The sequence below is a fragment of the Erigeron canadensis genome, chromosome 9 (assembly GCF_010389155.1).
Source record: "Erigeron canadensis isolate Cc75 chromosome 9, C_canadensis_v1, whole genome shotgun sequence".
NCBI classification, from domain to species: Eukaryota; Viridiplantae; Streptophyta; class Magnoliopsida; order Asterales; family Asteraceae; genus Erigeron; species Erigeron canadensis.
In genome coordinates, this window is record NC_057769.1 from 27,005,138 (window position 1) to 27,077,226 (window position 72,089).

Here is a 72,089-nt window from a genome sequence, read left to right on the forward strand (position 1 = left end):
TAATCAACATCAACAATTCACAAGTAAACGGTCGAAGTAAATACCAGTACTGGAAAACTGACCGTTCAAGAAAACCTTAATGGAACCTGAGAGTACAAACCTCAAACATAGATGGGTCAAGCTCCCCTGAGTTTCGAGTGTCAGCTTTCATCACCTACCAAAAGGCCTTTTTAAATAAAATTTCATATCATATATTGGTCGACTCATAAATGGAAGATGGTCAATATACTGGTGTCATATTTTATTGTCTTTCATAGAGGAGATTGAAAAAGAAACAAAAATAGAACAAAACAGACCTGCATTTTCTCCTCTCCTTGTTCTCCAAATAAAGTAGTGGCTTTCGCTGGATCTCGGAGTAATAGCCGCAGTTTAACATTCCGATTTAGCAATGATGCTACCACTATTTGTCCTGCGGAGAAGTAACATATCAGTACATATTAGGCTTTCATAATATACTGATAGCCTGATACACAACCTCATAGTTAAAAGGGAAGTTTTAAAATGTGGATTTTTTTCCTCTTCATTTAAAAAGGGAATGTCCACAAAAAAAAAACTTCCTGACTAGCATATGTTGAGATTTCTATTAATAACTAGTTTGTCTAGGTGGTATTTTTCCAAGTATAAGGTCTATTACAAGAACTGGTTTTTATTATAGTGGAGGAGAAAAGTCAAAAATCGAGAAGAACTCAAATGTTGTAACTAAAGTCTTTCATATCAATGAAGAGAAAAATCTTCGAAGTGAAACTCGTAGTATTATATCAAAAGCTCAACTTGAAACCTCAAGATACTAATCCCTCATATGATGCCATTTAACTATTGAAACCTCAAGATACTTCTCCCTCATATGATGGCATTTTACTATCTTAAAGGAGGGGTAAGGCGTCCTAATAGTTTTAAAAGAGACCAGGGATTCGAACCGAATTGGGTAAGCATTTAGGGATGACAGGGAAAAAGTCAAAAAAAATGGCAACAAGAACATCAGTTAAGCCACGTACATCAGAGCCAAAGACTTAACTTTCCACACGTAGCCTGAACAAGATCGGTCTCTATATACCCATTTCATACGGTACCCTTAAGAATCATTTAGAACACATATAAATACAAACCGCATAAATTTTCATAGACATGTATACATAATTCTAACCATGACTAGTCAAATCCTCTCATATCACCTCTATTCGGATTCAAAAATCATAACCTCCAACAATGAATATGATACGCTGAAATCCGTTTTCTACACAACCTGATCCTTTTACATATAAAATAATACTACACAATTCTATATATCATATCAGGTTCCAAATTCTATATATCATGTGTCCATTTTCTATAAAAGAAAATTTCCTAAAAAGTCGCCCACCATAGCAATTTTTACCCTAATGACAAATCAACCAACTTTACTATCATATCAAATAATACTACACAATTAAAATGTAAAGAAAAAAAAAAAGAATTGTACCAACTCCACCGGTGCCCCCAGTGACAAGAACAACTTTATTATTATCAGGTGAAGACAGATTTGGGTTAATGGTGTTGTCAACAGTTTCTTGTTTTAATGAATTCCTACAAACAAATGGTTTGTGTCGTTTGGAAACATGATGTTTTCTTTTATTATTATTAAGAGATAATAATAATGAGGAAAAAACAGGGCAAGTTTGAAGGAAATGTGTTGTGGGGATTATTTTATTATGGAGATGGACGACTTCAGTTGTGAGGGATAGTCTGGAAGCCATGAGTGACGGAAATCAAGAATGGAAATGAAATGGTGGGAGTCTTTCTTTGGATGGATGGGTGGTGGTTATGGTTTTAAATCTTAAGAGAATATGTCACAAATGGTCCTTGTGGTTTGTCACATTTGTATTTTGCCCTCTGTGCTTTTTTTTCGTCGCAACTGGTCCCTAACTTTTTCATTTTTATTGCTAGAAGCCCCTGGTATTAACTTCTGTTAAATTTCACCGTTAAAACCCTTCACGTGCGAATCACGTGAGGGTATAATCGTCCCATTTCCAATCACAAGGACTATTTGTAATAATAAATCATTTGGAATTTAATATGTTTATACCTATTCTATTTATCTTACACCAGATCTATATATATATATATACATATACTAACATATCTATCTAATCTTTATCTTCTATAATCTAATTTATGTTAACAAGAAAAAGCTCCGATTTTTTAATCCTCAGCAAAACCCAACTAGTTCAATCACTCAAAAACCCAATATCATTTTTTTATAATCACTTACCAATCAAAACCCAATTCTATTAATCAAGTTTCTCATCATAAATCAAACCCATTTGTAAAAGTTCATCAAATCTTGATTCATGACGTTATCTCTGAGTTTAATCAACAATGTTTAAGCAATACAAATAAATATAGAAGACCCCGATGGAGTATATATATGCGCCGGAAAAATAGAAAAATGGAGGTGGCGGTGTTGGATGGTTGATTGGACCAGCTTCCAGAAAGAAGCACCGCCCCCGTCCGCTATAATCTATTGTAGGAAACCAAAAGATGCCAAATATGGTGAATCTTGTTTGTATGTGCCAAAAAGAATGCATCAGATTAAAAAAAACCAAATAGAAAGGAGTTAATAATACCTTTAAATGGACATATGTTTGTTATTCTCCACATGTTCATTTTCGTGTTTACAACATTCTTAGTGGATGAAAGTGGGCATATGTTTGTAGCTTTGTTACATGACATGCAATTCATCATCATCCTTGGATATAAGTTTTAGATTTTTTTTTTTTTTTAATTTGTGGTATTTTAGATTTAATAGCAACATGAAGATTTGTGATATTCAATTTGAAGATGCCTCGGACTAAAAATATGCTTCTGGTAAGCAATTATGTACGTATTTTTTTAACGTGTTTTTTTAGCGATAGTTTGGATAGATTATAGTTAATGTTGGGCTTGTGATATACATTTTGTTGCTTCATAATAGATTCATAGATAATGATTAAAAATGAGGATAGAGATGAAGGATTTACAGAAAAAGAAATATGAATTTGGATTTAGAGTTGTGTGTTTGGTCGGATTTTGGTGGTGGTGACCGGAAGAGAAAGATGAAAAATAATGCATGATGATTGATTGTGTGTGTGTTTGTAGATCAGTGAAGAAGGAAGAAGAGTGAAAGAATAAGATTAGGGTTTTTTTTGGGAAAGTTTAATTTGGGGGTTTAATGAAAGAGAAGGACAAAACATGAGTAAATATAGTGGTAGTGTAACTTGAATGGACAATTTATGCCCTCTTTAAACGGCGAAATTTAACTGAAGTTAGTGTCAAGGGCTTCTAGCAACGAAAATGAAAAAGTCAGGGACCAGTTGCAACGAAAAAAAAGCACAGGGGGCAAAATGCGAATGTAACAAACCACATGGACCATTTGTGACATTTTCTCTTAATCTAATGAAGAATCTTTTATATGTACTTGGTTTCAAAATCTTAAATTAAATTTCTTTTGTTTTTTCTTTAAACTACAAAATGTATGTATTTGCTAAACAAAGACCTAAGGGCTTTTATTAAGATGCATTAAATAGTTGTAAATTTACCATAAAAATCAAGGGTGGACTTTTGATATGAAAACGTAAAATCTTTTTATACATATTAAGTAAAGCCCTAAGAGCTTTGTTTAGCATTTTCCATATATATAAATAGCGTTACTCGGTTTCCGTGCAGCTTTCTTTTTCTGCAACATTAGCCCTTGTCGTTAAATCTTTAAGTTTTTTTCCAAACTAGTATAATATGCAAACTTATTTACCAAATTAATATAAATTCAAAATTGTTTAAAATTAGTATAGTTTAAGAAAAATATATATTCTTTTTATTTTTTCCTTTAGTTATTTAATCTATTTTGCTAATCAAACAATATACAATCAAATGAATGAGTGGTTTCAATTTTAAAAAAAATTGTTCCGTTAGTACTTAAAATAAAAGTATCTAGAATAAACAATATTAGTTTAATTATACTCGACATAATTAACAAAACATACTTCATTTGTTTTTTAAGGGCGTTTGTAGTTGTGTAAAATGTTTTTTAGTTTTTCATTTCTAATTTCTTAAAAAATGGAAAGAGTATTTCTTTTCTAGAAAACAAATGAAAATTTTAAAAACGCTTTCAAAACTATAATGCTTTTTTTTCATTTTCCCATTTAAAAAACATATTCTAATATACTCAGTTAAGTGAGAGGTTGAAGGTGGAGTCATCTACATTGAAGCAAACTTTTTTCTTTTCTTTCTTTTTATTCGAATTATATTCTCCAATCTAGGGTACGTGACCATTATACGGTGAGGTTTTTCCTAATGTCGCATACCGACTGAATGTTCGAAAAAAAATTATTATAAAATTAGTATGTGGGGATTTTTCAACCAAACTAAGTGTGTAAACCCCATATTTATTTATTTTTTTCCTTTCCAAAAAATGTAATTTTTAAAGCCAAAGTATATTTTACAAATGATTTAATTTTTTTCCTTTCCAAAAAATGTAATTTTTAAACCAAAGTATATTTTACAAATGAAATCAAAAATACACTTAAATATATTTAGATTTAGAAAAAGAAATTTGTGAAAACCTAGCCGCTCTACTTGAAATATATATACACTAGAATAATTCTCATTTCCCACATTCTCTTTTCCTTTTTCATTTTATGTTTTTTCTCTTTCCTTTTTGAAATTTAGTTCCCACAGTTTCTTAAACCTAAAAGTTTTAAGTTTTCCACAATGTACTCAATCAAATCACTTCGAGAATGGTTTGATATGATGATTGGAAAGCTGAAAGGCATGCCAGTCATAGCCTGCCACTTTTCCGGTGGTTTACCCGTGCCTGTAAACTATGAAAGTGATGAGTATATATCTATCTCTATTTATATGTATTTATATGTCTATGTATGTGTATCTAAACTCTATTTATATGTATTTATATGTATGTATGTATCTTTGTCTGTATATATTTGTATGTTTTTGTAGGTTTAAATTATTTAATTTTATATCATTACTATTTTTATTATTTAATTAGATTGGATATAGATATAGATTTATGTCTATATGTGTCAGTATCTATATTTATGTATTTGGTATATTTTATTTGAATTTAATAACTATAATGTCTTTACCTATTTTTATCACTATCATTATGTTAATTCATTTGATTTGATTTAATTTGATGATGATTAGATTAGATATTTTAGATTCGAAAAAGATGTCGGTACGTGTGGTTGTGTATATATTTTAATTTGTAATAAATATAGCAGTATCTTAATTATATTTTTATTGTTGATATTTATGGTAAGATTTTTTTGTCAATCCTATATATTAGGATGTATTATTATCTATCTATAATATAAAGCTGAGTTATAGTTCTTTAGTTAGAACTAAAATTGTGATTAAACTTATGATTGAATTTATGGGGGGCTTAATGTATTGATGTTTATTATGTTCAAATTGTTATGGTGCATGTATGTTGAGTGAAAGAAATGAAAAAATTTATATAGGAATTTATGATTTTCAATGCTGAATGTAAGTGTTAGTTGTGTGTTATTAGGACCTTTGAACTATCTATCGTTAAATGTGGTTAAAGTTATCTTTTCTTTTTTTAACATAAAATTAATGATGTAATAGCAACCAATAGAGATTCTTTCTTTCTATTACATCATCTACATTGAAGCAAACTTTTTTCTTTTCTTTCTTCTTATTCGAATTATATTCTCCAATCTAGGGTACGTGACCATTATACGGTGAGATTTCCTAATGTCGCATACCAAATATATGCTAGAAAAAAAATTATTATAAAATTAGTATGTGGGGATTTTTCACCCAAATTGAGTGTGCAAACCCAATATTTAATTTATTTTCCTTTCCAAAAAATGTAACTTTTAAACCCAAAATATATTTTACAAATGAAATCAAAAACACACGTAAATATATTTAGATTTAGAAAGAGAAATTTGTGAAAACCTAGCCTCTCTACCTGAATATATATATATATATATATATATATACATTAGAATAATTCCTATTTCCCACATTCTATGTGCATTTTTCTTTTTTTATTAGTTTTTTTTCTTTCCTTTTTGAAATTTGGTTCCCACGGTTTCTTAAACCCTAAAAGTTAATTTTTCACAATGTACTCAATCAAATCACTTCGAGAATGGTTTGATAGGATGATTGGAAAGCTGAAAGGCGTGCCGGTCATAACTTGCCACTTTTCCGGTGGTTTACCCGTGTCTATAAACTATGAAAGTGATGAGTATGTATCTATCTCTATTTATATGTATGTATATGTATTTATATGTATATGTATGTGTATCTAATTTCTATTTATATGTATTTATATGTATATATGTATCTTTATCTGTATACATTTGTATGTTTTTGTGGGTTTAAATTATTTAACTTTATATCATTACTATTTTTATTTTTTAATTGGACTAGATATAGATGTAGATTTATGTATATATGTGTCAGTATTTATATGTACATATTGGGTATATTTTATTTAAATTTAATAACTACTATAATGTGTGTAGATATCTTTTCCAGTATCATTATATTACTTAATTTGATTTTATTTGATTTGATGACTATTATATTAGATATTTTAGATTTGATAGAGATGTCGGTACGTGTGGTTGTGTATATATTTTAATTTGTAATAAATATAGCAGTTGCTTAATGATATATTTATTGTTGATATTTATGGTAAGATTTTTTTTGTTAATCCTATATATTAGGATGTATTATTATCTATCTATGATATAATGTTGAGTTATAGTTACTTATTTAAAACAAAAATTGTGATTAAACTTATGATTGAATTTATGAGGGGCTTAATGCATTGATGTTTATTATGTTCAAATTGTTATGGTGCATGTATGTTGAGTGAAAAAAATCAAGAAATTTATATGGGAATTTATGTTCAAATTAATATGTCAAGAAAGTTTCTTTATGATAAAAATGAACTTTTCAGATTCCTAATTAACGCCAATCCATGACTGTACAAACAAATTAGAGGGATAATGAATGGGAATATGCAGAAACCACAAAATGGTCTTAGTGCTCCATATGTGTTGCACACGCAACAATCTACTCATACATAAAGGAAATCATCAAACAACCAGTAAGTATACTAGACTTTCTATTGTTATCAAATTTTTTTGCATATTGTTTTATAACATAAAATGATTTATTGACTACTCTTACATAGAAATAAGTAGTATCAAATATATATGGCTGTAAATTTTTTTTATCATTTTCAATAACTAGCGAAAATGATAATATACATATATCTAAAGCTTTCACAGTCCATATGATACAATTCCAACTGCCATCATCCACGAGAATGAAAGCCAACCCAAATCTTGGAAATGTTCCTTCCATTTTTCTCAAGGTATATTTTGGGCAACCTTTGACATGTTCATATCATTTCCAATGTTTTCGTGGCCGAACCGTACCGGCCGGTTAGCCCGGTTGGGCCGTGACCCGGTGTACATAACGGCCCGGTTGATGCTGTTGGCTCGGACGTGCAAAGAGCCGGGCGGTTGGGCCAATAACCGGTGGTTGGGCCAGTAACCAGCGGTTCAGGTTAGTGGACTTTTTTTAGTTTTTTTCTGAATTGGGCTACTTAACTAAATAATCCCTAAAAATTCTTTAAAAAAAAACGTGGCTAGTCATATTTTGGGGTAAAAAAAAAAACGTGGGCAGTAACCTAAGTTGAATTTTTTTCATCATCTAATTCTAATCAATTCCTAACTTGATGAAAGAAACGTGGGCAGTCAAATTCTTTTCAAAACCTAATTCTAATCAATTCCTAAGTTCCAATTGAATCTTCAGTTCTTCACATCTTCCAAGCTCTCATCAAGTAAAGCAGCTTCACAATAGACAAGAGGTAATTCACTTCCTTTTTTTTAGAAAATAAAATCGTTTATAATAACTAATAAGTATATTTGCCATTGGGGTGTTAGCCCAGTGGTCAGGGGGTTTTCCACAAAGTGGTTTCCTCCTGGGGGGTCTCAGGTTCGAATCCTGCCACATGCAAATGTGGTGAGGGGGCCTTAGCAATGTTATACTCATCTAACACATGAGGAGCAAACAGTTTAGGGTATTGCCAGGAGATGAACCGGTGTGGGCGCATCCGCGTGGAGGGTGTTAGTCATTTATCCGTTACTGCCTTTCAAAAAAAAAAAAAGTATATTTATAGTTTTTAATTATTCCATCAATTTTGTGAAGTTGTAAGTTATATACTTGTATGAGTTGTATATATATATGATTATATTCATGGTTTAATAATCTGGTTGGTTTAAGTTTACATAGGAAATGTGTTATTAGTAAAATCAGTTTATGCACTTATGGTGTTTGATAAAATGCCTAAGTGAAATGAAAAGTACTAGATACATGGTTTCTGTCCAAACTTCAAACTATCGACTTTAATAAGTTCATGTGTTATACATTACTGATTTGAGACTAGCTATAATATGAAGCTAGTTTTATTTTGTAGAGCATGAATCCAGAAGAGCCTGTACCAGGCTCGAGCACCCAATCAAGTCATCGTTTAAAGAAGGATATCGCCTGGGACCATGTTAATGAAGTAGTCGACGGGTCAGGAAAACAAGTGTTTGAATGTAGACATTGCAAAAATATATTTCGTGGAGGGGGCATTAACAGAATGAAACAACATCTTGCTGGGATTAAAGCAAATATTGTGTCATGTAAAGATGTCCCTGGCAGATGTTAGGACTAAAATAAAACTTGCTTTTGAGGGGTCACAAAAACCAAAACAGATTCGTGGCGATGGAACAACTAGAATTCAAGAAGAGCAGACTGCTAGCACACAAAGAAGTGTTGGTACTAAAAGGAAAGCATCTTCTACATCCGACAATGCACAATCATATTTTCCAAGGGGTGCGCATGATACTTCTCAGCCTTCACTTAAATCAGTTTGGCAAAGTAAAGAAAGGGTACATGATACCGATCTAGCTGTTGCAATGTGGATATATGATGCTTGTATACCGATGAACGCTATTAATTCTCCTCTACTTCCAATTGCAATGAGCAAAGTAGCTTCTATGGGACATGGATATACTGGACCTTCCTATCATGCCGTTCGTGTGAGTTTGTTAAAAGATGCCAAACAATCTGTGAAACTCATAGTTGATTCTTATAGAGAATATTGGTCAGAATCAGGTTGCACTATAATGAGTGATGGATGGAGGGATGCTTGACAAAGACCTCTAATTAATTTCTTGGTTTATTGTCCAAAGGGGGTTTCATTCATCAAATCTGTTGATGCGTCTGATATTGAGAGTAATGCATAACGCTTATGCAATTTGTTTAGTGATATAGTCGAGATTGTTGGTTCTAAGAACATTGTTCACTTGGTCACTGATAATGCTGCAAATCACAAGGCGGCAGGAAGATTATTAAGTGAAAAATACCCATTGATTTCTTGGTCTCCATGTGCAGCTCACTGTATAAATTTGATCATGAAGGACGTTTCAGAGATACCTGAAGTGGCTAATTTGATACAACTTGCATCACGGATAACAGTTTTCATGTATAACCATAAATGGCCCTTAAATTGGTTGAGAAAAAGACCTGGTTGGACAGAAATCATTCGCCCAGGAGCCACCAGGTTTGGTACCTCATTTATTGCCTTGAAGAGTTTATGTGATCACAAATCTGATTTGCAAGCTTTAGTGACCTCTAATGATTTCAAGAAAATGTTAAAAATGCCAAAAGCTAAAGATGTGAGACAAACTATCTTAGAGGACAAGTTTTGGCAAAACTGTTTGATAACAGTTAAGGTAATGAGTCCGATCTTGAGACTTTTGCGTGTGTGCGACTCTGATGAAAAACCTTCATTAGGTTATGTGTTTGAAGGTATGCTTAGGGTTAAGAATGGCCTCAAAGAGTTGTTTCAAAGGAAGAAACGTCTTTATAAGCAATATGTTGACATTGTTGATGCTCGTTGGGATAAGATGTTACGCAAAAGTCTTCATGCAGCAGCTTACTGGCTAAATCTAACGTTTCAATATGAAAGAGATAATCGTGAGGAAAAGCAAGAGGGATTTGAGGGGGTTCTTGATATGCTTGAGAAGATGTCTGAAGGTAACCGAATATATATTTCAGATTTAGCCAAATTTCGGGATAAGACAGGTGGCTTTGGTAGACCTCTCGCTTTGGCTTTGGTAGACCTCTCGCTTTGTCTTCAGTAAATTTTCGTCCTGGTTAGACTACATTACTTATTATTTTTAAATATTATACTATTATAATTTATAAGTATAAGTGTAAAGTTTATGCAAACTGTATGATTAGATGAGTGGTGGAAAGCATTTGGTGGAGATTGCCCGCACTTGCAATCATTTGCCGTTAGAATTTTAAGTCAAATTGCGTCTTTTTCCGGATGTGAACGTAATTGGAGTGTTTTTGAGAGAATCCACACCAAAAGAAGGAACCGCTTAGAGCACCAAAGGCTAAGTGACCTGGTCTACATCCATTACAACTTACGCCTACAAAATAGGTTTGGCTATGTTGATTATTTTTCTTATTTTAGTTTTTTTTTTTCTTTTGAATAAAAACATTAACAATTGAACTTATTAGGTTAAATGAGAATAAACGACCATATGATCCTGTGATTATCAAAGCATTGATAGAACCGAATTTTGGGTGGTTGAAGAAGAGCCAACAGGAGAGCTTGATTATGATGAATTAGAAAATATGATAGACGAAGAGCCGCCAGCCAATATTGACCCGTCCCAAACACAAGCAGGTTAGTATTCTTATTTTAATGATGTATAATGAACTTTTATATTTTATAGTAATGTAAGTTTCATTGTCATTTGTTAAATTTAGGCCAAAATATTAATGAAGATGATGATTTGATTCTACTCGATGATGATGATGAAGTTGAAGCTACTGAGGATGAATTGGATGATCTGTAGTTTTATGTCTTGCACTTAAATCTTAAATGTTTAATATTTTAACTCCTAGTGATTCTAGTGATCTTTTGAATGATGAATGGTTGCTTTTAGACTTTAATTATTTGGGATTTTTTTCAAATTTTTTCTATATTTATTATAATATTTTTAATGTTTCCGGTTCTCTAATCCGGCCCGACCGATCCAACCGATCCGACCAATAACCAGTAAAGATACCGGTTCGCCTTCCGGTCCGGTTTTAAAAACATTGTTCATTTCTACTTAAGGTATATATTTATGTTTTACGTGGCATCTGATAGAGATTCCATTATATATAACTCAATCGACCCATATATTCATACTAAAAGACCATCAGGATTCAAATGTTATAAAAAACTTTTTAATAATTAATGACTTAAACTATGGACTTTTTCTCATACACTTTGTTGCAACCATTTTATAATTTTTGGAGAAATGATAGTTTCTATCCAAATTAAAAGTAGAGGTTGGTGTAAAGTTTGTTTCCATGTATCGATATAGATTTTAACTTTTTAAATATGCTAAAGTTTTTTTTTTTGCAAGTTATGTTTTTTAGATTTTAGACTCGTGTCCAATATTGGACACGGTACTTACGATATTATCAATATTAAATCTTCATACATTTAAATCATAAATTATAATTTTGTAAAAATACGGTTTAAAGTGTTATATTTTGCAAGTTGTAGTACAATAATCATATGTTCGTCACTGTCATTATTAGCCTAGACATATTGATTAATATGTTTGCCGTAGTCATTCTATAAGGCACATGTTATATATAATAATTTCTCTATTATAGATTATTTTAAAACCATGTGTACTTATAATGTGATATTATTATGAAAAATATTTAAGAATTGAAATATAAACATACTTGTGATTCTGTACTTGACATTCAAGTATATGTATTTGATCATGATGCGAATCCAAAACACGCATAGGTTTATTTTCAATCACATGTCCTATAATAATTTGATTACAATTAGAATTGTTTCTATATTCTTTGATAACAATTAGGACTCTTGATTTGAAATTCCTATTGTGTTTAAAATGATGAGGTTATATATCGTCATCTGTTATTATGTTTGAGATATGTATCTAGAGTTTAATTTATGTTTATATTAAATATTAAGCTAAATATTAATATTTATAATTTATAAAAATCTAATATAATATTTGTTAATAAGTCATTAGGTTTTGAAATAAATTTTTGTAGACAATATTTTATATGTTGAACTTTTTTTAATTAATTAAATGATTGCAAATTTTAAAGAATTCTCTCAAGTTGATGGCTAAAAATATATATAGATTATTCAGGGCTAAAAAGTGTAAATTATTTATGGAAAACAAAAAAGTGTAAATTAATAAGACTTTTTCTACAAATTAATATAAATATCAATATAATAATATATTTGGATAATGATCATCAATATTTTTAATTTGTAGTTTATCTAAATGATGACATCATCAAAAGTCAATTTGATAAAATTGAGTGATGTGATTGGTTAATAAGTCATTAGTTTAACTGTCTTATAGTATATATTAAGATTAAGATTAAGATACCAGTGATTCAGATAATTTAATTATCTCTTAGCCATAAGTTTTACTTTTAGACCATACCTTTTTACCTTCAAATTTCATACTTTATCACAAGACTTTCATTATAACTTATAATATACCCAATCAAAATAAAATAAAATACAACAAATACTATAAAGGGAATAATTAATATACCCATAAGTTTTACTTTTAGACCATACCTTTTCACCTCCCGCTTTTATGAAAACATGAAAACATATGTAACCTGAATTATTTGGAAACACCTAAGTTAGATGCTTCAAGAAGCATATTGGTTATCCTTTTCAAAAAACTTCATAATATTTTTTATTATACTAAAACACAGTTGATTTAATAACTTATCGACCAATCACACTTTTCAATTTCTTAAAGTTGACTTTTGATTTCAATTTTGACTTTAATTTACACTTTTTTGTTTTCCAACACAAATTTACACTTTTTACCTAATAATTTTAATATAATAGATAAGTAATAGCTAATATATATCCAATAAATTAATAACTAATATTTATCCACTCGAATAATAACTGATATATCCAATTGAATAATAACTAATATATATCTAATAATATGTTTTATCATATAACTATAAAATTAGTTAATTCAAAATAGATAAAATTTAATGTAAATATATTAAGATTTTAAGAGGAACTGTACTATATTTTTTTATTAAAGTGTTTAGTAATTATCATGACATATAAAAAAAAGCATATAAAAATATAATTCATTATAAGAAAAACATATAACATTATCATATTCTAATTGAAATATTTAAAATATTGATATTATTTATAATAGTGTAAAATAAGAATGTAATATACCATGTGTAACAATAAAACAAATAAAATAATAGTGACCTATTATAATTTTTTAATTGTCAAATATCGCTATATATAACACAGTTTACAACTTTGATGGACATATTATATTTTGTAATATTCAAATATCACTAATCATGTCACAGTAAACAACTTCGATAAACATATTTTAAAAAAAATATTTCAATATAAAACTCAAACTGTTGATATATAGATAAGTTTTTTATTATTCAAAATTATATTAAATTTTAAACTATAATAAATTAACATCTAATATTGATAACATCATAAGCCCCGTGTATTAGACACGAGCTTAAAATCTAGTACCTAATTAAAATAAGGGGAAAGCTTAGGTAAAGCGTGCAATATCTATCTTAGGTAAAACATGTGTATTTCAGGGGGCTTATGTAAAATTCAGGGGGTTATGTAAATTTATCAAATTTAAAAATTTAACTTGTAACTTTTTTTAACATGATAGGTAAAGTTATACAGTACTGATCATTTTTTTTCATAAAATAAAATAATAAATTATAATAAATATAATATAAAAACAAAAGAAAGGGACCTACTATCCCCATTTACTAAAGTGAACTAAATTCACCTATACACTTATACATCTAAACTTTACTTATACCTTTAACTATTTACTTCTTTATCATAGATCCCTATATTAACTAAATTCACCTATACACTTATACATCTAAACTTTACTTATACCTTTAACTATTTACTTCTTCATCACAGATCCCTATATTTACTCACTTTTTTCCCTTCCTGAATTATGCTTATCAAAGGAATTAGCCTAGTGATAAGGCAAACACTTTGTGACCTTAAGGTCTCAGGTTCAATCCCTGCTGGGAACAAAAAATAATTCCTTTAAGGTACTCGTTACCAATGAAGCCTAGACTCATATGTGAAGTTTAAATATGCGGGTTCGATCCTTCGGGATGCCCAGATCATGTGGGGATTAGGATGAAGGTATTTTACCGGTATCATATGGCTCATACGGGGTGGGTCGATGGGTATCCAAAGTGGCACCGGGGCTAGGGTTCCCCCCGTTACCTTTATTTTAATATAATGATAGTATTCTTTACCCTTTGCCTTTACCTTTCCCTTTCTCTTATCCATTCGTTGTTGTCAACCAAGCACCCCCCAAAGACGATTATTTAATTAAAATGAATTTTTTTGCAATCATGTTCACACAAGATTAGTTAACCAGTGTGTTAAGCTCGGTACTCCTTGAGTTTGATTAACTATATGTTACATATGTTTTTATTAATACTTGATTTTTTATGGCTAATGTATCTCAATTATGTTACTTTTTATTATTTTATAGATGTAACATTTTATTTTAAATAAATATATACTCCTATATTTTTAGATATACAAATTGTAAGTGAAATTGTCTGTCCAAAGTGTTGACATAAGAAGATCTGATGCATGCTTCACCCCAAAATTCTTATTAAAAACCATAAAATGTTAACCATGTACTCTTAATCTTGCCGTTTTAGATTATTAAAAATCACAATATTTATGTTAAATTAACTAACGTGATTTTGGTTAAAACTTGGTAGATTAAATATATTTTTTTTTTTTTATCAATGGTGAGTTGGTGTAATAATTTGGAGTTTCCCTGACGACTTATAGGTCTCGGGTTCGAAATTCAGCCAATTTTAAGATATAAGGTAGTTATTCTATTATGAGGGTTTGACTTGAGTATACTCAAGTTTAAGTCTGAGAGGCAGAATTATCCCTATTAATAGTCGTGCTCTCGGACGGTTTAGTAGGGGTTTTCCCCAATTAGGTATTTCAATGGCGACACGAAGTTCCAAGCGAACCATTAAAAATGAACTTAAAAAAATAATTTATTTTCATTATGCCTTTTAGACACTTAAACAAACATGTAATGGTATCATTTTGATTTTTTTCATGTTTCATATCTATAATATAACTAAAAGAGGAGGTTGGGGTATACTTGACACCCTTAATCCACCTCCTTGAGTTTAATCCTCCATCTTTATTAATCCTTTAATTTTTTTAATATTAATCTAAATTAATTTACACTTTTTGATTTTTCATCACCAATTTACACTTTAACCCCAATCTAAAACAATTAATTTACACTTTTTAGTTTCCCATCACCAATTTTACACTTTAACCCAATTTAAAATAATTAACTTACACTTTTTGATTTTCCATCACCAATTTACATTTTAACCTAATTTATATTTAATTATACTTTTATATATATAGTTTACACTTTTAGAATATAAGAAACTGTAAATTTTTTATTTAACTAAAGTTGAAAAATAAAAGGTAAACTGAAATCAATATTTATATGGAGTTAATTTTCGTATGTTTCTTCGTTGGGTGGATAATTTTTGGAGTATTTTGACCGATGGAATGGCTATTCAGCTAGCAAATTTTCAAGTTGATTTCGGTATATCTATTTAATATATTTGAATTACAATTTTTTAACTTTGATTAATATATTTTGAGACTACCCGTTGGACGGGCCTGACCACTAGTAATCATATATAATCTTGCATCCTACGGAGTCTTACATTTCCACACTCTAAAATCGCTCATACCTTTCATAATTTACTAAATTCTTATTCTCAAAGACGATTTATTAGAGCAATGCCTTATTTTTCGACAAAAGTTGACCAAAAGTATGATGTATTTTTAAGTTTTAGAGGTGAAGACACTCGTCGTGCTTTCGTTGCACACCTCCACAAAGCCCTTGAGGGTGCAAATCTCAAAACTTTTTTGGATGATCAAGAGATTGAAACTGGACTATCTTTAAAACCGGAACTGGAGAGTGCAATCAAAGCGTCCAAGGCGTCGATTATTGTTTTGTCTAAGAATTATGCTATTTCGACATGGTGTCTTGAGGAACTTGTGTTGATCCTTGACCAACATAGGCTCTTTGATCACATTGCTATCCCTATCTTCTATTATGTTGATCCAAGTGATGTGAGAAAGCAACAAAATACTTTTGGAGATGCAATGGCAGAACACAAAAAGAAAATGGAGGCCGAAAAAAATAAAAAGAAAAGAAGTCAATGGGCTATCAAGATTGAGAAATGGGAGAAAGCACTTACACAAGTAGTTGATTTTAAAGGGAAGGATGCAAACAATTACAAGTAAGTAGCTACTTTCTTGCCTATAAGTTTCATAACACATCAAATACGATATCAATGAAACGAGCGATAGCTTTCGAATTGAAACTTTTTCTCCATCATCCAAGGATGGGTGTTTACTTGGGTTGTTTTAACTGGGTCATGTTACTTTCTACGCTAAGTAGGCATTCCAAAGAAAAACCAAACTTGTGCACCTATCAAGTGCTTATTAAGTATTGAACCACCGCCTCTTCTATAACACCTTGGTGACTTACCACTTAAACCTTCATATTACCATATGATTGAATTGTTATCTTGCCAAAAAGAAAAAGAGTATTTGAATTGTTAAACATGCCTGAAACTTGATCAAAACTAAAAATCTTCATCGTTTAATGATAACTACTTCTTTTTCAAAATTTCATTAATAATTTTTTATTTCAATAAGAATCAAAACAACTTCTTCGAAATAAACACAAAATTGGGTTCTTTAACTCTAGAATTTTGCAAAATACAATGTAATAATTTATTTGGTTAATAAAAAAAAAAATTTAATTTTTTCCATTTAATTTAGTTTGAATGTAAGAATAACATGTTCTAGTATTTAGTTTTGGTTGAACAGGGCAGATATATTAATAGTTTCCAATCAATTATATCATCATTAACTAAATTTTATGCTCGTCTCATATACACGGATTTTACAACAGTATTGATATAAGAATTGGTATATGAAACAAAAAATTACTTATCGTTGAATGTAAAAATATAGTTAAAAAGGAATTGAGATATTCAAATATAGATACTGAATGATGAATCATACTAAGGTTAGATGGTGTAGCAAATTTTCTTTTATACAAACTCTTCTAGATTATCAATATCTTAACTTTGATTATATAATTGACCGAGTTCTCATTGATGTCTTGCAAAAAAATATTTATATTCTCATTAGCCATAATTGTTAGAGTTAATTACTGAAATAGTACCTAACGTTTGCGCCATATTACTGGTTTCATACATTTCCTTTCAAAATTACGCTGATGATACCTAACCTATGGAAATCCCCACTCGGACCATACCGGAGGCCAACGCCGTTAGGTGGCCGTTAAAACCTCCCCCACGTGACTTGCACGTGAATATGTAATATCGCGATTCCTAATTACTGAAATGATACTTAACGTTTGCACGATATTATTGGTTTCATACTTATATGTTTTTTAATTACTTAAATGGTACCTAATGTTTAGTTATTAATTTTTTTTATATATTTTTTTTAATTTGTTTTATTTTTCTTTTATAAAAATTCTCCAAAACTTGTTACAATTTAATGAAAATAGTCAAAATGCACCTATAATCCACTAAAAAATAATACCAAATAGTTATTTCATAACAAAATATAAGTTTTAAAGTTCACGAATAACCAAAAATAGCAATAAAGTATCAGTAATTAAGAAACGGGATATTACATATTTACCCCTCACGTGCAAGTCACGTGGGGGAGGTTTTAACGGCCACCTAACGGTGTTGGCCTCCAGTATGGTCGGAGTGGAGATTTGCATACGTTGGGTATGATCAGCGTAATTTCAAAAGGATATGTATGAAACCAGTAATATGACGCAAAGGTTAAGTACCATTTCAGTAATTAACTCTAATTGTTAAGAACAATATAAATAGCGGCTAGTTAGTGGGGTTTTCAATAATCTTGTGTGTTGTGATTTTAATTATAGATTTCAGTTTATATAAGAAGAATATGTATATCTTAATTACAATCTGATTACAATTACAAATAACAACAATGATTATCCTAATTATAATCCGATTATAATTGCAAATAACAACAGAATTACAATTAATTTGATATATTAATGATTGATCAATTGACACTTGCGTTTTAGTATATATTAACATAAGATAACTACAAATTTATTAAAGAACCATCTAAGGATCCAAGTGTATATATACATGGCCGGCCCAATTATATATGTGGGCTAGGCATTAGTTTAGAGTCCCCAAGTTTATATATTGAGTTAGTTTTTTTGGTTTCAAGTAAAATATAACCACCACTCAAATATAAATGAGAATCTGCTTATTCGAAAAAGGTTAAAATGTTAAAACGAAACATACAAAAAATAGTTTAAGAAAATAAAATAAAATAACTCAGCTCATGTTGTAATCTTTCTAATTTATTTTTGTTGGTTTCCAAGTCCGGATAAAGGAGAAGAGTTTTTTACCGTCATACATATCTGATTTATTTGGATGAACAAACGTTTTTGCTATCCATTTCATCAATCTGGTTTTCTTGCCCAAAAAATTTGTGAAACTAGCATATCTGGAATTACCACTTCCAGATTATGCCATTTCATATTAAGCCGGAATTAAGTGGAAATTCCCGTTTATGTTGGCTATGTGTCCAACCATTCGTTCGAGTTTGCTTGCAACCAGCCAAAACATTTCAACATTTATACCCTGATTTGTGATTTCTGGTTTATGGAAAAGCTCATCATAATCCGAAAGTGAGACTTCCATTAACACATCTCACATATACACACATGCTGTCGTCGTTGCTTGATTAAACATAAGCCTAAACAAGTATTTCGACTTCCAGTTTAATAATGACATAATCCAGAAGCGGTCATTTTCGGGAATACTGGTTTCATAAATATTCTTGGCAAGTGGCAAAAAATGTCCGTATATACCAAAAATTGATACATATCCCCACTCTTTGTATATGCATGTATTTTTTTTCCTCGGTGAGTGGTGATATCACCTTCAAAACCCCTACAAAAAACATGTACATATATATGCTACATATTTTTATATTTCCAAGTTTTGTTAAATTCATGGACTTTTTTTGCTTAGAATCATTAACTGAAAAGTGAAAACATTATTCAGGCTAGAGACACAGTTTATCGAAGAAATTGTCAAGGATATCCACCATAAAATACGTATACCCATAAGGACCAGGAGTAGTCTGCCACAACTTATTGGAATGGAAGATTCAATTACAACAATTACATCATGGTTGAAAGATGGATCCTCACTTAAGGCTGATTTTCTCACTATCTTGGGTATGGGTGGAATCGGAAAAACATCTTTAGCCAAATATGTCTATGGGTTATCTTGTCATGAATTCGAAGGAAGTAGCTTTGTCGAAAATATAAGCAGATCCAAGGAAAAATTCAATGAATTAGACTATCAAAGACAACTCTATAATGACATTTCATCGATAAGATCTATTCAAGTTCGTTACGATTATGAATACACCTCCGGCATCCAGAATGCTTTAGCCGGTAAAAAGGTGTTTCTAGTTCTTGACGATATTGATAGTCCCGACCAATTGAACGCTTTACTTGGAAACAAAGGTTTTCATCCTGGAAGCAAAATCATAATAACTACCAGGGATGCGTGGTTGACAGAGAGTTGTATATTATTCAAAACCATTGAGCCAAGGCATACAAAGCACTTTCTTCATGGCTTAAATGAGACTGCATCGCTACGTCTTTTGTGTTTCCATGCCTTCAAGAGTGAAGAAGTTAAAGAAGGCTATGAAGAGGTTTCAGATGATATTGTGAAGTTTTGTGACGGACATCCATTGGCTCTTGAAGTTTTAGGTGGGTTTTTATATAATCGAGAAGTCACTTATTGTGAAGACCACATGAAAGAGCTAAGGGAAGAACCCGGTTTCTTTGTTGACATGGACATTCGTGTAAACAACGCATTGAGAATGAGTATTGTTTCTTTGTCGAAAAATGATAAGGAACTGCTTAAGCATATTGCTTGTTTTTTTGTTGGAGAAGATAGAGATTATGCAGAAACAATATTGAAGGCATGTGATATTAAAACAAGTTCTGGGATCACTAATCTTATTGACAGATGCCTTCTACGTATCCAATGGAGGAATAAGTTAACAATGCATTCACTTATTCAAAAGATGGGAAGAGATGAAGTAGATAGAGAATCAACTGACCCGGAGATGCGTAGTCTATTATGGCGTCATCAGGATTCATACAAAGTGTTGAAAAGAAAAATGGTAAGAGGCAATACAATCATATATTCATCTTAGTACACAGGTATATAAACATGTACTTTGACACATTAATAAGCATATAAGTAACACATTATATTTGTTGTGTGCCTTTCTTCTTAGGGCACAGGAAAGATTAAAGGTCTTGCCCTTGACACGAGAATGATTGAGAAAGAAAAGTCACGTGGATCGTTATTCGAGCTTGAAACAGATGCATTAAGTGAGATGAATAAACTAAAGCTACTACAACTCAATTCAGTTCAACTCAACGGGTCTTTTAATAATTTTCCTCTAAAATTAAGATGGTTGTGCATGCGTCGTTCCCCTTCAGAGTCATTTCCTTCAGACTTGCCAATGAAGAAGCTAGTTGCTCTCGACTTATCTCATAGTGATATCAAGTCTTTTGACATCTCTTGTAGTAACCCGCAACGACATGGGAAGAGGCAAAAGGTACAACTTAGAATGAACTACTTCATTTTTATTGCTTTTCTGCGTCGACTTATTGCAATGCATTAATTGTTATACCCATATCAACAGTTGATTGGATCAAGCTCAAAAGATGAAAAGTTGCTTGGATCCCTGAAGATTCTTGATCTGAGTTACTGCGATCAGCTTAAGAGTCTAGGTGGCTTTTGTGAGCTACCTGCACTTGAGAGATTATACCTTAGATACTGCAAGAGTTTGGTTAAAGTTTGTGAAACAATTGGCCGATGTCATGAACTTGTTTTCATCGATCTCAATCATTGTAATATGGGCAGAAAGTTTCTAAGAAGTTTAAAAAATTTAGAAAGCATCAAAACACTATTACTAGAAGGCTGTAACCTCGGTGAACTTCCATCTGACACAAGGGAAATGGATTCAGTGAAGACATTCAATGCTGACACCATTGACTTAACCTCACCGATATTTTCCTTTGCTTCCGTGGAGGCTATACCTAGAAATTTTAAGTCCTTGAGTTCTTTACCAAGGTCGTTAGTAATGTTGACGCTCCCATCTAATAACTTGTCGAATAAATCCTTTCCCATGGACTTTAGTTGCCTAACCATGTTAAAGGGACTTAATTTAGATGGCAATCCAATTAGCTCAATGCCCAAATGTGTGGAGAGCCTTCCTGGGCTTGAGATACTTAGTATGAGGAAGTGTAATCTGCTGACTTCAATCAAACATCCGCCACGTACACTAAAAGCGTTGTATGCTTCAGGGTTTTGGACAGACCAGGCAATTGAGACATTAAGGGAAGTTGCATTTCATCAAGAAATGTCCAGACATCAGCTACTAGTTGGTTTTAGTAGCTCCGCGTATTCATCATACGAAGTTCAAGACCTGGTGAAAATCCAAACAATGGCAGGTGTTAAGGAAAAGGTATTATGTGGTTTAGGCTGGTGTAATTTAGACTTCATTATGAAAAAGCACATCGAAACTTATCATTACGCAGGGGGGGCAGAAGGATCTCAAACTAAGGTATTCTCTAATGAATTAACTATCTCGTTTGTGTGAATATATGTATATATTACTATATTAGCTGTGCTGATTGATTAAGTGAAACTGTAAATTTGGGCAGATGCATTATGAATTTGAAACATTTGGAATATTCGGTACAATGTATTGGGGGAAGGTGATGCCAAATTGGATAAGGCATAGAAGCAAAGGGTCACCAATATCATTTACCATCTGTTCATCTCCTAAAAAGCAGCTCAAAGGTTTGAAATTCTGCAATGTGCAGAGGAAGTCGTCTAAAAAGATTTCTCAATGTCCAATTAATCAGTCATTTCTTTTGCCAATGATCAAAGTTAATAATATAACAAAGAACCGCACCTGGATATACAAGGATTGTGTTGAAGGATTGAATGTAGGTGAAAAGTGGATAACATTTATAAGCTACTGGATGTTTGGGATGAATGACATGGAAGCTGGTGATGAAGTTTATATTGCCATTATAACAGACCAACTTGAGAACTGTACAGAAGAGTGTGGGGTAAGTTTGGTGTATGAAGATGGAACCATCAAAGAAGAAGAGGATCTTGATGCTTAAGTATCTACACACATGTTTGTGTCATGGGTACCGGTGTAAGGGGTTGTATATACGTTCTATATTTCTTCTTTTTCTTAATGCACTAGGTATTTACAAGACTACTAGACCACATGTGTTTTTACAGGGGACTTCAGTGTTCAAGACGTTGTCACGAGACTTTAGTCCATTTACACTAACATCTATCAAGTTCGTTGCCAAAAAAAATTTAGCTGAGAAATCTAGATATTATAATATCATTAGAGCTTCCACTACACGAGTCAATGAACACATATAACTTATCAATGTTTACTTACGATTCATTGTGTGAAAAGTTAGTATCACCAAAAACTTTTTTGGTGGTTTACCGGTCCTGATAAGTTGTGTTTTAATATGTAAATATTGTATTTGGAAACTAAGACACCATTATTTGTTGAAACATGTCTTAAACCCGTGTGCCGTGTGTCTAACAAGCAGAGATTTTGGGAATATGTGTGTTTCCTATTGAGTAATCCATGTGTATGTAGTTATGTACACAATAAAAGATAGCCAAACACCTAAACTAAGAAGCATATAAATCTAGTTCCACATAATTAAGCCTCCATAATCACTTTATACAAATCGTAACCGTGATGCCTCCACTGTTATGTTCTTGAGTTGTTTTAAGGAAAGAAAAGAAAAGAATACAATGGATTGTAAAAAAAGTTGTGTTCTTGAGTTTGTTTATAAGATGGAAAAGAAATGAAATGATAAGATTTAAAAGGAAATTTTAATTTTGTTTAAAAAATTTTCTCCCCACATTTGGGATGATTTGGAAGGGGACAATCTTCACATCTAATCTTTTCTTTTCTTTTATTAAACAATCTTGAGAACATAGTGTAAGTGGCTAAGTTGATCCCTAAGTTGAAGCCTCTTTGACATCCCTATTCTTGATACTGGTAAATTTGCAATGATATATTGGTCAACAAGACATTGTGTTGATGTGGTAAAAAATTGGTAAATATACATAGACAGGAAGGCTACCTCTAAGCCTCTATAAAGTGGCAGTTGGATTTATTTTATGTACTCATGGTAGACATGACTACAGGCAGTTTGGATGGCCTTAGTGTGTCTGATTTGATACTCACCCAATCTGGTCAAACCGGTTTCTTTCTTTTTTCCTAAATAAATGGATACCATTTTGGGGAAAAATCACTTAAACGCTAGCGTAAAGGTCAACTTACATCGGTGATACGGTGCGCTGATGGTACCCGTAAGATCCGATTTCATACAAAAGCCCACCCCTAACAGAAATCTTAATTTTTTCTTCCTTTTACTTGACAAGAATGTTCCCTTAACTCAATCTACTAGTACAGGTTCTGTACATATGCTCTCGATTCATAGGTTTAATAAACTACATCATGTTAGACAAATTTGCATTGATTTAATAATTCTAAAATATCATGATAACCAAATGTCTGAAAATAGAAAGAAGTCCTACAACAAAATTGGCTGCTTAGAGAAAATAAAAAAATTACGTCACTACCCTATGATCTGTACAAAGCAACAATCGTCACTGAAGATGAATAATACAGGTAAAACATGATCGGTCACTCTTCCAATACTCCAATAGTATTAATCTCTATTCACTTGCAGGTTCAAAGTTGGGGTAAAACCATACCAGGCCTGAAGGAATTACAGAAGGCCTGTCATGGAGCATGAGGCATCTAACATGCTTACTTTTCATGAAAAAATCATGAAGGACCATCGCTAATTCACATTTGACCAAACAAATCTAAGAGGTTGCCGAAAATCTCTTGAAAACCATTTCAATCTTTGTTTACTAAATTAACACTTTGAGATCCCTGCTAATATCTTCTGTTGCTAGCTCATATATATAAAATATTTGTTCAGTACTACTAAACTTGCAAAGCTCACTATAATTTGCAGATAATTTCTTATTGTTATAAGAAAAGCAGTATCTGCGCAAAACAAGGTCTCATGCTTCTTCAGTTTTTACTAAACAATTTACTTCTACCTATTGAGCCTGTAGATATACAGTTTATCCAGATTCAACCAAATGACTAAAATACAAACCAACTCTAGATCACCAAAGGATTCAAAACTTGGAATGCAAAAACGATTGATAGACTCCCTTTATGCTTTGTAAAATTGCTACAGTTTTTATACAAGGATCATCGCAGTGCATTACTGTTAGGGCACTACTACGAGAAAGGCACAAAATAACCAAACGAAATTTTAGGAGCATTTGTTTTATCTCTACGAGTCAAAGCTGATAGACTTACATACCCCTTCTCATGCACCCTTAAGCTCAAAAGACTGAAAGACATGGCTTATTAGAAGGAAGGTGAAATGATTAGTGAAGACCCACACTTGAAGCTCGTTAACCTTCATTTGGTTTAGGGATCTTCTTATATTCGTAGTTGTTTATGTCAACACTCTGCTGCAAAGCCTGCAACCAAAAGAACCAGATGATAAGCTTCACAAAGAAATGTTTGTGCCAACAGATTAGTTCATCGTAGAGGTGGCATATTGACCCTTTTACTTATGAATGGGTCCATTCTGGTTATATTTCATCTCTAGCAGGTCAAATGGTCAGACGTATTGAATGAGCCAAACAGATAGAAACTTGAAAGTTCATCCCGGCCTGGGTATGCGTGAGATCTTTTATGAATAAAACCTGATCTTTTAATTTACCATTAATTTAATATAACATATGTACAGTGTGACACGCTAAATGTTCATCCAAACCCATTATTCAACTGCCAGACCCGCCCATTTTTCCACATCTGGTTTATAGGATGTTGTCACCTTTAGCTCCTCCTCCAGGGATAAGTTTTTGGGTTTGTAAGCTTCAATAGGTCCTGTTCTTGAAAGGGCTCTTTTCGTTTCAAGGATCTCCCACTCTTGGTCATCTTTCACCTTAGCTATATCCTTGCTGAAGTACACAAAATGGAAATAGAAGAGAAGAATGTTATAAAAATACTATGAGTCAATGAGCTAATTCCAATAATCCATGGGTAAATTGGATATTCCTTTGTAAAGACTAAATATCTATCTTTCACCATTTTGCTGATAAATGATCAAATATGCATTTATTTTAATACGATAAATTAGTTAGATTCAACTCACCTGCCTTGCAGAAGATGACCAAGCCCGAGTGCTCCAAACACAGTGAGTGAAATCATAGGGAGCCCATATCTGATGAACGGTCCTTTTCTTCCCCACCTTTTAAATCCTGACGCTGTATTCTGGATTTTAGAAACATTTGTATCACCAAGTTTATTAGCCTTATTAGGTTCGTCCATTTTCGCTCCAACTGTCGTCATCCTTTACCACCACAAATTGACATGAACTGTCATGGCAAGAATTAACAACGATATAAAATGTCAGATCACCCAAGTGCATAGCCTTTATTAATAACAGCTTATTACTTATAATTTCTTGCGGGTCATTCCGTCAACTAAAATAGTAAAATGATGACACTTAACAAATTTCTACACAATAGTACTCGATTTAAAGCACTTACTAGTCCATTAACATACAATTAGACATGTACTGCAGCTTAAATAAGCTATTCAAGAGATTATTAGATACCCAAGGTAAATACGACGTACTTCTTTCAAACTTTACACACCACTTGCAAACTCTACTTGGTGGTTCAACATTAGAATCTAATAACCAATTCCGTGATACAAACCTCTCAAAACAAATGAAGTCTCACAAAACTGAATGTCACTCGCCCAATAGATCTTTTTAACCAAATTTCAGACAAGATATATCATTATATCTAATACAGAATTTACTCTACTAGAGAACCAGCCTAGTGACCTTGATACTATGGAGAACAGAGTATTATATAAAGCAAAATTTGTGTCACGGACCCGGACTAATAAAAAAAAGCACCACATCACCCATTTTTCCAGTCCAACCAAACGACGACACATCACTTATTTTCCGAATCCAACAAAAAAAGAGTGGTACGTCGGTGCTCTCGTTTGCCACCAACTGCCACCTCAGCAGTTGAGCATCCCTGTAACATAGCAGGGCAGTCGGCCCACTAGTATAGTCCATGTATAAGAAAAAGATACATACACATACTCTTAATTCTTTTAATAGCAGCGTGTAAAAAAGTTCTTGTATTCATAACCAAACCAACACCTAATTGTAACACTAACAATAATAATACATTTCCAAAATTGATATAAAAAATATAACTATACACACACACACACATATATATGTAGTGATTCACTCAGATGTAACAACATTACAACAAAGAGCAAATAGTGAACATGTGCTACGATTACAAATAAAAACTAAAACCTAAATTAAGAGCAAACATGAATTCGAAATCAAACAATATTGATTTATTATACAAAAAAATGAATTTATTTATAATATATAAAAAGAAGAATTACCGATTAAGAGTGTATTATGAAGCTGGGAAATCCACGCGGCTGCTGATTCGAGATTAGTATTTGATTGTTGTAAATGTAAACCTGAAAGGCTGAAACACATATAAAATCATTTCATTAATATTTTGACACGCATTTTATGCCACGTCATAATAAAAATATATATATTTTTTTTAAAAGTAACTCTTAATCATTTCATTAATATGTTGACAGCCTTAGATCTACCAAATATAGATATGCTACTTTCAGGTTCAAACCCATTTTGAGAAAAGAGATATAAAATGTTAATTAAATTTATTTTGACCAATTTAAAAATAAAAATTGAATTCAATTCAGAGTTTCTTGTGAAATAATATACAGTATTTCATGTAACCATTTTTTAAAGCTACTTTTAAAATCTGCTATTTGGAAAAAAAAAAAATCATAATATATTCTTTTGAAGTTTGTATCACTACATTCATATGGTAAAGTTAAATCATTATGAAAATCAATGTGTTTGTAAGGTCAATTCTTATGACGATGGAGGATATGATAGGAGGATCTCGTCATTTTGATCATCTTATGCTAGGTCGCCATGTTTTAGGAACGGGTATACTATCGATGCCCAACTTAAACAAGTTAGCATACATAATGATTTACTCCTTATTATTTTATTAGGACCACTCTAATTCACTATTGAAAGAAATTCACAATCATACCAGATATTCTCGAATCTAAATGAATGATTATTATGAAATTATTAATAAAGTGTTTTAGAGATATTATTACAACCAGAATCAAATAATCATACAAGATGATTATTACAGAATAATAACACAGAATATATATCAATGTGATATATATAAATGTATGTATGAATATGTATATATATTTGTGAGAATATTATCGATCAAAGAGGCTGCAACAAAATGGGTTTTTTGTTGACCCTAAAATCAGCCATAAGCTTGTTTATATAGTCTTCCAGATTTGCATCTCCAGTCCCTCATCTTTCTTCTTTATCAATCATAGCCTTCAGTAATGATCTTCCATCTTTGTGCACAACTAGTCCCTTAATTTTAACAACCTATACTTAAAACAAAGTAAGTTAATAAAACATAATAATAAAACAAGTCTTAATGATCAAATTTGTACATACATAATCATTGTTTTAACATCCCCCCTCAAGTTGATCATTAAACATGTCAATAAACCCCAACCTTTTGCACAAGAAATTGTGTTGATTTTTGCTTAGACTCTTTGTAAAGATATCAGCCACATTGCTTTCAGACTGTACCTTAATGATGTTTAAAATTCCTGTAGTTATTTTCTCTCTTATAAAATGGAGATCAATCTCAAAATGCTTAGTTTTTTCATGAAACACAGGGTTTGCAGAAATCTGAATAGCAGCCTTACTATCACAATATACATTTACAGGAATTTTGCAGTCAATGTTAAGATCTTTTAACAAGTTTCTAAGCCATAAAATTTCACAAGTTATAGCAGCCAATGCTCTGTATTCTGCTTCAGCAGAAGACTTAGCAATGGTTGATTGCTTCTTTCTTTTCCAAGAAATCAAAGTATTGCCAAAAAACACAGCATAACCAGTGATAGATTTTCTAGATACAACACATCTAGCCCAATCAGAATCTACAAAACCTGTAAGTGAAAGATCAGTACCTAGTTTGATATGCAACCCTTTACCTGGAGACTTCTTAAGATACCTAAGTATTCTTAAACCAAGATCAAAATGATCTTTTGAAGGACAATGCATAAATTGAAAAAGACATTGAACTGAATAACTTATATAAGGCCTTGTTAAGGTTAAATATATAAGTTTTCCAATAAGCTTTTGATAAATAGTCACATTCTCCAAAGGTTTAATCTTATAAGAAACTGGTTTTACAGTTATATTCATTTCTAAAGGAGTATGAATAGGTTTGCAACCAAGCATACCAAAGTCATTTAAAAGCTCAAGACAATACTTTCTTTGAGACAAACAAAGACCATCAACAGTTTCTAATACTTCTATTCCTAGAAAGTATTTCAGATTTCCAAGATCCTTGATTTTAAATAATGAACTCAAAAACTGTTTCACAGTTTGTATTTCTTTCTCGCAATTTCCAGTTATCACAATATCATCAACATATACCAAAAGAGCAACAAATTTGTTATTTGCATTTCTAGTGAACAAAGAATAATCAGAAAGACTTTGAACAAAACCACATTCAATTAAAGCACTAGACAACTTAAAATTCCATTATCTAGGAGCCTGCTTCAAACCATATAAGGATTTATTTAATTTGCATACCAAGTTAGTATCATTACATGAATATCCTTGAGGAATATCCATGTACACATCTTCAAATAAATCTCCATATAAAAAAGCATTGTTCACATCTAATTGATATAAAGGCCACTTATTACTAACAGCTAAGGTAAGAAGACATCTAACAGTAACCATCTTCACAACAGGAGAAAAAGTTTCATCAAAGTCAATTCCCGCCCTTTGATTAAACCCTTTAGCAACTAACCTTGCTTTATATCTTTCAATTTCACCATTTGCTTTATATTTTATCTTAAAAATCCATTTAAATCCTATAGTTTCTCTATTAGATGGTAAAGTAGTTAACTCCCAAGTATTATTTCTATTTAAGGCTTCCATCTCATCATTCATAGCATTCACCCAATTAGAATCTTTAACTGCCTCAAAGAAAGTTTTTGGTTCACAACTTTTATTCAAATTAGTTGTGAAACAATATAAATCAGGTTTAAGATGAGAATAGTTAACAACTTTACTTAATGGAAATTTAACTTTGTCAGTTTACTCAAAATCTTTTAGTCTAGTTGAAAGTGTTTTATGTCTTGTAGATCTTCTAAGATTATGATCATTATTATTACCAACCAAATTGTCCTCAGAAATGTTCAAACTCATATCAGTCAATGTAGTAGCATGCTCAACTGTTTGTCTGGTAGAATTTTCAGAATCAATATGTGAAGAGTGATCACTGGTAGCTCTAGAAGTACTGCCAAGTGATGACTTATCACTCATATGATCATCAAAACTGCCAAAGACAAATTGTGGCTCACTGCCAACATTCTGCTCACATACCTTATCTTCCTCTTCATCATTGGACATGGAATAGGCATTACTCTCATAAGAATTAGTGATATCAAAAAAATTAAGATGATTTGTAGAACTAGTGACAGAATTTAAGACTTCTTTGTTATTCATAGTATAAGGAAAAATACTTTCATAGAACTTAACATCTCTAGAATACAAAACACTTTTTGACTCAAGACTAAACAACTTATACCCCTTTTTTGAATTATAATATCCAATCAAAACACACTTTTCAGATTTAGACTCAAACTTGTCAAATACATTTAGTTTAGTAGCAAAACACAAACATCCAAAGACTCTAAGATGACTTAAATTTGGTTCAGACCCATACACTAATTCATAGGGAGTTTTGCCTTTAAGAATAGAGGAAGGAGTCCTATTAATCAAATAAGTAGCAGTTAACACACAATCAGTCCATAGATACAAAGGAATTCCCCCTGAAACATAAGAGACCTAGCAACATTAAGAAGGTGTCTATGTTTCCTTTCAACCACCCCATTTTGTTGAGGTGTATAAGGAATAGAAGTTTGATGCAAAATCCCTTTAGAGTGAAAGAAAGAATGAAGTTTATTGTTAACAAACTCTGTGCCATTATCACTTCGTACAATTTTAATGTGTACAGAAAACTGAGTAAAAATCATGTTAATAAAGAAACTTAAGTGATCAAACACTTCAAGTTTAGATTTCATCATAAAAGTCCAAACAGATCTTGTAAAATCATCCACAATAGTTAAAAAATATTTAAACCCTTCTTTGCTTGTGACCTTATAAGGACCCCAAACATCAACATGTATTAATTCACCAAAAACTTTTGTTTTATGTTCACTCAAAGGGAAAGGTTCTCTGATCTGTTTAGCCTTGTGATAAACATCACAAGGACTGTTAGACTTAGAAGTAAAGTTCAATTTCTTAGCAAAAACAGATAATGCTTGATCAGTCGGATGACCATGTCTCATATGCCACAAATAATTAGAATCAGAAGGAATTTGAGCAGAATTACACACCACATTAGAGCAAGAAGAATTATCATCATACAAATATAAACCACCATGTTGACTACCAGTCCCCAAAACATTCTTTTGAAGTAAATCCTGTATGTAACATTTATCTTCATCAAAACCAATATACAACTTATTGTCTCTAGCTAACTTATGAACAGACATAAGATTCACATTGTATTCAGGAACAACCAGCACATCAAAGAGAATTAGTCCATTTTTTAAATGAAGATTACCAATTTTGGTTACAATAGCACAAGTTCCATTAGGATGTCCAATTTTAAGATTAAGATCAGAAATATCAACAACATTAGACAATCCTTTTGCAGAATTAGTCATATGCTGATTTGCACCAGAATCCATAATCCAAGCAAGAATAGCATGGTATAAAGCAGAATGACAACTATAGAACCAAGAGTTACTACACAATGGCATACCTGCCATATTGGCATGTAGTCCAGCAGAAGCAGAGATAGAAGGAGATGAAGCAGTGTGATCATCTATCAAACTTAACAGCTTTGTTATTTGATCAGTAGTAAAAGAAGATAAAGCAGAATCATTCATAGTATTTCGAGAAAAATCACCCTTAGAATCCATACTAACATGATTATTAGAGAATTTTGAATTATTTTGAAAATTAGGTCTTTTATATCCCAACCGAAAACACCTTTCAATAGTATGACCAATTCTATGATAGTTTGTATATTGAAGATTAGGATTAGGAGGTCTGAAAGTTCTAGCACTATTATCAAAAGTTCGTTTTGACTCAAAATTATTATCAAAAGTTTTCTTTATATCAAAAGAAGGTTTAGAAGGTTTATTGGTGTTATTTTTAGGAAAATTGCTCTTAGCAGAAAAAACAGTAGCAGAATTCACCTTATTATTCAACCCAGCCCTATGTGATTCTTCTTTGGAAATAATGGCATAAGCAGTCCTTACATTAGGTAAAGGTTATTTGATAAGAATATTAGACCTTACACCCATATAAACATCATCTAATCCCATAAGAAATTGCATTAATCTAAGCATATCAGTGTGACTTTTAACAGTAGTTGCAGCAGAGCAAGTACACACAGGCAGAGTTACCATAGAATCATATTGTTTTCAAAGAGAAGTGAGATTATGATAATATTCAGACAAAGAAGCACCATTTTGAGTCAAAGAATTGATTTTATGATGAATATTAAAGATTACAGAACCATCAATTTTATCATATGTGTCCTTAAGTTCTTGCCAAACATTTGCAGCATTTTTAAATAAAAATTTGACCAAGATACAGTTCTTGTGAAACACATCCTAAAATCCAATTAAGCACAACAGCATTGCACCTATCCCATTGACTAGCTAAAACAGGATTATCTTCAGATTTCAAACAAGTTCCATCAATAAATCCTATCTTATTCTTAGTATGCAAAGCAAGTTCCATAGCACAAGACCACACTTTGTAATTATCAGTTCCAAGCAATTTAAAACCAATTAGAGGAGTGCTAACATTATCACTTGCATGTAAGTATAAAGGATCACCAAAATGAAGCTTACTTATCTTAGTTACTGCAAAGTCAACTTCATTATCAGATTCTTCATTATGCACAGAATTAGGTGGAGTATTACCATGAACAGAACCAGGAGGTGTATTAACCATTTTCACAAACAATAAGAATAATCAACAAGTATAAAGCAATGAACCAGAACAGAACAACACAAATGCAAGCAACAAATAACAAGTAAACACAGAATATAGCAAATAAGAAAACAATTAAGAACACAAACAAAAGAATCCACAAATAACTTCATAAATCACAAAAAAAAAACGTTAGAAACTAGACCTTAAACTCCCAAACGTATCAGTGACAGGATTCCTAACCTCTCAATGAAGGCAGGTCAAGTATTAATACGAGTGGTTTTGTGAGAATAAGGACAATAAAAATTGTTGATGAATATATATATATATCTATATAAATTTGATTTGAGAAGAAGAAATAAGTAGAATCTAAAACAAAAAATAATAAAAGAGAGAAGAATACAATACAGTGATGATAGCCGATGGATGAGGAACCCTAACCCCTCTCTTGATTCACTTAGTCAAGAAAAGCAATCAGGATCTGAACAATAAAACCAGAAGCCCTATTTTTTCCTTTGATTCACTTAGTCAAAGGAAAATTAGGCAAAATACTCTAAATAGTAGCGGAAGATCGTAAATAAAGGTTTCTAGATGAAACCCTAACCCAATCGACAAGAAATCCCAAGAAATTAGATCTAGGGGTCCAGAAATTGGAATACCCCCTATCTAGCCAAACAACAAGAAGAAATCGAATCAATAATCACTGATAAACAGTGAAGGCTTTGATACCATGAAAGAAATTCACAATCATACCAGATATTCTCGAATCTAAATGAATGATTATGATGAAATTATTAATAAATTGTTTTAGAGATATTATTACAACCAGAATCAAATAATCATACAAGATGATTATTACAGAATAATAACACAGAATATATATCAATGTGATATATATAAATGTATGTATGAATATGTATATATATTTGTGAGAATATTATCGATCAAAGAGGCTGCAACAAAATGGGTTTTTTGTTGACCCTAAAATCAGCCATAAGCTTGTTTATATAGTCTTCCAGATTTGCATCTCCAGTCCCTCATCTTTCTTCTTTATCAATCATAGCCTTCAGTAATGATCTTCCATCTTTGTGCACAACTAGTCCCTTAATTTTAACAACTTATACTTAAAACAAAGTAAGTTAATAAAACATAATAATAAAACAAGTCTTAATGATCAAACTTGTACATACATAATCATTGTTTTAACAACTATGTATTTATATTCTATCTTTTTTCACTAACTTTTTACCTTCCTTCTATTTGACCACACATACATTACATACAATGTACCAAGATTCAAGATCAACAAAACACTGAAATAGTTTGTGGGTTGTTTAAATATGTGAATGATTTTGTGTTTGTGGGTTGTATTGTTTATAGATTTGTGGGGGTTAGTGGATTTATAGATATGTAGATATGTTACTATGTCATTTTGTTGTTTGTTTTGAAGATTTGATATGTGGCCGAGGTGGTCCTTGAGGTTGTTGTTAGTGGGGTGGGTAGTTATGGATTTATGGGCTTGTGTTTATATATATATATATATATATAACCTTAATGGTGGTGGATCTATGAGTGATGGCGGCTATAGGTGACGATTGTTGATGGTTAAGGTGGTGAATCTATGATTGATAAAGGTTGTAGGTGGTTGGAAGTGGCGGTCGGTGATGATTGATTTGGGTTGAAGGTGGAACTATTGAAAAAAAGAAAATTACTCATTTGTCTATGGATTTTTAAAACTAAAACTCAGAACAAAGAACTAAAAAGCTAAATAAATAATAAATAAATTATGTTAGGAAAAAAGAAGAGTAAAAAGTAAAATTTATGTACATTTCCTTTTTATTCTCATACCGTCAAATTCGGCTTAATTGCATTTGTGTGTGAAACATGATAGAAATTTATTTGTATCCTTTTTTTTTCTAACTACATATGTGGTTTATTTGAAGACTCGTCGACCTTATATATATGGAGGACTTGAAATCTAGCTCGATGCTATTTTACTTTGCTCCAATAAAGCTTCATATATAGTTCGACGTAAAGAATAAGTCATTTTGGGTTTAGTGTTAGAGTTGGTAAGGTTACCCATTCAGTACAAAGAGATGAATACAAAAGCTAGTTTATTGAAGAAGTATTATGTCCTTATACAAATAGGTTTGATCGCAAATAAAATGGATACAATAAAAATGAACTTGGAAGTAAATTTGGAGTATCAATTGACAATACGTTTTCAATTGAAATATCTACTTTACGAATTAATATACTTGGCGGTTAAATGTAACGGGTTTGGCTTAAAATTTTCACTGGCTAATCTAACCAAAAGCCAAAACTTGTTTGATTGAATGTTGAGATGAGGGGTGCAAAAGTTCAATAACCATGGAACAAAAGTTGGCAGTGCACACTGGTCTAAATCTGTTTACAATATATACATATTGAAATTGATATTTTGGATATATTAAAGGTATTGTTATTATTTGGTAAGGAAAGAAAATAATAATCTATAAACTCTTATAAAGGGTATTGGGATTAAGTTTTAAGCACTTTTTTTATTCCCATAATACCCTCCTTAATTATATTGTATTTTACACATTCTCCTCTAAATGCCAAAATTACCCCTATCAAAATTTAAACCCAGAAAAAAAGAAACCCATATAAAAAAAGCTTATCATCTTTTTCAGTCGATCTCCCTATCGCAACCCTTGCCATCAATTCATCACCATCAACAACTAATTCACAACCCCTCTCTCTCTCGCCGGATTCATCGCCCCCAACCACCGCCGCCGGATTCCTCACCATCAACAAGTTTTTTTTTTAATATTGATAGCTGCTTTTTAGCCGTCGCAACGTGCAGACACCAGGCTAGTTCAATCCAATTTAAACTTTGTAGTTTTCAAACCAAGACACTTGATTAGATGAAAAGTCCTTAAAATATAACTTAAAAAAAAGTAAAACTAGTAAATAAATAAAAATTAAAAATTTTTACGAGTATAAAACTAGAAAATAAAATAAAAAATTAGTCGATCACAAACACACGTCATCATCTCAATAGTGATATCACTTCCAACCAATTACTTTAATTAAACCCTAGTCCAAACACACTCTTACATCTCATTCACATCACACACAGTCACACACTCCTTTGTTTTCATCAATCAATCAATCAATGGCGATTTCCATATTTACAACAACAACACCACCAGATAAACGACGTCGTATGTACGAATCATTATATCCAGTAATCACACTTGTATTCATTCTAATAGCATGTGTTGAACTATGTGATGCATCTACTGCTGTTGACGTTTACCGGTTAATTCAATATGATATCGCCGGAGCTCCGTTTGGATCTCGTGTCGCTTCGCTTAATCATCACGCCGGTTCTTCGTTGTTCGCTCCTGGTTCCGATCTTTCTCGAACTGTTGTTATACTTCCTTTAACTGAATTGAATGATACATTCATTAAAGGTATATATATCTCTATCTATATATCTATATCTATATTTTATATCTATTTATTTTATTTATTAAGCGTTGATGAGTGTTAAGTAGAATTGAGTTTGAATTAGATGAAAGTGATAGAAGTAAACCGATTCGCTACGTTTGAACTTAACGATATTTTACTTCAACTGAGCTCGATGATATGTATAGATATGTATATGTCTGTATCTATCTATATCTATATATCTAAGTGTTGACTTTATTAAGTTAGGATTGTTATGTATAGTTAGTAGTTATTATTGATGTGATGTAGTTTTGATAGAATTGAGTAGACTGTTAAGTACGATTGAGTTTGAATATGACAAAAAAACTGATAAAGTAATCGGATTAACTACTTATGAAGGTTACGATCTTTCTCGAACTGTTGTTATAGTTACGTTAGCTTAACTTAACGATACATTCATGAAAGGTGTATATCTATGTGTCTAGTTGATATAAACTTTTACTGATTTTTCTAAATTGTATGTATAGTTATTAGTGATGTGAATGCATTTTGGATGTAGTTTTGATAGGATTGAGTGGACTGTTAGGGCATGTTAGGTAGGGGGAAATTTAGTGAAATGAAAATGATGCAAAGAAATGAAATAGAAAGAAATGACATGTACAAAATGTATATGTTATCCCATTCCTTTAATCAAATAAGTCGTGCATTATGCAGGATACAGGATGGTTACATCAAGCTTTAATCAGGCAAAAACATGTCTTGACAATAATTCTTACTGATTTGTGCTTAGTACTATGTAACTTCTTAATGGTGATAGGTGGATAAAACTAACCATAATGATGTTACCATTCTTCGTTTTCCATGCTAGCCCAATGTTGATATTGTCACCTACACATGTTCATGAGAATAAGCATTTTAACTGATCTCATCATTTACACGAAACATGTAATAATAAACTTAATTAATAGAATCCATAAACTAATGTTACTTGATTCAATATGTATGTGTAGGCATAGCATAGTGACTAGTTTAATATTGGAACAACGAATGTTACTTCAATTAATATGTATGTGTATAGTGGCTAGTTTAATATGGCAACAATATGTATCTACTAAAAGATCGCAAAAACTTGTCCGCAATGATAGTCAAACTCAAGTCCCAATATCTTATTATCAAGTGAAAGTCACGCAACATAGGTTTGATTCTTGCATCGACCATTTCATTGCTCTTAAAATCTTATAGTCAAAAATAAGACAGAAAGTTTGGAAGCTATCACATCGCTTGCCATTTATCTTTTTTTTTGTGTAACAATGATAAACTTGTCATCTACATGTATATTATTATATGAGATCTAAATTAATGTTTATTAATATAAACATAGCAAAACGCTAAAACAAACATATCAAATGAACCCATCATTATCATACCACAATATTGAGTGAACCTATCATTCTCTTAACAAGATAATTATTTATCGGATTGGTATTCTGTGAGGGGTGAGTATCAGATAGCACAATAAAACTCAATACAAATTAATTTGAAAACTTTGACTAAGAAATTATGGCTGCTGGATGTTTCGGAGGTTAACGCTGACTCATTTACAATTATGTAGAAGCCAAAATGTAGATGCATTATAATATCGAAAATCAGACAAGCTTTCATCTAACCACCTGTGCAAGGAGTCTTGTTTCTTCACAAGAGATTTCACATTCGAATCCTGCTCTAGGCATTATCTTGGGGGTGGCTGGGGAAATAGGTTGAATTGTTCACCGGCAAAGCCTGATTAGACCAGTACAATGAGCCAAAAATTGATCACCATCCCGAGGTTAACCTTTAACCAAGGGAGCAGTCTTTAGGATGTAAATCTATGTGTGGGTGTTACTCTTCTTTTTGCATTCTATTTGGTTTAAAAATATCACATTTATCTGATCATAGGTTTGTTGAACCTTTTGATACAGGCCTCTGCAACTAGTTTGGGATAAATTGATTCTCATTGTTCTTATATCTATAACAATCTGATTCAGTTCTTAACTATTGTTGACCATATGGCAGAATATATTGAACAGGGAAAGCCTTTAGGGGGATTACTACTTCTACTCCCTCAATGTTTCCGTTCTGCGAACACTCGATTTGGTGGTGCACATCTTGATAATTGCGAGAAGGAAAATATTAAAGAAAAGTTGGCTGATTTAGAGCAGAAGCTAATACATACTACTATCCAAGTAAGTGAACAACATATTGCTCATAACAAGTTCTTATCTGTTTGCTTATGCAGATTAAATATATTGATAATGAAAGTTTGAACTTTGACTATGATGATTATAAGTTCTAATAGCAGTTTCGACTCTTAATAAGTCAGAAGACAGTTTTTATGTTCTCTCTTTTATGTTTTGTTCATTAATTAAATTTTGTTTTACAGTATCCTGTGTATTTTGCTTTTGAAGATGAAAATTTAGATAAAGTGTTGGCGGATATCAAGAGAAATGATGCGGCTGGTCAGCCTGCAACAGCAACTACAGGAGGGTTAGTATATATTCTTTGACTTTACAATTTGATCATATAATACCATAATAATTAGAAGTTATACATCATTACCTCACATTAAGTTGTATTATATATAAGGAGATATATTGTTACGAGGATAATATAAAACTTTTGACTTCAAGTGTAACATTGCTTCTCTAATCGTTGCAGTCAAAGGATGTGATATTTCCAACTTTAATATATACCACACTCTCCATCCCTTTAGGGATAACTGATTGCATGTTATTTGTATTGTCGTTTCTGTGTTATCTTCTTAGATGTCTTACATTAAAAGTGAGTTTTGTTTTATATAACCTCAAAATAAGTTCATATTGACAAAAAGTCTGTTCATATGCTATAAGTTGATCATGTAGATAGTGTATCTCACAGTCTCATACATTGAACATGCATATACATACATTGTCAAAACTGCTTGAGCAGATACTGCTCAATGCTAATAATTCTTATCTTTTACACTCCCAAAAATCTTCAGAAGTTCAGATATATCTAAGACACATCCATTCTTTATCTTTTAGGGTTTAACATATTTTTTTTAAAGGATCCATGAAGCTTATATTGTATAGTCTATAATTTTGATTACATTATTTGGATTTTGGTAGTAATCTGTGTTGTATTCCTCCTATCACTGCAGATACAAGCTTATTGTCACATCACTGACTCCTAAGAAACTTGCATCTCCCACAATCACAAACATCCAGGTTTTTCATCTCAACATTTAATAGTCTATTCTCTACACATGTATCTGTGGAAGTGGACCTGCATCTGAATAAGGCAAACTTTTAAAGGGAAAAAGCTTTAAACAGCATGAATACATACCCGATATATGGACGCAAAAACTTAAAAATCAAGGTTAATCACGTTCCAAGATATGGATGAACCCATGCACAGTCCACTAAAGGTCTTTAGCGTTCTTTATATTTTTTTTGTTTTAATTTTTTCAAAACGAATGTCAAACTTATATGACTTTGAGAATATATGAGATATGTTCTGTGATGAAATTAAGTGATCAAGAACAGTGTGTAATGTAAATTAATTGCATGTCCTGTTTGGTGGTCCTTTTGAATTAATTTAGTGTTACATGTTCTGATGCCATGTTAACTATTTACAGGGATGGTTGCCTGGACTGAAGGCTGACGGGGATTCTGACCAACTCCCAACCATTGCAATCGTGGCATCATATGATACATTTGGTGCAGCTCCGGTAACTATACTACATTATCCCTTTGCTTACTTCCTAAAGTGACATGTTATTAACTTGGTTGTTTCTTTGATAATCCCTTAGGCATTATCAGTTGGTACCGATAGCAACGGCAGTGGTGTTGTGGCACTTCTTGAAATTGCTAGATTGTTTTCTATTTTATATTCCAACCCTAACACGAGAGGAAGATATAATATACTCTTTGGGCTGACATCTGGAGGGCCTTATAACTACAATGGAACTCAGAAGGTATCATGCATCTTACTCTGTAGAATTCATATTAGAGGTGGCAGTTTCAACCCACTTACTTAAAAATATGTTGATTTGGACTGTACTTTATCTTGTACGGGCCAATGAAAAAAATAAGCTAAAAGAGGAATATGTCAAATGGGTTGAACTGGTGAAACGGTTGAAAACGGTTGAAAGTTGCCCCAAATCCTACGATCTTTCAAATCGTAAATATGTAGGTTATTGTTTTACTGTATTGTGGAATATAGTTAAATAATTAACAAACTTAATATCTATCGAAGTGGATAAATGGTGTTTATGGGTCACACCAACCCTGCCCTGACTACTAAATTGACTGTTCAAATGGAAAAATCTAGAGACAATTTATGGTAGCAACAGATATATTGTATGTTTTGTGGGCTACTTGTACAAGTCTGCCGTGTTTGTAAAAACTCCAATGCAAAGACCTTGTTGTATGTCTATTAAAGTTTTCAACTTGATTGGGGATATTTTCTCCATGAAACGAAGTGATGTACAATTCTTTTCACCTTTTATTTATGTTTAAAAATGGAATTTCCTTATAGATTGAAACATGAATTTGTAGTTTTATAGTGGCATGGTTATATCGTAAGTATCATCATATTTTATATTCACTTGATGAATATCTATTGCTAGTCATATATAAAACCATTTTGAAAGAAAGTATATATTTTTTTTATTATCCAAGATAAAGCTGGTTTGAGATGAACTTATATTATTGATTGAATAAACACACAGAAGTGTACGTGCTTGTGTGTTTGTTTAATTAAAATAAATGAATGATCATAAACGTAAAATGTGTTTGTTCAAGTATTTGTTAGAATATTCCGTCTAATAAAAACGAAAGCACACACGCATGAAGAGATTTTTATCTTTGCTCGTTAGGGATAAGAATGATTCATATAATAATAATTTTTAACATTGGATTTTCTAATGACCCTGCCAATGATAAGTCTGGCTCCGTCTCTTCACTGAAGTTGATCTATGTGTAATTCCTTGCAGTGGCTTAGAAGTTTTGATCAACGTTTACGAGAAAGTATTGATTATGCCATCTGCCTGAATAGTCTTGGCTCGGGGGAAGACGGCTTATGGGTTCATGTGTCTAAACCTCCAGAGAATGCTTATGTAAAACAAATTTTTGAGGTAAGTGGATAAAAACATCATATGGAAAACCATATGTTTTAAAGTCATTGAAAAGTAGAATTGTTTCTAATTGGTCTTGTGTGCAGGGTTTATCTAATGTAGCAGAGGAACTTGGCCTTAAAGTTGGGCTAAAGCACAAGAAAATAAATGTTTCCAATTCCCGAGTAAGGAGATTAAGATAAAACGTAACTATAATCCTGATGATACTATAAGTTATCCATTGTATGTATCACACGGTTCAGGAAGCCATTTTGATAGCTAAATGTTATTTACATGCAGGTAGCCTGGGAACATGAGCAGTTTTCAAGGTTAAGAGTTACTGCAGCTACACTCTCTGGACTTTCTGTTGCACCCGATCTACTGCAAAGCACTGGAGGACTTTCTGATAACAGGTTAATATTTGCAAACCCTGCCATTTCTACCATTTAAAGAAATAGAAATAAGGGGAATCATTCTGATGTCTATGTTTTTTTTTTTTTGTTTTGTTTGTCATAGAGTGTTCATCAGCGAAGCTGCAGTTGTCAAAAGTGTAAAATTGGTTGCCGAGAGTCTTGCTGTAAGACTCTTATTAAATCAATAACTATTTGCAATATTACGTTCTTTTATTAGTTATCACATATGATATAGTCATATACGTTATTCTGCTATTACTTATATATATGCTACAAACAAAACAGGAACTTGATTGTCTTCATTAGAATTGATTTTTGGAATCTGCAAGTTACTCCAAATGTGCTATTAAAAACATCAAAATATTACTTTTGTCCACTTATGCATGTTTTAATAAATATTTTCAACAAGTAAATACTCTCTTTGATATAAATTTCATTCAAGTGTGTGATAATTGCTTTAATTACTGTTCATTCTTTTCTGCAGAGGCATATCTATGGTCAAGAGGGAAAGAACATCAATATATTTGCTGATAACAGTAGTTTGGCTGTCAATCCTTCTTACGTACGATCATGGCTTGATCTATTGTCAGTAACACCACGTGTGGCACCTTTTCTCTCGAAGGACAATGCATTCATCATGGCATTGAAAAAAGTATTGACAAGGATATTTGCATTTTAGCTTTTGCAAAATAAATATACATGAATTTTAATTTCATTTTTGTTACTAGAAAACAAAGTGAAATCCACTTTTTTCGATTATAATTTCACTCAGACAAAATCTTATTTGTTAATTACAGGAATTAGCAGACCATGTTGTAGAAGTTAATTTGCAACATGACATCATTGATGGAATGTTCACTTTTTACGACTCGACAGTTAATACACTGCAGATTTATCAGGTAAGGTTATCCCCTCTTATTGCATTTGTTCGTTAATATGATAGCAATGATAATCCTCTTTTAATTTATTTAATAAGAGCAAGTGTTGATTTTTTTTTCCACAGTTTTGACTGTTCATGATGTTAAGCTTCTGCATATTGTATTTTGCAATAAATTAAGTGGACAAACATTTTCTAGAGCTAACAGAAAAGGTATATTGATTTATTGCAGGTTGCCAGTGTAACATTTGACCTGCTCTTGCTACTTGTTCTTGGATCATACTTGATTACGCTTTTCAGTTTCCTCGTGATAACTACCAGGGTATGATCACCTTGTTAGATAAACCTTTAGGTGTAGTGGGCAATTTAGCCCATATTCTACTGAATGAATCGATCCGTGTTGGATCTTTACTCTTTAGTGGGCCAAAAATGTGAAATAACATTAAAATAGCTTAATAGGAAACCAGAAAACAGCTCGAATGGGTCGAATGTCATGGAAAAGTTATATTTTACTCTGAATTTTAAAATCATTTTATTTTTATCTTTTGAAATGCATGATCATTTTATTTTTACCTCTTGAAATGCAAGACATTTTATTCTTTGATTTAAGATTACTATTCAAATAGTGTAATTTTCATGACTCTCTTTTGACCAGTTCACCAATCTGCCTGGCCACCCATTTCATCTTATTTTTGTTGTATTTTCAAGTTATTAATTGGGAAATCGTATATAAAAGTATAGATGCTCATGATTTATTCTGCAGGGTGTCGATGATCTCATCAGTCTTTTCCGTCGTCCTCCTTCCCGCAAAGTCAAAGCAGCTTGATGATGAAACATGATCTTGTTGTGCCACAAACTTTGCAGTTTCTGCAAAACTATTCGTTCTGACTGCAGGGACTAGATGAGCTCTAAATGAACCATGGTTATCTCGTGTAGCTTTAAATTAGTTAACGAGGATTAATTTTTTGCTATAATTACAAGCATGCAGGAAATTTTGGTTATGTTTGACATGTAACCTCTGTAATCTTTTCAAGGCAATTTTATGTAGCAAATTCGTTCTTAGAATTGATTGCAGAATGATTATACGGATTCTGTTGATCACAATTAGCGGTCCTTGATAATAATATTTTTGGTCTTAATTGTCATTGAAGGATCTCTTCACATTTATGATGGGCAGTGACATTACTTGGTGATACTAAGGTCTATATATAATAAATATGAATTGTGTAGTAGGCGTTACTTTTATGCATTTGTACTTGTTTATTGGTCGGCTATGCGAGTGTAAAGAACTAAAGATTGCTAAAAACTGTTAACTGAACAATTTTATGCATCTGTTAAATGGTCGGCTATGTGTGTGAATGTTCACTGAACAGTATTTCAAGCAGGTAGCCAGGCTGTGTGTTGGGCAGCCTGTTCTATGCATTTGTTAGATAGTCGATTATGCGAGTGTACAAACGCTTATAAATATTTTCACTGAATACTTCTACGCATCTGTTAAATGCTCGATTATGCCTGTAAATGCTCATTGAACAGTGTTTCACGCAAGCTGCTAGCCAGGCTGCATACCGAGCAGCCTAGTTGGCTAGCTGCCTACTTGGTTTATTTATTTATTTGTGCTTTGTTATAGCAGGTTAATAGTTGAGCAGCCTAGCTTCTTTTTGTTTTTGTTTATTTGTGCTTTGTTATTACTTTTCGATTTTCATGTTGGTATATGAACTATAAGGGTGCGTTTGGTTCACAGAATGTTTTTGGAAAGAATGAAATCTTTTAAAGGAATTGGAATCTGAAGGAATGGAATTTGACGGAATGTTTTTGATTTTTTTAAGATTCAAGTGAGGGACGGAATTAAATTCTTTCTACCATCCTCAAGGAATGGAGATTCCATCAAATGAGGGAATGTTAACATTCTGTGAACATACAACTATCTTTTCTTTTGAATTATTTGTTGCTACATTTTTTTATTCTTGAGTATTTACTTTAATTATTACTACTTTACATTTTTATTATTCTAAGTTGTTATATTCACTTGTTCCTTGTTATTTCTTATTTCTATATATGTTGTATGTTGTAGAGGTGTAAAAAAAAACCGGGTTAGAACTTGAACTTTAAAACGAATCCGAACCCGAAACTGGTCAACAACCGGGTTTGATCTAAACCGGTTCGGGTTTGACCCAACCCGGCGGTTACAAAATGGTTTGGGTTTTCGGCTTTTATTTTCGGTTAGAGACTGGGTTGAGTTCGGGTCGGATTCAGTTTTTGGTCAAAAAAATCGAGTCAAACCCGGTCAATAACCGGTCAAAGTTTGACCCCAAACCAGTTTCAAACCGGGTCCGGTTGGGTAAAACCTGGTTTTGGTTTCGTTGACCAAAAAAACGGTTCGTTTTCGGGTCGGGTTGGGTAGAAACCGGTTTTTGTTTACCTCTATATGCTTGTATTGATATGCTGTTTACAAATCTTCTTTTTTGCTTAGAACTTTTATTACTCTTTTTTGTTTTTGTTATTTTTTTTTTATTACCCTTATTGTTATATATCATGTTGGTTCACCACTTATAGTATAACACTAGATTATATCCCGCGTGAAACGCGGGGAAAACTCATAAAAAACTGTATTTATACATATAAAAAGTTAGCACAATGATATAAAAAAATACTTAAAGGCTATAAAAACTGACACAATAATAAGTAGATTAAGAACAATCAAAATTAACTGCTTGTTTTCATAAATTAACCATAGTATAAATATAATTTTTAAGACCAAGGTTTGACATTGTTTCTCATTCACCCGACGAGTGTATTTTAGTTTCTATGTAGTGTCATAAATGATTATATTTTTTACAAATTACAACATGCGTTTTTTTTTCCATTGAGTTAAAATCTAAAAAGGTTGTAGATTAGCCATACCCTCCCCCTATCTGGTATCAAAGCCATACCCTCCCCCCTTATATGTGGCTGAATGTTGGAAGTAGTTGACTTATAATGATCCATGATACCTCAAAATAATTAGAGACACGAATAGTATTGGTTTTGTTGAAAGTCTCATATCTATTAAAGTTGGGGGACTGAAAATGTATATGACTAATTGTTTAGTCAAAGATGATGTCATCAAAGTTGATCCAATGGTGGATATTAAATGTTGAAATTTAATGAAGGGTCTTGATTTCTTCAATTTATAATTAAAAGTTCTCTTTTAATATATATAAAAGATTATAATTTTGTTATTCAATTGTTTTTATTTGCATAATATTTATATTTTCTTTGTATATACTAGCACGGTGTCATCACAATGCGACAGTGGTCATGGCGGCGATGGTGTGCTGGTGGGGACGATTGTTGGTGGTAGAGGTCGGCGTTGAGTGATATAAATAGTTAATGTAAAAGTAATTGATATAAAAGTTAATGAAGATTTTTTGAATATAAATGACTGATAGTGTAATATTATATTAAAGACCAAGCAATTTCCTTCATGTAACTTTCAACGAGCTTTTTTTTTTTGTAAATATAATATAGGTATAAAGATTGGTTAAACACAAAAAGCACATATTCAAATTCGATAGATAATTTTTTTTTCTAATAATTATAAACATTTTTTTATATAAAAAAACTGTAAAATAATACCAAAACAAACAAAAAAAAAACCATTGTAATATAAATATGTACAAATAAAAATAAGAAAAACATGACACACCTTCTCAACTACTTTTCTTATTTGTAGATGCCACAATGCATACATGATAATTTTATTTAGAGTAAATTACACTTTTTGTCTCTGAAGTTGACATGTTTTTCAGTTTTCGTCCCTTAAGTGAAAAAATTACAATTTTGACCTTAAAGTTGGCAGATGTTTTCAATAATCGTCCCTCGCAACGTCGTTAAGTTTCAGCCGTTAAGTCGGACACGTGCAACACACGTGAGGGACTGAAACTGCAAAAAATGACAAGTTCAAGGACAAAAACTAAAATTTAATTTTCTGTTGTCATCATTTTCATTTTCTCCGGATGACTTTCGTCGGGAAATTCACCGGAAAACTTAAAATGCCGATATCTTACTCGTTTCTCCGAATTAGACCACGAAACCACCACCAAACTTCTCAAAATTAATTTCTGCACGAATCCTAACATGGATTTTGAGCAATATTTCTGTATGATTTAGCTTGTTCCAAGAATGCAATATTTCTGTTTTCGTAAATAAGTCGATGTTGGATTAGGTGTACGTGCTTCTCATTAAGACACCAATGGTGTGCCTCATTTATTATTCCATAAGCTCTGCACCAAAAAGAAAAGTACAAAATGGGGAGAGACCTTCATGTGGGTTCGGTTTTTGTCAATGAGGCAAAGACATAAGATCGAAAAATTACAAGTATATATAAAAGGGAGCAAAGAGGGACGAAAGGACCAGGAGGCCTAACAAGCCCCGACAACTCAATTATTTCAGATCAAAAATTCCGATCATCGTCACCTGATTCTTAGTTTATGTAATAGAAGTTCAAAGTAGTTTACAGTTCATCATTTGGTTGATTATAGCTCTTGTTCTATATTTTGTATAGAAACTTTAAATCCGTTGTTCGTGAAATCCTTACGTCGAAATCTCATTCTGAAAGTTGTTACAGGTTTACTATTGATTCATCTAGTATTGTGTTAAGTTTCATAGCGATTCGTTACCTTTCATTTTTGGCGATTTAGTTAGATATTAGTTTCATCGTAAGGTTTTCGATATAGTTTACTGGTCAATCGTTAAGGTTATTAAGTTGTTACAATAGTTAGATTAGTAAATTGAGGTACAAAGAATTCGGGTGTGACAACTGATTCATTGGATCTCGTTTCGGTTATAAGTTATTCGCACTCAAAGTTGCCAGTTCGTACAAGTTCCATGCTAGTTTGTTGCTTTTTTTGGTCAATTGGGTCTTGGTTATAATTTCATTTATGATGCTTTTAATTTACATTTCATGAAATATCGACATTTTAAGATTCTTTTGGTTAGGATTTGTGCGGAAATTAATTTTGAGAAGTTTGATGGTGGTTTCATGGTCTAATTCGAAGAAATGAGTGAGATATCGGCATTTTAAGTTTTCTGGCGAATTTTCCGACGAAAGCCAGCCGGAGAAGATGAAGATGATGACAACTAGAAAAATAAATTTCAATTTTCATCCCTGAAATTGTCATTTTTTGCAGTTTCAGTCCCTCACGTGTTTTGCACGTGTCCGACTTAACGGCCGAAACTTAACGACGTTTGACGAGGGACGATGATTGAAAAAATCTGCCAACTTTAAGGTCAAAATTGTAATTTTTTCACTTAAGGGACGAAAAGTGAAAAACGTGCCAACTTCAGAGACGAAAAGTGTAATTTACTTTTTTATTTATATACATTACCAAAAACGAGAGATATAATCTTGATTTTGAAGACCGTAGTGGAGAGGCCGTGTCATCTTTGTTGCTTTAACTTTACTCGGCTTTTAGAACATTGATCTTCGTTTGCATCTGGGTATTTATCTTAATCATATTTTATTTTTTTAATTAATTTTGTTAGTGTGCATGTTGATGTTATAAGAAGTTATTTATGTTTTTTATCTTTTACTTTAAGGAATCATGTTTTCTTTTCGAGCTATGAGGCAGTTGATCTATTACTAAAGTTATTGATGGTTGTCACGTCTCCTTGGGACTTATTGTACCACACATGATGAACTACCAAACGTCTAGTAAGCAAGTTCCAATATAAGCAATTACATTATAACTTGTGAGTCTGCTTTTTTCTCGTATATAGATTTTCATGACGAGTACCTCTGCACTAACTCTTATTATTGTGGATTCCGTAACTAAAGTCTATTTGGCTTTTGTGTGTTTCTGCATTAACCTTTAGTTTTATGGATGGTAATATTTTCGATAATTTTTAAAACTGATTCTTTACTCATGTTTTGCAGGCATTACTTTCATTCTTTGACTTGTTGCATGCGTATTTTGTTAGCTTTGATAAACAAAGATTTGGATCATCTACCCAAAAGTCGTGTTTTTAAAACCTATTTCCTATCTCTTTTTACACACTATTTTTCTATATTTTTAATACTTATTAATATATATTTTGACCATGGGTTCATACTAATTTTTATTCAAAACATATATTAATATCAAAACATATATTAATAAGTATTAACATACAAAACGAAATATATATGTTGTATAATAAGGGAAAAGTGAGTATGAGGCTGTTATTCATCCAACTTGGATGAAAAACCCTTCACATATTAATTTTTTTAATATTTTGAATAAATGTTTGGCCCCCATGATTTTTATGGTTTAAAAAAAGGTATGTAAGAGCTTTTCACTCAACTTAGGTGCCTAACAGCCTCATATTCTCTTCTCCCTATATAATAAAGATAGCAATTTGAGTTTTGAAAACATGATTTTTCAGGTAAGTCATCAAAATTAATAAAGATAGCAATTTGAGTTTTGAAAACATGATTTTTCAGGTAAGTCATCAAAATTACTATTTACCGAGTTCACATAATGTGCACAAAAGTCAAAGGTCAAAAGTAATGTCAGCAAAGCAGATGTAAGGGTCGCTTTAAAATTGTTTGAAAATATAATCTGAAAAACAAATAGTAATGCAGAAGAATCTTACAAAAGCGATTAGGCTTCAGTTAAAGCATTCACAATCGTGACAACTCGTGTAGTGGTACTCGTCATGGGAAGTCCTAAATATGAGTAAAGAGCGTATACACAAGATAGCACTGTAATTGCTAATATTGGAATTAGCACACTAGGCGTTCAGTAGTTCATTATGTGTGGTACACTAGGTGCCAATGAAGCCCCGATGACCATCAACAACGTTAGCAAGAGATAAAGTGTTTCACTGGAAAAAAATGCATAATACTTTTTTAAAAAATAGAAAAAACATACAGAAGTTCTTATTGTTGGGTTATTGTTGTCTACGGTCCACGTAAAGCTACAACAGATTCTAAAGGCAAAAGGCCTTGTTTGTTTAGGCCTGACAGTTGGCCTCTTTTGTTAGGCCTGGTTCAGTTAAGTCTAAAATTGGAGAGCAAGTTTTGCTAAACCCTAATTGTAGCCTATATATTCTATCATCTCGTGTACATGTATTGTGTGGGATTCAAAAAAGAAAAACCAGTTGCCCCCCGTGGATTCACATAGTTTAGTGTGAGATACCATGTTAAAACTCGTGTCCTTCCTTCTTGTTATTTTTCTGGTTCTTGTGATTGTGTGTGTGCAGTTTATTCCTAACAAGTGGTATTAGAGCAGGTTTCACACATATCACACAGTCGTCACCTACCCAATGGTCACCCAGATTAGGGTTTCCGCCAAAACCAGCCACCACAACCGTCACCCAGAACAACCTCAATTAGGTATGATTTAAGCAGAATTTGGTCTAATCAGGTCTGATTTTGGTGGATTCGGGTTCATTTGGGCAGATTAGGGTTCAGTTGGGCAAATTTGTGCTTGATTTGGCAGGTTGGTTTTTTTTTTTTTTTTTGGAAAGGGAGGGGTCGTGAATTAGCAGAAGGAAGAACTGGTTTTCGAGACCAGGGGGGTTGTTTTGAGAGTGTGTTTAACAGCAGAGAAAAAGAGATTGTTCACAGAAGGGGCTGTTTTAGGTCTCTTTGGGACGACATGAGATGTTTCAGGGCTTTTTTTGCGGGACTATTTTGATCAAGTACCTTCAAACCAAGTTTTATTCTTTCCTTTGTGCCTAGTATAAGAACGGAAAAGCAAGACAACTTGTTCTTGAGGCATAAGTTATTCCAACGAAAGCAGAAGAAGCAGACATGAAAAATTCATCAAGCATGAAGCTTTGAACTAGGTCACACTTAGCTAGAAAAAAGGGGGGATAGAAGCAGGAGGCTTAGTTGCTTTTTTTTTTATTTGGTTGGTGGTTGTTGAGAAAGAAATTTTGGATAGTGAAGATCAGATCTAAATTTTCAGCACGGTGTGCTGAAGGATGCCCGGTTATTTCAAGTCTGAAAAAGCAGTCGATTTTCGGGCAGTTGGACAGGGGCATGTGGGTAAGTTCAGGAACGGGTAGTGGAACTTTCTTAAGGTAATCTAGTCATGGCTCAAGATAAACAAAGCTCACTTTATATGGCCAGTTTATCGTCTTAGGGAGTGGCCATCCCAATTCAGAAGAAAAACAAAATCTGGTTCATAAAATATCGTGGGCAGAAGAAGGTTTGCTTTACAGATAGCAAACCGAGAGCTACAACTTAGATTCAGGTTGAACGTGCTAGGAAAGGTTCAAAGAAACCATTTAGGGTTTTTATGAAAGTGGGAGCATTGTGTTGTGCTTCAGGCAGAGTTTTGAGACACTGGTTAAGAGAACCAGTATTCCAGCTGTTAAAGTCTCTCTAGTTTATTATCTGCTTTAAAGGAGAACGTTTGTTCTCGGGATTACTCATAATCCGACAGTTCGTTTCAGTGGGAGCCAGTAGAGACAAAGAACGAGTCAGGGACAGAGATTGTCGTGACTAAGGGCCTTTAGGTTATCTGAAGAGGAGGCCAGGGGCTAAATAGGATGCATTGAAGAACATGATTTAGTTCTTAGTACAAAGGTACAAAAGAGATTGAAGATGCTGCACTTCGAGGTCCGAAAACACCAAGTGGGAGATTGTTGGGTTATTGTTATATACGGCCCACATAAAGCTACAACAGATTCTAAAGACAGAAGGCCTTGTTTGTTTAGGCATGAAGTTGGCCTCTTTTGTTAGGCCTGGTTCTGTTAAGTCTAAACTTGGAGAGCAAGTTTTGCTAAACCTAATTATAGCCTATATATTATATCATCTCTTGTACATGTATTGTGTGGGATTCAAAGAAGAAAAACCAGTTGCCCCCGTGGATTCACACAGTTTAGTGTGAGATACCACGTTAAATCTTGTGTGTTTCCTTCTGTTATTTTTCTGGTTCTTGTGTTTGTGTGTCCAGTTTATTCCTAACAGTTATAACAACAACATGACACAAAAGATAGTTCTTAAAGATTCAAATTAATAAAACAAAGTATGGCCAAAATAAATATCTAGTTGCAAACGAACATTAATATCAATTTCTAAATCCATGGGGAGCAGACCCTTTAGGGCATTACCATGAGTTGAACCGGTATGGGCGCATCCGCGTGGAAGTGTTTGCCATCTAACCGTTGTTGCCTTTCAAATATATATATATATATATACCAATAAACTAAAACATGATTGAGACTTATTTTGATCGACACGTGGCATGTTTCTTTAGCGACACATGTTAGTTTAAATGTATATTTATCTTAATTTTTAGATTTTAGATTCCATATACAATTAAAACTTTTAATTAATTAATTGATAATAAATATAGATCTAATATAATTCAGACTCTTATATTAAATATATAATATTTATTTAACATTGCCATAAATATAGATTTCCATCATCAATTTTATTTTTTGATCGTAAAATTTATAATTTAATAATTACAGATATATATTATTTAGATTATTTAATATTTTTTTTATGGAAATAAAAACTTTAAACATAATATTCATTTTAAATTTTACACTAATATGATTATGTATGTCTATATATCATAAAACGACTGCATAATTTAATTTCTTATCATAAAAAGAATGCATAATTTAATTTCTTTTGACGTAAATCCTTTTTTACGGGATTTGCGGTGTATATCGCACATATATCGTAAATCCGTACATCGTTTGGGTATTAGTTCTAGTGTGTATATATATATATATATCTACAACATTATAAAGCATTTCCTCCTCCAAAATTTCAACTTTCAATAAGTGAAAACCCTAAAATACCCTTATCACTTATTCATAATACCTTAAAATAACCACTCATTTTTTTTCCCTCTCCTCAAATCTCAACCACGCATTTTTCTCTCTCCTCCATAAATTTCTCTAATTCATTCAAAATCTTTTATCTCAAAACCATAATTCGATAAATTATAAAAATTATATGGGCGTTTTTAAAATTTCATGTTCTTTTTATTAGAAATGTCATTTAATATACTTTCGACGAATTTTTAGATCCGAGGGTGGAGCCCGAACGGTTAAGGCGTTTGGCTATCACACTCTATGACATATCACAATCTATGACCTATCACCCTACCCTTTTACCGCCGCACCGCGCGGGTACTTACTCTCGTATATATATAAGTTTTTAAAAACCAAGTAAAGTTAAGGCAAGAAAAGTTAAGGCAACAAAGATGATACGATCTCTGTACTAGTATTCAAAATCATCCTTTATTTTGTTGAGAAGCTTAAGCTCGAGTTGGAGTTGCTTGATAAAGACCTAACTCGGTTGCAGCGTGCATGGCTTCTTGAAGACTTTTTTTGAGCATCTTTAAAAACCTTTTCCCATATCGCTTGTTTCTGGGTATAATTCGGAACCAAACCTGTTTGGGAATCTATCAAAAACGAACTAGGGTGAAAACCAATGACTCGACCCCCAATCCCAAATTTTTTTTTCCTTTGACCACTTTAGGTTTAATCCATTTTAATCTCTTCACACTCAAAGTCCGATTAAAGTGGTTTTTCATATGTAAATTTTTTTTATTTGGTGTATGTACATATGTACTTTCTTGAACTATATTGTGACTGTATATAGTTTACATCAATAAAACTCGTTTAAAAAAAAAAACACCACAATATAGTTTAAGAAAGTACATATGTAGATACACCATATATATGGTGTTTTTTTTTTTTTAAACGAGTTATATTGATATAAACTATATACAGTCATAATATAGTTCAAGAAAGTACATACGTACATACACCAAATAAAAAAAATTTACATATGAAAAACCAAAAGTTTTTCACAATAAACTTCACTTGAGTTAATTAAAAAACATAAAGTTTTAGCTATGTGCCTATGTCACCCCTGAAATAAAACCCAGGAGCTTATCCTCAAAAAAACCCTCCAAAACAGTTCTAACATATTACACATCCAAAATATAATTCCATTATTTTTATAAAAAAACAAAATGTACATGTCCAGTGCATTTAATTATAATTCTTGTTCAATTTCACTAAAACAAGAAATTTTATATCTATGCCACAAATATGTTTCTCCTCCGGTGACCGGAAGAACAGCATGTATCACTGCAATTACAAAAAGTTCCGGTAACGACGGTGGAGATGACGTCAGAGGGTCAGGTACGACGGCTAGAGGACGGAGGTTACTTAAAGTGAGAGAAGAAAAAAGGAAACGTGAATATGATCGTCTTCATAATTATCCTTTCTTGGGCTAAGTAAGTAATAATACTCACTACTTTTTTATTTCTTTTATTTATTTAGTTTTATTGTAAGTATAATGATAATCTATTGATTTTATAAGGATGAGCCGGGTGTCGAAAATGATTATATTAGATAAAGAAAATGTTGAATTTATTGGTTACAAAATGGCCCAAATGAGTGAATGACTAGAATGTAAGATTTAAGTAATTATATGACTAATAAGTTACCCGACGAAAAGGTATGTTAATATATAAACGGATGAGGTTTTCCGTATTCGGCGGATGGAGGGTGAGTGTTTTTACTTAGATGTATGTCAATGTGGCCTAATTCCGTGACAGTTTCCAAACCCTTCCCTGGGTACCTCTACGTTGTACCCGGTGGGATTTGAAAAGGTAGGTATGTTATTATATATTACGGCAAAATAGCTGGTGTATATTGGATGGTGTTTGGGATTTGCTTATTTTAAAATGCTTATTCATTATGAAGTGAGACCTTTCTTTAGGGTATGTCTTTCTGATTATGTTTATCAGTTTATGTATATGAGGTTAGGTGGGATGACTTTCCTTATATTTTGTTTGAGTTGTTTTTTGTTGCAGGGTCTTGGAAGATGCAGCAAAAAACGATGTTGAACTTAGAAATGTTTTGGGTGATACCATTGGGAAGCCAGAGCAGATGAGACAGAAGGTAATAATGTTTGTTTCTCTCTTGTCAAGTTACATGATACATGTGCACAATGTAATAATATATGTCCTGCGTTAGAATTTGATTTATATACAACACTTTCTGATATTTGAGCAATAGTGTTCCCGCTTACACTGAGCTTTTATCCAGTAGATTTAATTTAGTTTGTATGGTAAGACATTTTTTCTGTGTGCTATCTTTAGTAACTATCTTAGTTTATAATCGCCAAGTGTCTACAAACATGATTCGATAGGTTGAAGAGACGTAACATGTTTACATACATGATTTTTACAGGTTGAAGATAGGATTCGGAAGAAGGGGCGGGATTTTCACAAGGCTAAAACGGGCTCTGTTGTTGCTTTCAAAGTCACCTTTAGAGAGTATATAATTTGTCTTTTCTCGTGTAATTACTGTTTCGTAATTGCTAAATAAGTAAAACAATCTGACCGGCTCTTAGAATTAAGGTCACCTATACCTTATGTGGAAAGAAAATGTTTTCTCTAATTTGCTATGAATTTCGTTTTAAATATCTACTTGAGTCACAAAAAGAGATGATTGTTTTTGTTTGTGTTTAACAGCTTCAGTCCTGTTGGTTCCAATATATGGTTCAAGTTATATGGACCACCTTCTGATAGGGATGTTGATCTGATTGGCAGTGTATGTAGATTCTCCCTCATCCTCTTTCCGTTCCATGTCTTTTTCAACTCACTATTTGGTTTATATGGAAACCAAGCTTTCAGAATGTTTTTTTGACTTTTTCATTTTTTCTGTTTATAAACTGGAAGTACAATTTCTGCTTCTTTGACTTCTACAGCGTAAATAAAACAATCTGCTTCTCTATGTGACAGGTTATTCAGTCATGGTATGTCATGGGACGTTTAGGTGCATATAATTCTTCTAATTTGCAGGTAACAATAAGTTTCAAAACATCATTTTAATCAAAATATGAACTTAGTTTAGAGCCTAATGAAGTGCTGCAGCTGATCACTTTCTGGTTCTTACTATGCATGTTCTTGAGCATATTGCTTCAATTTATGGATTTTTTTTTTAATATTAACATGTAAAACATAAGATCAATGTCTGTCATCTTCTCATCATTTGGTATTAGAAAACTAAAACTTGAAACATACTTTACTGTATCTTTTTCTGATGTACCACTGCTGATGATGGTATTTCATACTGTAGCTGGCAAATGCATCAATGGAATACAATCCTCTGTATGATGCAGATAAGGGATTCACTGTGATGCCATCATCGTTTCATGATGTTAGTGATGTTGAGTTTCAGGACAACTGGGGACGCGTGTGGTACAAATTTAAATACTATTTTTTGGTATTGCTGCTATATGTTTAGGAAGTAGTTTGATAAAAATCAAAACTTCTGAAATATGTTCAACAGGGTAGACATCGGTACTTCAGATTACTTTGCTCTTGATGTACTTCTCAACTGTCTCACCGTTCTGAGCTCAGAGTAAGCATCATTCTTCCGTTATTCCAATTAGACGTGTCAAAATGGGTGGGTTGATGACGTGTCAAAATGGGTGAATGTGGCATGGCTGAATTGGGTTCACTCAAACCACTTTTTGTCCAAAATTTACGAACTTTCTGTAAATGATGGTGTCATATAAATACAATTTTTTTCTTAGTAATTATTAATAAACTAGTTTTAAAATAAAATGATTTCAGAGATTTTTGCATAATGACACAATTTGGCCCAGCTCTCAAGGCGTTTAACCAATTACCTATTATGCTAATTTATTTGATTTTATTCACTCAAAGAATTAGAGATCAAAAGGGTCGAAAATGCCAAGTTAAATTTTCAATCCAGAATGTGCATGACCTGCTCCCTCATGTTGGTACTCTTTGTTTAAGCTTGCTTACAAAATTTGTCATTGTCTTGTGTTCTTAACTGTCAGGTATTTAGGTATTCAGCAGGTAGTTTTTGGCGGTCGGTCAATGGGTGACTGGGAAGAGGGAATGAAAAACCCAGAAGATGGATACAAGTACTTTAAGATCTAAGATATGATGATGACCTACAAGCTTCATTCATGTAGAGCAAGTCAGGGCCTAGGTCTAGGTCGAGAGGTTGTAGCCGATGGACATGTGAATAGTCCTGTACTACTGCTTGCTGCCCCCTTGAGAATAGGGTTAGCCAAGAGATGGCTATTCGCTGGACTAGGTGTACAAATTAGTCTTATAGATATGTATGTTGTGCTTTTTTGATCTTCTGGTCTTTGCTTTCTATCTATGTGTTTTATTCTGCAGTCGTTTGGGTCCAATTGGCTGAAGATCTCACTCAATTCTGTTAGATGGGAACCATTCTCCAATACTCCAAATCCTTGACAGTGGTTTACAGTTTAAACCCTAAACCCGAAAAAACGGAGTTAAAGAGATTGATGAATATGCTTGGTTTTGTTAAGTTTTGAAATTAACCTTGATGAGACTATTTGGTAGGGACACTCGATATATTATGCATCCTTATTCATTATGAAATTATAATAGTGTTTTATACAAATTTGTACACAATCAATTCTCTGCTTGTAGATGAAGAATTTTCTTCAAATTGCTGGGAGTGGTTAGTCTTTTAGTCGTAAATTATACTTGGCTCTTCTGTATGTGTGCAAAGTTCATGATTTGCTGTAAAAATTGTGTGAAAAATGAGATGGTTATCTAGAACGTTGTACTTCATATGTAGATGAGTACTAGCAGTGCCTTTCGTATATATAATGGTACTTCGAATGTAGACAAGCACTAGCAATGCCTTTCATGTATGTATGGCCACACATGCGAATCTTTTTATAAGAACTATCCATAGTCCCGACTCCTGTCATCCTGTGTATTGTTTCGACCCATTTTTATAACTCGACTCAAATGGAAGTGCATCAAGAATCATGTCACCAGTATTTCTCTTTGGTGATGCCAGGAAAAATAACCAACACATTTAGCTTTCATGTCATCAGACCCCAAAAGATGAACAAAGTTATTCATGAAATGGCTAGTCATGCCTTCACAAGACGATGTTTTTTCTTCATTTCATATCTCTTTCTCCACAGGTGTGTATATATATAATCCATTACATTTATACACATACACACTAATTACACGTAATAAATTTCATTCGTTTACTCACTTATTTCAGGCCAATTCCACACACCCAAAATACCCATTTTTCCATTAAGAAGTCTTCGGTTACATCCTAGACATTTATGTAGTTTAGGAGTAAGAGTTGAACAATATGGTATTTTAAAGAAAAAAAATAATCCATTTAAGTTAATAAAAATTGACAATTTGCTCAAGAAACCTTTGGGCTGGTAATCAAAAAATTGAATTTGGAATAAGACTGTACTAATCTAGGATTACAAGAATCCAATTCATTGTGAATGAAAACAACCTTCCTTCCCATGTGCTTATTTAGTGTAACTTGACAGCTTGAGGCACTAAAAAAATTCAAAGTCTGGGTTTCATCTCAGACATGCGTGTAAGCAGTAAGAGTAGATTACAATGTCGTTATAAAAAATTAAAAGAAGAAAGAAAAACTTAGAGACCATAAGGCACTTCAAAGGAACTAGTAGTATATCACAGACATATTGCACTTTACGGTGGCCCTGCTAAGACACTATTATTAGTGATGGAACTAAAGGTACAAGAGAACCAAAAAAATGTTGTAGCGATTGGCAGTACTAATGACGAATTAGCAGAAAATGAAGACAAGTATGCTGATGATGAATTGATGACCATGATGATAATATGTCCTTAATATGTCCTTAAGCCATATGAACTGTACAGATGACTCATGACTGGTGCTGAATTGGATTCATGTAATGAATAAACATAATGCAAATATGTCACGGCTGAAGTCTAAATCGTTTATCAAAGCATAATGGGCCAATATTCAGTTATCACATTTAGAAGTTCAAAGTTATTATAGATAAGCAATCCCAAACACGCTTGTAATAAACTTGACTTATTTGGTAAAACAGTTGGTCAAACTTGCTATCTACGAGTTTCAATCTCTTTAGATTCCATCTCACTCAAGTTGTTTACAACGTTTTGAATCTTTTTTGACAAAGACTGATTGTGTTCTTCAATGTGCTCAAAAACCATTTCAAGATGCCTTTTGTAGGTTGCTGATCTTCTTTTCTCTATTGCCAGTTGCTGTGATAGTTCCCGAATCTTATCATGCTCATTCTGCAAAATCCGAATGAAAAGTTGCCATAAGATTGCAGTATAAAAATGTGCTTAAAAAACTAACATATGCAAGATAAAGATTAACCATAGATCTCATAGACAGTTTCACATACATATACATAGTAGAGCTACTACACATACCAAAAGGCTAATTTTCCGCTTATTCAATAAACAATATGTGTGAGTACCATTTTTTGTGGTATGCAGTTTAGTCGAAACTTGGAAGTCAGCCATTGCATTGCTTTGTTTTGTTAGTACTAACCTCATTTCATGGAAGAGCAACAGGCAGACTACTAAATATGACAATTAGGAGCCATTTACTTGCGAATGGGTTGATTTGGTTACGTTTAATCTCTAACAGGTAAAAGTAATGTTTGCTCAGCAAAAAGGGCCTCAACCAGGTCAAAAGTTGCATAAGAGTAATTTTATTGCATAAAACATCCTAAAACAATTGTCAACGAAGTCCAAACTGGCTTAACGGATTTATTATATCAATAATTATACTTAACTTATTAATCATGCACCCATTAATTATATACTCTATTTTTTACAGTCAACCCAATCCTACCCAAGGTGCCGACCTGCTTCAACCAACACCAAAAAACTACTAGCTTTGACCCGTTAGGTCATTATCTGAACCTGCTCCCCCCCCAAAACACACACACTGTGCCTCCGCTAAGACTACTAAAGTACTAATAAGTAATAACTCAATCAAATGTAGAGTCAGACCATTGAGAGCTGTGTGAGGGCATGAAAAAATATATTAACTATACAAAGCTAATATGGAAATACTCCTAAATAACACACAGAACAACTAAAGATTTCTGACAAACCTAAAAGATAATGAAAGACTCCATCCACATACCCCCATCGAAATTGGAACATTTTATTTGCCGTGCAGTCTTATACTCTTATTGAAAATCTTTTATCAACAATATAAGATGTAAAATACCCTTTCTAAACACAATATTGAGAAAACTTGGGATCTAGGTTCATTTCGTACACAGTAAAAAATAAACAAGGAGCAAAAAAAAATTAAAGAAAATTGATATGATCAACATAAGCATGTCCAACTTAAAGAGTAAATATATATATAGATAAAAATATATATATATATAAATGTAATTTAAATAGTGATGATGATTATAAGCAAGCCCTACTTTGGCACCCTGATTGAAACTGATCCCTTGGACTACGTATAGTCTCAGCAAGACTTGGGATTTCTATTGCCGTTTGTAATTGGTGCTGAAGATTCAGATCATCTCAACTAAATCCCTTTTAGCTGGACACATTCTAGTTCCACTAGCCAAATATAAGAGCAAAACCAGTATGAACTTTTACATTCCTAACAGCTGGTGCCATATATGTAAATGGTTAATTTTATGGTTAAACTCAGCTACAATTCATTCAATTTAGGGTTGTCCTCGGTAGTAATGTGCATTGTAACTCATGATGTCACTATGGGTCTGAATGAACCACTGGAAATAACAGTCATGCGTGTAAACAACAAAAAAGAACATTATATATACTCCCTATATGTGGCTGAACACAACCAAAGAATTGACTGAAAAAGATATCAGGGCACGAGAACATCCTCGTTGACAGAAGTACGTTATGAAAAAGCTATCAGGACTTTCATAATTTAGCTACCATTGGGCACCTAGTCATATGATGAACTTCCTTCACAGCACCATTTTCATAACCAATCAATGCAATTGAAGTAAGTTAAATTCAGTATGTCTTAACAAATGTATAATATTACTCAAGAGAAATTGGATAATTCCTTCACTTTAGACTAAAAATAGTTAAAGATACTATTAAGCATAAACAATGAATAAAGGCTACAAGAAATATTGAGAAGAAGCAGACCACTAAGTGAAGAGGGCATATACACAAATAGTATCAAAAGTTGCACCATGCCTAAGCCTAAGAATGAAATACGATGATACTCCAAGAAACATAAACCCACATGACATGGATATAAAATCTTAACCAAGAATCATATAGCTGGCAAAACATTCACTTTTTGCCGTATAAATTCAGATAGACTTGATCTTCTCCAGTCATCCACACGACGTTATGTGGTATCTTTAAACCTGGCGGCTTCTAAGTTCTAATCTGATCTGCCCCCGCCCTTGGGGATATTAAAGATGAAGAATCTGAATCTATCAAACAATGTTTTTGTTGTCCCCTCCTAATGGTTGCAATTCAATCATCATGTTAACAAGATCCAAAAAGCCTACCATCGTTTTTAGTTGCCTAGATCCTAAGAAAGGGTTAAGATGAACGAAAATGACTTAAACAGTTAAACTAAACAATTCAGAAGCATACCAGGTGAAAATAGTTTCTTACATTGTTTAACTTGTTGCAATAGTATATTATATATGCCTTGAAGTCCGGGAGTTATGATAATACAGTCAATCAGGTTTATATTATGGGTCAGCATAGATAAGTTGTGACAAGTCTATTATCGATAGGAAATATCCCTAGCCCTTTCGTCAAAAGTTGTTCCTTCATCAAGCTTTTCCTGAACGGATTTTGTACAATATTGTTCTACATTGAAGTAGGTATTCATTCACCAGCCTTGTTGCAGTATTTTTGTTTAAATTGGACATGACTAATGTGAATTGAAATAAATGAAAGACCTCAAAGACGGTATAAACTTTGTGGTTCTTTCTCACAATTGCTCAGTTGTTTTTTGCTCTGCAATCGTCTCAGAGTTAGGGGGTTATATACACATTCTTGGCAAAATGACCAAAGTAGTGTACTCGAATAATGTCAAAGACAAACCATCTCTCTATCTTCCATGCCTTGTTTAATGACAAGGAGCCATGTATCACAGTTTATATTATTTTGTAGTTCATTTATAATCTTATCTTTTCTTCTTAACTCAGGTTCATCTTAATATTCTAAATTAAAATCCAAATCACTTCTATATATGTAACCATAATTTAATTCTAAGCCGGGTGTATGTGTTGGACCCTAAACTCATATACTGTTCACACAGTTATATCAGCTGATTAACAAATAAAAATCATGTCAAGATTTTCAAGTGTTTAATATAATGCAAGTAACTAAATAGCAATTTGATATATAAGCAGGTGTTTGGATTTTTGTTTCAGAACTCATTATTTGATTATAACGTCTAAAAGTCACAATAATCAGTTTGTTGGTGATTGGATAAAAATTTTTTACTCAAATTATCAAAATGATAGGTTGCGTATCAGATGCAACAGAGCTGGCAATCTGATGGAAATCAAACTTAATTGTAGATAAACCTTATTTTTACCTCATCTGAGAGACTTTAATTTACATTTTACAAATGGTACTAAATTCGATAAAAGGGTCATTTTGATTTATTGGTTATTTTATCTATTTATTTCTTAGCACCTCAGTATCTTTATTACAAATCACATAATCACTTTCCAAAACCACATCCAACATACCTCCATTATAAGATGGAATTAAGCATAAAATTAAAAACATCAGTAAGTTGAACAAATCAGGGAGAAGACAAACCGGGTATTGGTCATAGATCAAGTCCCTACGACCTTTTCCAGGTGTTAATGGATGAGTGTGCTCCCTGACAAATTTTGTAATCACCCACTTGCCCGAGCTTATTTTCCTAACTAACACCATTGCTCTACAGCCAACCCGTGTTTCTGCCCTTTGCCTGACTACCTTTTCCCGCTTGTCGGGTGTTCTAAAACCTTCTTTATTGCATACTAGAGCTCTTCCAATAGCAGTTCCATCACGTCTTGATCTAGAAAGCTTACTGACACGGATAACAAACCCGACCCTAGTAGCATACGCATTGTAAAATGCATGTGCTGCTGCTTCTGAGTCAAACTCCTTTCCAACATATGGTTCTTCTATAAGAATTGAGTTATTGACCGTGTGGGGTCCATCAAATGGAGCCAAACCTCTTCCTGACTCTTCTTGATCAAGTTTTATATCATGATTGTTTTCAAATACGCCTTCAATGGAGCATCCTACCATACCATCTTCATCTACTTTTGTGCCTTCAATGTCTGCAGAATTTAACAATACCTCGCTATTGACATCATCATCAACATCAAAATCCACTGTAACACAAATAACAATTTTCAGCATTAATATGTTGACATACAAAACCAAAAAAAGAATAAGAAAGACTAAAAAGCGAGAAACACAGACACAAAGGATGCCTAGTATGTCATCTACGTAGCATATTATACATAATCAGTTTTTGTTTTTTTTACAAAAAAAGATAAGTCTTTCTAGATGTATTCAAGTTTTGTCCAAAGTCTATTGTATATTTGTCTATATTTATATTCATTATTTAAGTTGCGAAGCTTCTAATGTGTGTATCAAGGTTTCAAATATTACTAATGTATGTATCTGCTAGTACTTTTTTTGAAGCGGCATTTACAGAAGTTACCACATGACATCCATATGATTCGTCAGAACAAAAATAACACCAAAGAAATACATTAACAATATCTGAAATTTGGATACACATTATGCTAACATCTAAAGTTTGATACATAGTATAGATATAGGCTATAACTATGTGCATTCTCAATCGCTTAACCTTTAGCAAAACTTAATATGATATATATCCTACTTCATTGATATATTAAAAGAAGTACTACAAAAATTTAGATCTCCGTCTTCACTTATCTAAAGCTATTATAAAATCAACTTTAAGCACACTCGGATTTTGCAAACCAACATCTCTTCCCTCTTGTTCGGTATTTCGAGCATCATAGTAACAAAAGTACCAATATTATATATAAGATATGAGGATATCTAACCGATATTAGCCAATAGAAATTAAAGTTCAGGAATCAATAGAATTGGGTTAATAATATCACTCTCAAAAATTAATCAACTGAAATCTATAGCTATTTGCATAAAATCAAAATTTAAGAAGACAATTACGCAACAATTAAAAACGACGAGGTTTTCCCTGTTCAGGTTACGCAAGTGAGTCGAATCTTTTCAGGATTGTACTTAAATGGATTTTCAGGATACTCCCTATAATAATAAAAAATTAGAAGTATGGTTTGAACAAGGCCTAATATCACAAATCAATTAAAAAGGTGACATTTTTATGAAAAATAATTCAAGAAATGACATGGGTTTGCATTGAAATTAAAGAAAGAAGAAAAGGGTCGGAAGAAACTTACTAACAACTTGAAATTGAGATTAGGGATGGTGAGGAGGAGCAGGCGGAGCGTTTTTGATGTGATAATAAAAGAGGGATGAACAGAAACAGGGGTAATCGAGTCTGGTTCTTCAACACTCAAAAACTAAAATAGAGACGAGACTTTGTGTTTTTTGGTGCGAGTTTCACATGGACCTATGAAGCATCTCTTTACCTCAGCATATGGACCGGAAACCCGAAGCCCGACCCAAACCTGCTCGAACCGACCCGACTGAACACCAAACGGTCAGGGCTTCTGTCCAGTATATCAATGGTTTTTCGGGTTCGGTCTAGTCCGGTCTGGGTATCGACCCGTGCTCATGCTTATTATACTCCACCTACAGAGATTCGGTTTATTTATTGTTGTTGGTGCGAGTCTCACATAGGCCTAGTCGGATTCGATATTCATCTATGATTTAAGAGAAATGATATAGTTACAAACAAAAGTTTACTAACCATATTTACAAACACATGTGGACCAATAGAAAAAACAAGTGATTCAAGAAAAAGAAAATAAATATAGTTTCATTGGTGGTTATTGATGCCACATGTGTTTGTAGTTTTTGTTTGTAAAATTTTGTTTGTGGATATAGCATTGCTCATGATTTAATATTGATGGGTAAACCGCATTTTAATTAGATAATATTTAAATAAGATAAATGCAATATTAAAATAACCATAACGACATTGTACGACACTACAATGACGCTTCCTAATTATGACAATTGCTGTGTATAAAAGTTAAATAATATTTAAAATTTAATAAATTAAAAGATAATATTAATTCTTAATGATATCATGGATGGATCAGTGGTAAACACCTTTGCCTCTGCAGACAGAAGTCATGGGTTCGATCCTCATCCCATGCAAAGGTTGGAGGGCCTTTTCTACCATTTAGGTAGAAACTGAGCCTCTCTACTTAGGTAGAGGTAAGGTCTGCCTACATCTTAACCTCCCCCATACGCCGTCAAGGTATTGGGGTTCAAAACCCGCGAAAAACGGCACTGAGCAGTTACTTATTAATTCTTAATGATAGGAAAAAAAACATAAAATGTTAATAGTTATTGATAATCATTCTGGTTTATTTGTATTCATATACAATTAAACTGGGAAATCATAAACATAGTCAGTTGGGCTATATATATATATATATATAAACCAATTTAAATCCAAAGAGTTACGGTCCCCCCCCCCCCCCGGTTATTTTTTGTTACCCGATTTAGTTAACTAGGTTGGTTAGTTGCCTAGTTGTACACTTATCATAAAATTCAACGGCGGACTTTTAATACGGAAATGTACAATCTTTTTATGTATGATAAATGAAGTCCTAAGGGCTCTATTTAGGTTTTTTCAAAAAATATATATTTATTTACATACACAAACATACAAATAAACATAATCCACTAAATCTTTAATAACCATCAGGGAGAACCTTCGTCGAAAATGATCACCAGGAACAACCACCGTCGGTAACCACAACAAGTCAACTTTCACCGCTGTTGACAGTCCCCGAGAACGACCACTATCAGTAATAATCAACAGAAACAACCACTCGTCTACTTTCACTATCGGGAAGAACCACCTAGGTAACTAATGGTCTCCTTTTTTCCGTTCCCAACCAGTTGCTTCTAAATGATTCGACGTTGCGACAACAACATCAGATTCGACGAATCAAATCCTCGACGTCATCACGCTTTCAAACCACAGACCCAACACTTACACATTAAAAATCAAACATAATACCTGGCCTTTCCGTGACTACTCCGTTGAGATATTAATAAAAATCAAAAAGAGAACAAAGTAATACAATGCAACAAAAAATCAAAATAGTAGTTTTGCGATTGAGAAGGGACCTTGTGAATTTCCCTATGTTTAAGGGTAAAGTTACATTTAAATTAATAGGGTTTGATCTTGTGTTTGAAAATGATAATGGATTGTTTAGACTTGCTGGCAGTTCTGAATAGGTGTGAAGTATCAGTATTTTTTCACGCCACCAAGTGTTATGAGAGGGTGTTTGTGTATGTTTTTCATTGGTCTTCCAATAAGATTGGTGAGGGGTATTTATAGAGCCCAATGAGGGATCTAGAATTTGCTCGAATGGAGACAAGGACTCTCGTTTGAGTTATGGCCCCTATGAGACGTCATACATGTTGTAGGTTAGTGTTGACTAATTCGTAAGGTTCTTAAACGTCTTGATTTGTTTTGAGAGTTATGGTCGGATTCTAATATCATTGAGAGCCCTAGATTTGTGGCGGCCAGGGATCTTAAGGTTTTAGTCGTATACAGAGTCAACTTCACGCCAACTACTTTTGATGCTAAGAAAACAACGAGAAGATAAACCGATAGCCGCGGGACGAAACAAAGAAACCGATATGTTCGTCAGAGGTTTTGATGAAGCAACCAACCCTGGGGGCGCAATAGAGCTTGTAACAGGTTTACCAAGCAGCAACGACATCTCACACGAAATAAACAAACGCCAATTATTATTATTTTACAAAGGGATCGATTTTAGGTATCCTGCCTTGAAACTTCTTCTACTAGAAAATGATTTTATAAAAAGCATACGACTATACGACTCCCTTATGTCTAATTAACAATTCATAAATGGCCCCTTATACATGCTTTTAATAATTCTTAAATGGCCGTATATTGAAAACATTTTAAGATGGTCTATGCTTGCTTGAAATGTCGATTGTATTTTCGGTGAAGGATTTAAGCTTTTTATGTGTAGTTTAAAAGCTTAAGGAACATTCTTGTCATTCCTGAAACTTCAAAAACATGATTAGAAGTAAGTAGATCATATTATTATCCCCTAATTAAGTTATTCCTTCCCTCTAAGAACCCTAAACCGCCCCTCCTCTCCAGGATCATCCTTATGAGATATAATCTGTCTCATTTTAGTTGTATTATTTTGACTGCTCAAGTCTTTTTCTTTCGACTTTGACCGTAAATATCTCTGTTTATGTTATATATTAGTTGACAAAAGTTCTATTAATGATAAATACATTTAAAACACAATCAATTCATATAAGTCAGAAGAAAAAAACTTAGAAAGTCAAATTAGGACACTTAATATGAGATGAACTGAGATGATATGTATTGTTATGAGATAGATGATATGTATTGTTATGAGATACTATAAGATGATATGAGATACCCATTCGACAATTGTTACAAATAGACATCATTCTTTGACTATTTCACAATAATGTGCACTTGTTATGAAATGTATCTAGCTACTAGTTATAATGATGCAGATTGATTAATTTGCACCTCTTATAGTTTGAAGTCAAGCTAAGCTCTCGAATGCAGCAATGCATACATTGTAGATATCACTCTTCGATAAAAGTGTAAATCCTTAGAAAATACATACATAATGGGGTCTTTATTCCGTAGGTTTATCTGTGATTCCATTACACATTATTGTATTGAGACAACTTTTTAGGCTTTGAACTAGTACTTAATTTCAGCAACAAACAATTGTTTGACATAGCTGAGATCAAATAATTAGCTAAAACGCATTGACTTGCATGGACGGTACCACATGGGGGGTAAAGGGGGCAATTGCCCCCCTCAAAATTTAGTTTTTGTCATGTATTTTTAAATTTTTTATCAATTTTAAAAAATTTCTTATAGGTTTTTAATATTTTGACCCCTTTTATATTTATATTTCACGGATTTTTTAATTTTACCTCCTCTGAGATTTTTTTCTGGTACCACCTCTGAGTCTTGTAATGTGTGACGTGGTAGTCATTTTACGGAGCATACATGGTAATTATCAACAGGTCTCCACAAGATCACTGGTAGGCTAGAACACAATCAGGTAGTTGATATTACATGTACAGTGTACTGCACTTGTACGTGTGTATGTACATATTCCAAAACTATTGGTTTGGGCTTGAAAAAACATGCAAGTTTGTGATAATGGTGGACATTATTTATTTCATGTTGGCGTTGTATGCCTTGTCTCAATAATGGAGAAAGGTTCGTTTGCATCTATAGTACCTTATAACTTGATAATCCCAAACTATCCATCTTCTTTGGTCATTAATAAAATTATACCCATAATATATACCTTTAATGAAATTATTTAGAACATACATCCTTCAACAATACTTATATCAATTACTTTTACATTTAAAAATCACAACACTACCGCCGCCACCACTACTCGTCCTCGCCACCATCGCCATCGCCCGTGTCGTCGCTATTCTGTCTGTTAGAATATGATCACGTAAAATGAACGTATGTCCGGAAAGTATTTAAGCCTACGGGGTCACACCTCAACATGAATGTAACTATAATTAATTAATATATTTAAATGTAATTATTAATTAATTTGATCACGAAAAACTAACGATGGTCCGTTAAAAGGGTTAATAGTTAACGGTATTTAATTAACGGACTTGACGAAGGAGAGTTGTGATTAGGAAACAATTAGGAAAACTAATCTAGAATGTTCTAAGGGGGGGGGGGGTGTTGATCTCAAGGAGAAGGGGGGGTTTTGAAAATCTTAAACTTTGCAAACAAGTTACCTAATCCTATAAATAGAGACCTAAACCTAATTGTTTTCTACACACAAATCATAAGGTTTTCTAAAACCCTAAAATTCTCTCCTTCCCTCTTCTCTCTTGGCTACAGCTGAAACCAATAATACAAAAGGGTTTCGGGTTTTGTTTGGTTCGAGTATTTGGGTATTGACAAAAGGTTGTTCGGTTCGTGATCAAGTACTAGCATACATACATTCCAACGTTGTGTGTGCAATCGTAGAGAGGTTTAATTCAAACCTTATAAAGGTTTCTTGCTTTATTCTCTCCAATTTAAGGTACACGTTTTCTCTCTTGGTTAATTAATTAACTACATAGATTGTATATTCCGCTGCGTGCTTTGTGATTTGATTTGATAATAGTTATATAACCCGACAGTGGTATCACGAGCCTACTATGTATGTTTTTGATTACCAATAAATCAAAACTTGAAAGGGGGTTAGGGTTCTTGATCTTCAAAATTTTCAGCTATATATATATATATTTAAATTGATTTTGTAATTTAATTACCTTATTTAAATATGAAAAAGGTTTTATTTAATATATATATATATGGTTCGAAATTTTTCCAGGAAAAAAATTGTTTTTTAGGGTTCCTAATCCAAGTTTTGATTAATTGCATGTTTATGTGATAAATTGCATGTATTTATATGTGTACCTTTATTTTTAATGGTTAAAAAGAAGTAAAAATCATGAAATTTTCATGCAAATCATTTATGATTCTTACTTAGATATATTGATATGAAATCTTGATCATTAGGGTTAATTATGCTAGATAATTGGATAATTAATTGTGTGACTATGTGAATTTTTCGTGTAATTTTTCTGCTTTGCGATAGTTTACTAAGAAAATCATATCTTCTAATCCGTAATGAGTTAGAGGTCGTGCTTTGAACTGTAGATGCTCAACACATAGGGCTAAAGCTTTGTAGTTCTGGTCGAAGTTAAAAAAATAATTATAAATTAAACCTTTAAATTTAATAAACATACATAGCTCCTAAATTTTGAATGCGTTTTCAGAATTTTTAAAGGTCTTTTAGTTGTAGGATACTAGAAATAGAAAACTCAAACTAAACACGCCCTGAAGATCTAATATAATACGGAATATACCGAAATCAAATCAAATCACACCATATGGCAAGTCGTTCAATTCATGGCTTCACTAGACGATGTCTTTCTTCATTTTTCAAACCCAAATTCATCTCTTCCTCTCACAGGTATATATAATATATATATATATACATACATATACACATAACATAAATTTCATCTGCAGGTTCTCAAACTTAAGATAGGATGGATTCTTGACTCTTCTCTCTACATAAGTTAGAACTTTTCAAACTTTTTTTTTACAATAAATGGTTCTGTTCACACTTTTCTCTATGTTTAAACCATAAAAAAAATTTGATGATTATACTTATGAACAAAATGATATATTTGTGAAAATGATTATTATTAACCAAAAATGAATTACAAGAAGTGTATTTATATTCTAATCTAACATAACCGACTTAACTAAAGCTGTTATAACTAACTCTAACTAATTTACTTTGTATTTACAGTTAACTACTATATCTTTCTAATTGTACATAATCAATCCTCCAACTTGTATACACTTTAATATTTTTCATCCTCCCCTCAAGTTGGAGCATCTGCAACTCCCAACTTGTCAATCAAAAAGGAATGCTTTACTCTATTCAATGCCTTAATCATCACATCAGCCAGCTGCAAGTGTGAAGGAATGAAAGCAGTTTGTAGAAATCCCTCTTCAACCTTATCTCTGGTGAAATGGCAATCTATATCAAGATGTTTGGTTCTTTCATGATAATAAGGATTTGCAGCAATTTGTTGGGCTGACTTGTTATCACAAAACAAAGTTATGGGACATTTGACCTCAACATGTAAATCCCTTAATAAAAAGCTCAACCATAAAAGCTCACATGTGGTAGCAGCCATGGACCTGTATTCTGCCTCTGTAGAAGACCTTGAGACAGTCACTTGTTTCTTAGTTTTCCATGAAACCAAAGCATGACCCAAAAAGATACAATATCCAGTCAATGATCTTCTTGTCATTAAACAGGATGCCCAATCAGCATCAGAAAACCCAGTAATTTTCAGATGTGGTTGTTTTGGATAAAATAAACCCTTGGAAATAGACCCTTTCAAATACTTTAACAAGTGAATAGCAGCCTGCATATGAACATCCTTAGGTGCAGAGACAAATTGACTCAAATGTTGCACACTATATGATATATCAGGTCTTTTCATGGTCAGATATAACAATCTGCCAACCAATCTTCTGTAAGAACTAGGATCCTTTAGAGGTGTACCTTTATTGAGAGATAACTTGAGATTAGGAGGAAGAGGATAAGGAGTAGGTTTGGAAGCAGTTAATCCAGCATCCTGCAATAATTCAAGTACATACTTCCTCTGGTTCAAATAAATCCCATCACTAGTTCTGCACAACTCTATTCCAAGAAAGTATTTAGCTAAACCCAGATCTTTGATAGTAAATTTGTCATCAAGAGCTTGCTTGAGAGCCTTTACTTCTTCTTCACTATTCCCTGTAATCAATATGTCATCCACATATACAAGAGCTGCAGTGAAATTATCATTATCCTTCTTAACAAAAAGAGAATAATCATGCTTAGACTGCACATATCCAAAACCAATCAAAAATTTAGACAACTCCAAATTCCATTGCCTAGAAGCTTGCTTGAGACCATATAAAGATTTTCTTAACTTGCAAACTTGTCCAAAAACAACTTTATTATAACCTTCAGGTGGAATCATGTAGATATTCTCATCAATATATCCATGCAAAAATGCATTATCTACATCAAGCTGATGTAATGGCCACTCCTTAGCAGTAGCCAAAGCTATAAGAACCCTGACAGTAGCCAATTTAGCTACAGGAGAGAATGTATGTTTGTAATTTGTACCTTCTTCTTGATTAAAACCTCTTATGACCAATCTTGCTTTTAATCTCTCCACTGAACCATCTGGATGAAATTTAGTCTTGTAAACCCATTTAGATGAAATAGCATTCTTATCTTTGGGTAAAGAAGTTAAAACCCATGTTTCATTTTTCTCCAATGCATCAAGTTCTTTCTGCATTGCTTCAACCCAATCTGGATGTTTACTAGCTTCTGAATAAGATTTTGGTTCTGCAGTTGTAAAAACTTTAGCAAGAAAGGCAACATGCTCTTGAGGTATCTTCTGGAAATCATTTTGAGTGAACAAAGGATAAGTAATACTGCAATTGGATTTTGAAGTATTGACTACAAAATCCTGCAGCCAAGCTGGTGTGGTTTTGTTCCTGGTTGATCTTCTGGTTTGAACAATATTATTACCCACCAATTGAGTTGTAATTTCTCTATTAGTAGAAATTACTTCAGGACTTATTCCACTACCACTTGTATCATTTTCTGATACATTATTGTCAACAAAATGACCTTCCATCACTTCATTTCCAGAATTCAGTGATTGTTCATCACTATGATCATTGGACAACTGTGAACTCAATTGAGTCATAAAATTCTGAAATTCATCCTCACTATTTCCCATTGAAATATATTTCACAACTTGACAATTAGAACCACCACTCTGCCTTTGCTTAAAAGGGAAGATATTTTCTTCAAATACCACATCTCTACTATGAAATACTTCTACAGTATCAAGATTATACAGTCTATACCCTCTTTGAGCTGGTGGATATCCTAGCAAAATACACTTTATACCTCTGGGAGCAAACTTATCCTTATGTGGCCTAGT

General features: G+C 32.6%; 7 protein-coding genes across 8 annotated transcripts in view; 4 read left to right on the forward strand and 3 right to left on the reverse strand.

Moving 5' to 3' along the window:
* Positions 1 to 1,777, reverse strand: part of LOC122581458 (protein TIC 62, chloroplastic) — a 4,124-nt gene extending 2,347 nt beyond the window's left edge. The window contains exons 1-3 of the mRNA XM_043753691.1: positions 1,460 to 1,777; positions 297 to 409; positions 101 to 154 (exon numbers count right to left, since the gene is read on the reverse strand). Coding sequence (XP_043609626.1) covers positions 101 to 154; positions 297 to 409; positions 1,460 to 1,733 — 441 coding nt within the window. The 5' untranslated portion in view covers positions 1,734 to 1,777. The remainder of the gene's footprint in view (positions 1 to 100; positions 155 to 296; positions 410 to 1,459) is intronic.
* A 6,934-nt stretch (positions 1,778 to 8,711) lies between these two features.
* On the forward strand, positions 8,712 to 10,937 carry LOC122583450. The gene is made up of 4 exons (XM_043755852.1): positions 8,712 to 9,169; positions 9,332 to 10,207; positions 10,641 to 10,765; positions 10,849 to 10,937. Exons 1-4 carry the CDS (start codon positions 8,712 to 8,714, stop codon positions 10,935 to 10,937), a joined length of 1,548 nt encoding a protein of 515 aa, XP_043611787.1.
* A 5,051-nt stretch (positions 10,938 to 15,988) lies between these two features.
* On the forward strand, positions 15,989 to 20,367 carry LOC122583451 (disease resistance protein RPV1-like). Its single transcript, XM_043755853.1, has 3 exons — positions 15,989 to 16,494; positions 19,357 to 20,290; positions 20,338 to 20,367. The coding sequence occupies exons 1-3, from the start codon at positions 15,989 to 15,991 to the stop codon at positions 20,365 to 20,367; spliced, it is 1,470 nt and encodes a 489-aa protein (XP_043611788.1).
* Positions 20,368 to 24,607: 4,240 nt separating this feature from the next.
* Positions 24,608 to 27,721, reverse strand: LOC122582345. Of its 2 annotated transcripts, XM_043754714.1 has the most exons (5): positions 27,613 to 27,721; positions 26,918 to 27,006; positions 25,629 to 25,851; positions 25,308 to 25,434; positions 24,608 to 24,948 (listed from the first exon to the last, which is right to left on the reverse strand). In XM_043754714.1, the coding sequence occupies exons 3-5, from the start codon at positions 25,823 to 25,825 to the stop codon at positions 24,880 to 24,882; spliced, it is 393 nt and encodes a 130-aa protein (XP_043610649.1). In that variant the 5' UTR covers positions 25,826 to 25,851; positions 26,918 to 27,006; positions 27,613 to 27,721; the 3' UTR covers positions 24,608 to 24,879. The 2 variants fall into 2 exon arrangements, with proteins under 2 accessions (XP_043610649.1, XP_043610650.1); XM_043754715.1 differs by lacking the exon at positions 27,613 to 27,721 and having other exon boundaries at positions 26,918 to 27,083.
* Positions 27,722 to 35,729: 8,008 nt separating this feature from the next.
* LOC122581412 (nicalin-1) lies at positions 35,730 to 43,634 on the forward strand. Its single transcript, XM_043753642.1, has 14 exons — positions 35,730 to 36,091; positions 38,121 to 38,290; positions 38,488 to 38,591; positions 39,244 to 39,310; positions 39,721 to 39,813; positions 39,895 to 40,059; positions 41,080 to 41,220; positions 41,307 to 41,384; positions 41,500 to 41,612; positions 41,716 to 41,776; positions 42,097 to 42,264; positions 42,410 to 42,511; positions 42,722 to 42,811; positions 43,253 to 43,634. The coding sequence occupies exons 1-14, from the start codon at positions 35,791 to 35,793 to the stop codon at positions 43,313 to 43,315; spliced, it is 1,716 nt and encodes a 571-aa protein (XP_043609577.1). The 5' UTR covers positions 35,730 to 35,790; the 3' UTR covers positions 43,316 to 43,634.
* Positions 43,635 to 53,363: 9,729 nt separating this feature from the next.
* LOC122581955 lies at positions 53,364 to 56,615 on the forward strand. The gene is given in 9 exon segments (XM_043754287.1): positions 53,364 to 53,714; positions 53,716 to 53,726; positions 54,309 to 54,396; positions 54,688 to 54,773; positions 54,972 to 55,050; positions 55,242 to 55,301; positions 55,579 to 55,700; positions 55,792 to 55,863; positions 56,309 to 56,615. Coding segments are annotated over 9 exon segments (876 nt in total). The 5' UTR covers positions 53,364 to 53,459; the 3' UTR covers positions 56,412 to 56,615.
* Positions 56,616 to 58,237: 1,622 nt separating this feature from the next.
* On the reverse strand, positions 58,238 to 63,892 carry LOC122581884 (protein FAR1-RELATED SEQUENCE 5). The gene is made up of 3 exons (XM_043754199.1): positions 63,752 to 63,892; positions 62,100 to 62,665; positions 58,238 to 58,580 (listed from the first exon to the last, which is right to left on the reverse strand). Coding segments are annotated over exons 1-3 (762 nt in total). The 5' UTR covers positions 63,753 to 63,892; the 3' UTR covers positions 58,238 to 58,385.
* Positions 63,893 to 72,089: the final 8,197 nt, after the last annotated feature.

Bases quoted from the DNA above. Each gene is read 5' to 3' on its own strand.
- LOC122583450 (XM_043755852.1), top strand. From the start codon at position 8,712: ATGTCCCTGGCAGATGTTAGGACTAAAATAAAACTTGCTTTTGAGGGG. The intron at 10,208-10,640 runs GTAAATTTTCGT...TGATTATCAAAG, and splicing joins GACCTCTCGCTTTGTCTTCA to CATTGATAGAACCGAATTTT. The intron at 10,766-10,848 runs GTTAGTATTCTT...TGTTAAATTTAG, and splicing joins CCCGTCCCAAACACAAGCAG to GCCAAAATATTAATGAAGAT.
- LOC122583451 (XM_043755853.1), top strand. From the start codon at position 15,989: ATGCCTTATTTTTCGACAAAAGTTGACCAAAAGTATGATGTATTTTTA. The intron at 16,495-19,356 runs GTAAGTAGCTAC...AACATTATTCAG, and splicing joins AAGGATGCAAACAATTACAA to GCTAGAGACACAGTTTATCG. The intron at 20,291-20,337 runs GCATGTGATATT...TCTTATTGACAG, and splicing joins ATGCAGAAACAATATTGAAG to ATGCCTTCTACGTATCCAAT.
- LOC122582345 (XM_043754714.1), bottom strand. From the start codon at position 25,825: ATGACGACAGTTGGAGCGAAAATGGACGAACCTAATAAGGCTAATAAA. The intron at 25,435-25,628 runs GTGAGTTGAATC...TGTGTACTTCAG, and splicing joins GGTCATCTTCTGCAAGGCAG to CAAGGATATAGCTAAGGTGA. The intron at 24,949-25,307 runs GTGACAACATCC...TTTTGGTTGCAG, and splicing joins CCCTGGAGGAGGAGCTAAAG to GCTTTGCAGCAGAGTGTTGA.
- LOC122581412 (XM_043753642.1), top strand. From the start codon at position 35,791: ATGGCGATTTCCATATTTACAACAACAACACCACCAGATAAACGACGT. The intron at 39,814-39,894 runs GTAACTATACTA...ATAATCCCTTAG, and splicing joins ATACATTTGGTGCAGCTCCG to GCATTATCAGTTGGTACCGA. The intron at 41,385-41,499 runs GTAAGGAGATTA...ATTTACATGCAG, and splicing joins TAAATGTTTCCAATTCCCGA to GTAGCCTGGGAACATGAGCA.
- LOC122581884 (XM_043754199.1), bottom strand. The intron at 58,581-62,099 runs GTTTGTCTTCTC...CGGATTTTGCAG, and splicing joins TGATCTATGACCAATACCCG to AATGAGCATGATAAGATTCG.